The sequence below is a fragment of the Trifolium pratense genome, linkage group LG2 (assembly GCF_020283565.1).
Source record: "Trifolium pratense cultivar HEN17-A07 linkage group LG2, ARS_RC_1.1, whole genome shotgun sequence".
In the NCBI taxonomy this organism is placed as follows: Eukaryota; Viridiplantae; Streptophyta; class Magnoliopsida; order Fabales; family Fabaceae; genus Trifolium; species Trifolium pratense.
Window position 1 is genome coordinate 21,656,346 of NC_060060.1, and position 54,974 is coordinate 21,711,319.

Genomic DNA, 54,974 nt, shown 5'->3' on the forward strand with positions numbered 1-54,974 from the left:
CTTCTGAGGGTACCTATTTTGTTGTTGATGATGATTCTGCTGAGGTATCACTAATGGTTGTTGAGACAGAGGTATAGGGCCTGCTTGTTGCGGGTACTGCCCATCGCCTACAGCCGCCACATACGAGTATTGGAAGTATGGAATCTAAGTCAAAGGCATTTGTGATGATCCTACCACCACAGCATTAGCTTCTCCCTCTTTCTTCTTATTGTCATTGCTGGAGAACTTCTTTGCCCCATCTTGAACATTGGAGGCGCTTTTTATTTTACCATTTTTCAACCCCTCTTCCACTCGTTCTCCGATTATCACCATGTCAGCAAAACCAGATGATACACACCCTATCATCTTCTCATAATACGGGCCTCGCAAAGTGCTCATAAACATGTCAACCAATTCTTTGTCCAACAACGGTGGTTGCACACGAGCAGCCATTTCCCTCCACCTTTGAGCATACTCTTTGAAATATTCGCCGCTCTTCTGAGTGAGATTTTGAAGTTGCATGCGATTGGGAGCCATGTCCAAGTTATATTTGTATTGCTTTAGGAAAGCATCAGCAAGATCCTTCCATGTCTGGATTTGGGTTCTCTCCAATTGCATATACCAATCCAATGATGCCCCACTTAGACTGTCTTGGAACACATGGATCATAAGCTTCTCATCAATGGCGTGTGCAGCCATCTTCCTGCAGAACATCTTCAAGTGATTCCTTGGGCAGTGGACACCTTTGTATTTCTCAAAGTCAGGCGCTTTAAATTTTGGGGGGATTACCACATCAGGAACTAAGCACATGTCCATAACATCGACACCATAAGGACTGAAACATTCCACCGCCTTTAGTCTTTCTTCAAAAGCCCGATACATTTGAGCAAGTTCAATATCAGGGTGAGCATTGATAGTTGTTGATTGTTTTGGCACATAACCCCCCACACCATTGGTTGCGTGACGAGGTTGGCTACTTCCTTCTTGGCCCATTGGAACCCTTTGGGGAGTAGGGTCTCCACATGTGACTGGTATTATGACCGGAGTCTGAGTTGGGTCACTTTCTTCTTCTGAAGGAGTATAGCCCTTAGGAAGGCCGAGTTCAGGCCATTCCGTACTCCTTGCCGGTTGAGCGGTACTTTCTTTGGTGGCCAAATTTTGGAACAACTCGAGAAGCTTACCCATCGTTGTTTTTATAGAGTCAACATCCTCTCTTAATGCCGCATTAATCTGCTCTTGTTGTTCCATGATTCTTTGCAAGTTGGCACGCGTCCTGTGAGAGTGTCGAGTAGGCACGCGAGGCGGTTGTTTTGCAGGTTTTCGGGCTATCTTGAGTTTCCTGAGTGTCGGGAAACCTGCTAGTGGGATTATGATCGAAGGAGGACGACAATAGAAGAAATATGAGTTTCATGTTTTAAGAATGTAGATGCACGTATGCAAATGCATGAGAATGCATGAGTATGCGAAAAGAATTTTTTTTTATGGCGTGCTAAAAGATTTTAATGACATGTCATGATGTGTTTGGACTAAAGAAAGTTAGGATGTGATCCCAATGACAACTTTTTAGGGTAATTGAAAATTGATTACATAACCTAAATTGGGGGCTCCCTATAATAGGTCGGTGCTAAATGCTTATAACCAAATCCCCTCACATGTAGGTTCTAGAGTTTTAACTTGGGTCCTAGAGTCATCAACCTCATTTGATAATATTACCGCCGTTGCAAACACTCGCAGGACAGTAACACTCCCAAAGGGTCTCTTCTAGGTGAGGTTTTCATGTCGGCCCTACAAGACAAACGTCAGGAAGGTCAACACTACGCAACCATCGACTTAGGTTCTAAACAAGGGGTCCCTAGAGTCACGGATCCAACAAGAAAATATTGTCGCCATTGCAAAAACTCGCAAGACAACAACACCTTCAAGTGAATCTACTCTAGGCGGGGTTTTTATGTCGGCCCTACAAGACAAACGTCATGAAGGTCAACACTACGCAACCACCATCTTATCTCAAGTTCTTCTCAAAGCTCGGGTGTAGAGCTTCCCTCAAGTAACGTCCCACCCCACAGTTGATATATATACATACAATAGAAATAAATAAAATAAAGCAATATAAAACATGAATATAAAAGCAACAAAAAAGAGGATAAAACACAAGAAAAAACAAGCAAACAAACGAAAAATACTCAACCCTAAGACTAACAAGGATAGGCTTGACTCTCTTAAAATGTCCCCAGTGAAGTCGCCAGCTGAAGCGGGTGGAAAAATGCGCGAGCGTAAAACGCTCGCTTAGATAGTAAAGTCGCCACCGAACTTTATTTATTCCCAAAGGGAAAGGAAAATATCGATAAAACCTTGAAAGAATGGAAAAATGGTTGTCGCAACCATTTTCGGGTTCGGGAGTCGATTATGTGAGGAGAAGGTATTAGCACCCCTCACATCCGTTGTACTCAACGGGAACCTTCTCGTTAATTTTAGGGTTAGAAATAGTGTTTTAATTTATTTGCTTGCTTTTTATTAATTATTGGAATTATTTACAAGAGGGAAAAAAAAAGAAAAAATAGTTTTTTTATTAGTGTGCTTGACAAGATTTTGAATCTTGCTCCTACGTATCCCCGGGTGCAATGGAGAAATCAAAGCTACACGCAGTTCTTTGTAGAAAATAATTGTTGGTTGGTTGATTTTATTTATGAAAAAAAGTATTGGTCGTGTTCGGGCGAAAAATGTTGGATTGAAAAGACGGACTCGCATTTGGGCGATGATACCCGTTTGAGAAATAATTGAACGCACACGGGCGTGAAAATAAGGCGTGAAAATAATGTTTGTGGGTTGAAATTGATTTTTACTATTTTTAGGAGAATGACGATTATCTGAACTGCAAGCCAAACGGCAGGAATCCAAATAATCAGGAAATGGGAAAGCCAAACGGCAGTCCACTCCTTTTTCATTCGTATATTTATTGAAAATTCATTTGATATAAATTGAAATTAAAAATTGATGTTCACTATTACTATCATTTTTATTGAATTAAATAAGTCACCTAAACAAATGGAAAAGAGAAATAAATAATAAAACAAAACTAAAATAAAAATTAAAAAAATAAAAAAAGTAAAAATTAGGAGGAATTTTGTTGTTATAACAACAAAAACAAACAATATTCTACAGAACAAACATAAACACGCATGCATACATAAACAGGGTCTGACCGAGAGAGAGACGCCGCGGGAAAGATCGCGGCCGAGAGAGAAGATGATGGTCGTCGGCCTTTGAAGTTGGTTCCGGTGGTACTCTGTTCTGCAGCGGCGGCCACGGCGATGTGTGCTGGTGGTATCGTTGAACCCGACGGCGGCGGCGGAATTTCTTTCTCCTCCTTTCTCGTTCTGTTTCTGTTTCTTTCTTGGTTTTGTTTTATGTTTGGTTAGATTGATGGAATGGTGTTGTGTGGTAGCTATGGAGTTTTGATGGTTGGTAGTGATGGTGATGATTATAGTGGTTTGTGAGAGATGATGAAAATGGAGATGGTCATGTGGTGGTTTGGAAGAGGCATAGCATCACTATAACAACATTCTTTGTCTCTCAAATTTTTTTGGTTCTGTCCCTATTTTTTGCGTGTGATTTTTGTATATGTACCCTTTCTCCTCCTCCCCTTTTACGTAAAAACCTTTGTTATATATAAGCAAAAGAATTAGGTTTAGACTTTAATGTTGATTGTATCAATTTTGGAATGAAATCTTATAATTGATGCTGATTGAAACTTGGGGACAAAACTTGTATATAAAAAAAAGAATGATAGAAATTTTCCTTTTTGATTTGAACAGCGCACTTTTTCTTTCCTTTTTGTGATTTTTTGATATTCTTATGAGTTTTTATTCTTTTATGACTTAATTACAAAAAGACAAAATAAAACTAAAAAAAATTACAAAATAAATAAAAACACTCAAGTGGGACTCATACTCATAATTACTTGGAAGACTCTTTTCATTACCCAACATTTGAAAGAAAACTGCATCGAAAATAATTAAAAGGAGCGTCAAAATTTGGGGTATGATTAGTCGGTCCTAAGGCCGGATACCAAGTTTTCAAAAAAAAAATTTGGGGTATGACATGTACATTGCCCTAAAGATGAAGATATTGTCATAATCTGATTGTATGTTGATGATTTGCTCATAACTGGAAGTAGAGTTGCAGAAATTGCAAAAGTGAAAGATAAGCTCAAAAGTGAATTTGAAATGTCTGATCTTAGTGAACTTTCATTCTTTCTAGGAATAGAATTTATGAGAAGAGAAGATGGTATAGTAATGCATCAGCAGAAGTATATTGGTGAGTTACTTGAAAAATTTGAAATGGAAAGCTGCAATCCATTGTCAAATCCATCAGAGACAAACACAAAAATTGATGAGTGCTCAGATGAAGAGAAGGTTGATCCAACTGTGTTCAGACAAATAGTTGGCTCATTGAGGTATGTGTGCAACAGTAGGCCTGATATATGCTATGCTGTAAGTGTTATCAGCAGGTTTATGCATGATCCAAGGAAGTCACACATGATAGCTGCTAAGAGAATCCTCAGATACCTTAAAGGTACTTTGGAAGTTGGCTTGCTATTCCCTATTGGTACAAATAGTGCAGGGAGTACTTTGATAGGGTATTCTGATAGTGATTGGTGTGGAGACATAACTGATAGGAGGAGCACATCAGGTTATGTTTTCAAGTTCAACAATGCTGCAATATCTTGGTGTACAAAGAAACAAGCTGTGACTGCCCTCTCATCTTATGAAGCTGAGTATATAGCAGGCACATTTGCAGCATGTCAAGCAATTTGGTTGAATTCAGTGATGATAGAAATCATGTGTGAACCAGTGAAGCCTCTAATCCTAAGGATTGATAACAAGTCTGCTATAAGTCTTGCTAAAAATCCAATTTCTCATGGCAGGAGCAAGCACATTGCTACCAGATTTCATTTCATTAGAGAACAAGTGACTAATGGTATGATTGAAGTGCAATATTGTCCAACTGAGGTACAGTTTGCAGATGGTTTTACAAAGGCTGTGAAACTTGACAGATTTGAATTTTTGAGGAAGAGCTTAGGACTGGTTGTTTGCAATTCAAGCATGAATTAAGGAGGAGTGTTAAGAAAGTGATTAATTCATCTTGAATATTAGTTTGTTTAGATATTGTTAGAGTTAGTTGATGGATAATTTTCGCAAGTGAACGAATTACCACGTAGTAATAAAAATATCGATCCACAGGGATTGTGTGATTAAACGAGTCTAATAGTGTTCATAAACATGATGCAAAGAATACACATAAATTGGGGGTTTGGTTTGAATGATGTGTTTGTACGAAAATGTTGAGAAATCAATTGATTAAGAATGAGGTTGGATCGTCGACAATTCCCTAAACAATAGTATTCACATGCAATTCAATTGTATCGTAATGAATCACTCGAATGTTACAACTAGATCAACAATATGGTGAATCGCAATCTCTTGTCAAAATCCACCCTATCCTCTACCGATACTTCTCCAATCTCTTGGATGGAAGCTACCGGTAGCGGAGTATTTGAAAACGCGTTGATCGTATGCTACATTCTATGTTTCAATCTCTCGACCGGAAACACTCAAATGCACAATGAATTCAGTTCTGATTTCAACTCATACTCTCGTACATAATTAAAATCTAAGTTCATTGCAAGATTGATCAGAAATTGTAAAGCATTAAGGATAGAATTTCATTGAATAACATTCATAAGAGAGAGATTCAATACAGATACAATTGATTACATGGAATACAGTAGTTTAGTTCCTCATCATGATCCAACCTCAATGGAGGTCTAGCCTCTCATCGTGAAGTAGCTCAATTCTTGCTCCAACTTCAAGGAATCCACTCCCATGATGTTGAATGCTTCCAATCTCGCCACCTTTAGCCTCTGGAACACAGGATCAGTCTTCAAATCGTGCCTGGAATTCCCAAGATCAAGATCAGATTCCCAAATTTTTCCAACCCTTTTTCAGAAAAACAGAATTCCTTATATAACATCGCAACCACGCCGCGCGTCAGATCTATCACGCCGCGCGTGGTTGCAAATCCATCAACTACGCCGCGCGTGGTAACGGTATCACGCGGCGCGTGATCAAGTCAGAGAGCAAACCAATTCCTGAACAAAGCTTCACGCCGCGCGTGATCAGGTGTCACGCCGTGCGTGATCAGAGTGAAAACTTGGCTCCCTGTGATCTCCATCACGCGGCGCGTGATGGGCTACGCCCCCAGCGTAGTGAACATCAGTAATTTCCTGCAATTTTTCCTGTTTCCTTGTAAAACAAGTAGTCAAGTTTCTGATTAGATTTCTCTTATATTTATTGCTAAAAACCTACTAAAAAGCATTTAATGTTGCTAAAATAGGTATGGATTAGAGAGTGTGACGATCCGTCATCATTAGTTACAAACAACTTGTTAGTTAAAAGTTTGTTAGTAACTAACTAGGTAGTTAGAGAATTTGTTTAGGCCTAAGGGATGAGCTTGCTTGTTACACAGGCCACCCTATATAAGTGCAACTAGTGCATTCTTTTGTAATCAATTTTTGTGGCCCATTAAGGAATAATAAAATTCTCTATTTTCCCTAAGTTTTTTAAGTTCAGTTGTTAATCAATTTCATCAAGAAACTAGTTCATCTTGCATATTGCAGTTTTTGCAAAACTGCTAGTGTGCTCAAGCTCAAGTCTGCGTGCCTGCTGAGCTTGCCAGCAATCCTGCGTGCCTGTGCCTGCAATTCATCCTCTGAAGCAATTCAGAGTCAGAGGCAACATAACATCTGAACGTTGCATCATCTGAACCAAACAAATTCTTGCTTCTGCTGCGCTAACATTAAGCATAAATAGATTGATGAATTAAGCATAGGTTGGTTGGTTCCTACGTATTCCCTCGATCCCAAAATACAAGCAAAAATTGGTTAACAAAACTGAATGTATTTAGTTCATATCTTTAACCAAATAGTATATCAAGTTTCTTTGATTGACTTTTACTTATATTTTAAGATAAGGAATACTTATATTTTAAGACAAGTACTTGCCAATTTGATTATTCTCGGTCTGCCGACAGTTTTGTTTATAAAGTATAAAGTTTGTGAATATTGATCCTATATTTTATTTATGGCTTTGTCCTCAACCTTGGAAGTATATATCTTTAGTTCCTGGTTGGTTCGCTGCATATTCCTAATGTTGACTAGGAATAGTTGTACGTTTGGTTTTTTCCTTTATTCGGTAAGTTTACTAGTAATAGTCGTACTTTTGGATTTTTTTTTGGATTATTCGGTAAGTATACCCAAGACGGGGGGATTAGTGCACTCTCTCTATGATAAAATAAGCAAAATGCAAAAATACAACTAGAGGAGTGTACAGAACTATGAAGTTCCGATACATGATACGATACCGATACGATACGACATCTATACGGTGATATAAGAAAATTTTCAAAATTCTCGATACGATACGGCCGCGATACGTTATTTAAAAATTAAATTTAAAATTAAATATATATATATATATAAATGCACAATATACAAACATAAGTAAAATCGATAATGATAAAAAATCAACATTCAAATTACTCAAATTTAGCAAACAAATAACATTTACATATCTTAAGTTAAAATATGTAAATTACTCAAATTACTCTATATCTTAAGTTAAGATATGTAAAAAGATATGTAAATTTAGCAAACAAATTACTCTATTTGTTTACATATTATATAATTTGAGTAAATTACTATAATTTGAGTATATTATATAACTTAACAAGATATGTAACTTAATGTAACTTAACAATATAATATACTTGTTACAGGGAGTGAACTAAAATATACTCAACAATGAACAAGGAGTGTTACTAAATAACATAACAATATAATATACTAATAATGTAAAATAATGTAACTTTTACAGGGAGTGAATGCATTTTTTATTCAGCTTAGTAAAATCAATGCTGCGCCCATCTGATTTTCTTGGTATTTTAAGAAAGGAATCGTATTTCTTTCTTATTTCAGCTAATGGAAATTTATTGTTCTTGAGAAAACCATTTAAGGCATCAGGAGAAAGAAGCTTAGAAAGAAAGGCGGATTCAGAGATTTGTGCAAATAGAAAAGATAGTAACAAGAGGTATGTAAGGGTTTTTTGGGTTCTCATTTTCATTGTTAATTAGTACTAATTGTGATATTGCTGTTTGTGATTTGAGAAATGTGAGTTAAGGTTGGTCCTTTATATACAACTTCGAAATTTGTCATATACCTTGTGTTTGTTGTGTACTTATCCAGATTATGACCAGAATGTGCATTAATAGGGTATTGTTCAATGAACAAACAAATATACTTTCAATTAGTTGAGCTAAGAGTTAAGGAGTTGGAGATCCGGGGTTCAAGTCCTTACAAGGAGAATAACTAACATAACAATATAATATACTAACAATTTGCTTATAAAAAAAATACGTACTACCCAAAGACATAGTTGGTAACATCATACTCTAACATTCAATACTTAAGAGAAAACACGAATTGTATCAGTCTCATTTCCTACATTTTCATCATCAAAGAGCATTAATTATCCGATACTTTTTCGATACGTGTATCGGAGAAGTATCCGACACGTATCGATTATATTTTTTTTAAAAATAATATTAATTTCTGATACTTTTTCGATACGTGTATCGGAGAGTATCAGACGAGTATCAGTATCGAATATGTATCGGACAGAATACTTCGTTATTTTTAGAGTATTAGAACTTCACATATACAAACTCTAAAAAACTACATTCCAAAAAAGTGAGGAAAGAAAAACAAAGCAAGTGATGCAACTAGCTAGCTATAATTAAATATTATAATTAAATATTAAATTATAAGAGTGTGGAAAAACATCTTTGAATGAACAAAAAACAGTGGGATATTAAATAACAAGACATATACCCAATTCCAAAAGTGTGTGGAAAAACCCAACCAAGTGAACAACCAACTAGTTGAATAAAACAAAACTCGTAGCAAACCAAAACATCTTATGAACTAAAAACAATGTACCCAATTCCAAAATGAACAAACTAGCTAGCTATGAAATATTCAATTAAATCAACTACTTGCAAGAAGCACACACGAAAGAACTTGAACAGAGTTTTAAATAAATAATGGTTAAACATTTCTTTAGTACATTGAACAATACAATAAATAATTGTTCCAACCCCCTCCTGATCGTAGTTGCGGGTATCTGTTGGAACAAAATTGATTTAAAAAATGTTTGCCCCTAAATCTATAAAGGTTTTGATGATAACAAAGTATTAATTAACAATTGGAAGGACTAAAAATTTATTTTAAGTGTGCAGATATAAGCATCATATAAGCTCTGAATGAAGTTCAGAGGATGTGAATTCAGAAGTTCACAAGCGCTCAGAAGATGTTGGACTTCAGAAGTTGCAACCTTCAGAGGATGAAGTCTTCAGAACTTCTTAAGTGACTAAAGCGTCATCAACCTCTGAAGATCATTTTGTTATCTGTGAAGATTCCCTTTGCAAGTCAACTCTTCTACCAATGAAGAAAAGGACCCTTCAAGCCTGATCAGTTCAGCTACCCTCTGTTTGTCTGTCCTTGCTTGAGAACGTGGGTTTTCAGTTTTGTTAGCTGAATAAGGAAAGTCTTCTCTGCTGTAGTCAAAGTAACTGAAACTCTTTCTTAGTTTTGGATACAACCAAACTGCATCAAGACAGACTGCTTGAAGACAAAAGATTATCAACTTCAACGGCTCCTTTTGCAACGACTCTTTTCTAGTGGTATATATACTAGAAGATTCAGCTACAAAAATAGATATACAATTGATCAAGAATTGAACGTGCGCTGAACAAACTCTGAACTCTGTGTATACAAGCTCTGAACCTTTCATCAAGTGTTTTTGCACTTTAGTCAAATACTCTGTATTATTTGTATTTGCTCTCTTTAGGTTCATCTAAGAGCACTTGTATATTTTTATACGCTTTACTATTACTTGAGGAAACTTAAGCTTGTGTGCTTAAGTGTGAAGTCTCTTGCTTGTGTGCTTGAGCATTGTTGAGAAGTCTCTTGCTTGTGTGCTTGAGCAGGTGTAATCTTGTGTGATTATAGTGAACTCCCTTGGAAGTGCAAGGGGACTGGACTACTCTCGTTTTGTGAGAGGAACCAGTATAAATTGCTTGTGTGATTTCTCTCTCTCTATCTTGCTTTTATTTGTGTTATTTATCCGCTGCTAACGTAGTTGAGTTAAGAACTTGAAAAAGTTTTAACTTGGCTAAAACACAATTCAACCCCCCCTTCTTGTGTTTTCACACCTTCAATTGGTATCTAGAGCACTGGTCTGTTACTTTCACTTAACAGTGAGACAGTAAAGATCTTGTGAGAACACTATGTCTGGAGGAGACGATAGTAGCACTAGAACTGGTGAGGACAGTGGTGCTGGTGGTGGTCCTAGAAATGCCTTTGGTTATGACTACTTAAGTAATGAATCACATGAACATAGTGGCAATAGAAAAGCCCCTATATTCAATGGTGATGCCTCATTATTTGAGTGGTGGAAAGAAAGATTGTATAGCAATATTACTGCTATTGATCATGAGTTGTGGGATTTGGTTGAGCTGGGAGTAGCTTTTGAAAACTTAAATGAACATGGAAGGTTGTCCATTGAGCATAGAAAGCTACTCACACCAGCTAACTTAAAAACCTACACTAAGCATCATAGAGTAAAGGACATTGTTGTTGGTGCTATTAGACATGAAGATTATGTCAGAATAGAGGACAAGTCTACTGCTAAATCTATTTTTGATTCTATGTGTGCTACCTATGATGGTAATGAAAAGGTTCAAAAGGCTAAAGCTAGTCTTTTGATAAGGCAATACGAACTATTCACTATGCAACAAGATGAAAACATTGAGACTATGTTTACAAGGTTTCAAATCCTTGTATCTGGTCTTAAAGCTCTTAAGAGAAGTTATTCCACCTATGACCATGTTCAGAAGATTCTGAGAAGTCTTCCTATTGCTTGGAGACCTAAGGTCACTGCAATAGAGGAAGCTCAAAATCTCAAGACTCTGAGTCTTGAAGCTCTGATAAGCAATCTCAGAAGCCATGAGATGGTTCTGGATGCTGACTCAGAAACTAAGAAGAAGTCCAAGTCAGTGGCTTTACAGTCAACTAGGATTACTTCTAAGGCTCCTAAGACTCAGCTTTTTGATATTGAAGAAGAATCTTCTGCTGATGGTCAAGAGGATGAGATGAATGAGGATGAGTTTGCTTTATTCACCAAGTTTCAGCAATGGAACAGATTTAACAAAAGAAATTTCAGAGGTAACAGCTCCAGAAATTTTGTCAGCAAAAAGGATGATCAGAAGAACTGCTTCAACTGTAAGAAGCCAGGACACTTTATTGCTGATTGTCCAGAAATGTCTGCCAAAGACAAAAGCAAAAGATACAGCTCAAAGAAGCAACAATTCAAGAGCAAATTGAAAAAGAGTCTGATGGCTACTTTTGAAGAGCTATCATCTGAGGAAGAAGTTGAGGAAGAAGAAGAGGCAAATCTAGCCCTGATGGCTTCAGCTGACTCAGATGTAGACTCAGACGATGAATCAGAATCAGATTCAGAAGTAACTGATGAGGTATTTTCTGACTGCTCTAAATCTCAACTTATAACTGCACTTAACAAGGTCATTGAGAAACATCTCAGAGTGTTAAGTAAACAAAAAGTTTTACAAGAAAAGCTTAACACTCTGACTGAACAAGCAGAACATTTTCAAGGTCTTTATCAAGAAACTCTGAATAGAGTAAATGACTTTGAAAAGGGTTGTGCTGTTTGTCACAAACCTATTGATGAGCAGGAAATAGCTCTTCAACAGTTTGTGCATCTCAACCTTGGGAAGAGCAAAGCTGCCAATAGAATTTATAATGTCTTGAGACATAGAGGAGAAGGACTTGGCTATGAATATGGTAGAACATATTCAAAGCTGAAGACCTTTGCCAAAAAGGTTGGAAAATCTTGGGTTTATTATGTTGTTCCACCAAGTGAAGAGGGAAAGAATCCTGGCATTTGTGAAAATGACAATGATGATCTGAGTGATTTAGAAGCTGACAGCTCAGAGGAACCTAGTTCCTCAGGATCTGGAAATAAAAGTTCAGAAGATAGAAGTTGTTCAGAACCTGAGAACATTAGTTCAGAAGTTCTGAAAGCTTCAACATCTGAGACTTCAAATTCTGGATTCAAAGGAACTTCAGTACCTGAAGCTAGTCAACCTAAAACATCAGAAGTTTTTAAAAAGAAAAATTCTAAATCTCAGATGAAGTACAAGACTCAGATTATTTATGATTCTAGAGTCAGTAGATATAATCAATCAGAACATGGGATTGATAATAGATACAAACCCTGGAATCATAAACAATCCAAATCTTGGAACAATAACAGATTTCAAACAAAGAAAAGATTTCAAAAAGGTTATTATTCCAAACCAAGGTCTTTCTTCAACACTAGACAACATAATAAGCATTTGTGGACTAACAAGCGTGGACCCAGAAGATGGGTACCAAAAGCTGAAATTATGTACCATTCAGATTTACCAACTAGGAAAGGATATGTCTTACCTAAAGTATGGAAACAAGTCCTATGCAAAGGAAGAAGGGCTTATGTCCTAGACCAATGGCTGACAAGTTCTCAAGTTAACAATCAGAACTTGGGAAATGAAGAGGAAGAATACTGGGATGACTTTATCATTAACCTTGATGAAGAGTTCTATCGCAATGATTAAAGTTGTTTCTCATACAGCCTGCCACTCAAAGAAGCATCATGAATCATTCATGGTATTTGGATAGTGGATGTTCAAGGCATATGACTGGTGACAAACAACTATTTTCTAAGCTGACCATGAAAGAAGGAGGATCTGTTGGCTTTGGAGGTAATCAAAAAGGAAAGATAATAGGTACAGGTACAGTAGGTAATTCTTCCTTATCTATTAATGATGTTTGGTTAGTTGATGGACTCAAACATAACCTATTGAGCATAAGTCAATTTTGTGACAATGGTTATGTAGTTGTCTTTAATAAGGAATCATGTACTGTGTCTAAACAATCTGATAACACCATGATATTCAAAGGTCTGAGAAAGAACAATGTTTATAAAATTAATCTTTCTGATTTGAATGAACAAAAAGTGATGTGTCTTTTGACCTTGAGTGAAGAAAAATGGATCTGGCATAAGAGGTTAGGCCATGCTAACTGGAGGTTAATCTCTAAGCTTAGTAAGCTTGACCTTGTCAGAGGTTTACCTAAAATTAAATATCACTCAAACACACTTTGTGGTTCATGTCAAAAAGGGAAGATTACAAAATCATCTTTTAAACCTAAGAACATTGTCTCTACCTCAAGACCATTGGAACTTCTTCACATTGATCTTTTTGGGCCAGTTCACACTGCCTCTATCAATGGAAAGAAGTATGGATTAGTGATTGTTGATGACTACAGTAGATGGACTTGGGTAAAATTCCTAAGAACAAAAGATGAAGCTTATGATGAGTTTAGCATCTTCTGCAAGCAAATTCAAAATGAAAAAGGCTACACTATTTTAAAAGTTAGAAGTGATCATGGTGGAGAATTTGAAAATGAACCTTTTGAAAACTTTTGTGAAAAATATGGCATTCTGCATGAATTCTCTTCTCCTAGAACTCCTCAACAAAATGGGGTTGTAGAAAGGAAGAATATAACTCTGCAAGAAATGGCCAGAACCATGATGCATGAAACAAATGTAGCAAAGTTTTTATGGGCAGAAGCTGTAAACACAGCATGTTATGTTCAAAATAGAATCTATATCAGATCTAAATTGAACAAAACTGCTTATGAATTGTTCAAAGGAAGAAAACCTGACATTTCCTATTTTCATCAGTTTGGATGTACATGTTATATTCTAAACAACAAAGTCCATCTAAAGAAATTTGATGCTAGAGGTTATAAGGGTATTTTTATAGGATACTATGAACGCTCAAAAGCATACAGACTGTATATTTCTGAAACACATACTGTGGAAGAAACTATGCATGTCAAATTTGATGACAAAGAGCCTGACCAAGTGTCAGAGCTTGTGGAAGGTTTGTCTAGATTTCAGGTATCAGAGGATCAATATTCAGATATTCCAAACTACTCTGAACATCCATTCTCTGAAGAACCTCTGAATACAACAGTTCCTACAGACTCTGAACAACAAATAACTGAAGCAACTGCTGAACCTGATGTTGATGAGTCTGAAGATGATGAGCCCCCAAGAAATACTTTCAAATACAAATCATCACATCCAGAGGAACTGATATTAGGCAACAAGGATAGTCCAAGGAAGACAAGATCTCAACTGAGAAATGAGGAATCTTTAGTTGGTCTTATCTCAATGATGGAACCTTCAAAGATTGATGAAGCTCTGAAAGATGATGCTTGGATTGTAGCAATGCAAGAAGAGCTGAATCAATTTCAAAGGAATGATGTGTGGACTCTAGTGCCTAAGCCTTCACACAAGAACATTATTGGAACAAAATGGGTATTCAGAAACAAGCTGAATGAACAAGGTGAAGTGGTAAGAAACAAGGCTAGATTGGTTGCACAAGGTTATAGTCAACAAGAGGGGATTGACTATACTGAAACCTTTGCACCAGTTGCTAGACTTGAAGCAATCAGGTTACTTCTATCTTATGCTGTTAATCATGGAATAACTTTGTATCAGATGGATGTTAAAAGTGCCTTCTTAAATGGTTTTATTTCTGAAGAAGTGTATGTTAAGCAACCTCCTGGTTTTGAAGATGTCTCAAACCCAGAACATGTTTTTAAATTGAAGAAATCACTGTATGGTCTGAAACAAGCTCCAAGAGCTTGGTATGACAGACTCAGTAATTTCCTTCTTGAAAAGGGTTTTGAAAAAGGAAAGGTTGACTGCACACTCTTTAGAAAAACAACCAAAGAAGACATTTTAATCATTCAAATTTATGTTGATGATATTATTTTTGGTTCAACTAATGCTTCCTTGTGCAAGAACTTTTCTAAGATAATGCAGGATGAATTTGAAATGAGCATGATGGGAGAATTGAAATTCTTTCTAGGAATTCAAATCAATCAGAAGAAGGAAGGAACTTATGTTCATCAATCAAAATATACCAAGGAACTTCTGAAGAAGTTCAATCTAGATGACTGCAAGATAATGAACACTCCTATGCATCCAACTACCAACATGGGCAAGTCAGATGATGAAGGAAAGGTAGATCAAAAGGTCTACAGAGGTATGATTGGTTCCTTACTCTATCTGACAGCCTCTAGACCAGATATTTTATTCAGTGTTTGTTTATGTGCAAGATTCCAGTCAGATCCTAGAGAATCTCATCTTACTGCTGTAAAGAGAATCTTTAGGTATCTGAAAGGAACAACTAATCTTGGACTTCTCTATAAGAAATCCAATGATTATGTGCTAAATGGATTCTGTGATGCTGACTATGCTGGAGATAAAATTGAAAGAAAATCCACAAGTGGCAATTGTCAATTTGTTGGTGAAAACCTTATCTCCTGGGCTAGTAAGAGACAAACTACTATAGCTTTGTCTACAGCAGAAGCAGAATACATTTCAGCAGCTAAGTGTTGCACACAACTACTCTGGTTAAAATATCAGTTAGAAGATTACCAGGTAAGCAGTAACAATATTCCTTTATATTGTGATAATACTGCAGCCATTCATTTATCTAAAAATCCTATTCTACACTCTAGAGCCAAACATATTGAAATTAAACACCATTTTATCAGAGATTATGTTCAGAGAGGCATTATAGATATTAAGTTTGTTGATACTGAAAATCAATGGGCTGACATATTTACTAAAGCCTTATCTGTTGAAAGATTTGATTTTATAAAGAAACATCTGAACATGTTTTCAATCTCTGAATGAAAATTTTTTTTTGGCATTTAAAGTGTAAGAGGTTATGTATATCAGAACTTATGATTCAGAACATCTGAAACACAAGCTCTGAAGTACTTAACTCTGATAGAGAATTTTAAATAACTCAGAGGCTCTGAACTATTTAAGTGGGAAACGTTTAGTATTCACTGCTGAACAGTTGTCCATTAAAATAGCAGTTACCGAGTAAATTTCTGCACGTGGTCTACGTGTGTCAGGTAGTGGGTGGTTAATGATGATTTTTGGTATTCAACTTTCTGTCAATTAGCGTAACTTCCCAAATTTGCTATTTTCGTGTTAACTGTGTGCATTTAAATAAAACTTACACAATACACTTGCACACTTCTCACTTTCACAACCTACACTTTCTTTTCTCTCTAAACCTTCAACAAAAATTTCTTTCTCTCTCGTTAGTTTTCCAAACCCTACCCTAATCTCCAACATGGCTGGACCTTCGTCATCTTCTTCAACAAAGATTCCACCGTTTATGTTCAAGAATCTTCAGATTGTTGGGAACGAGATGGAGTTTCCAGAATCTGAACTCACGTTTCTGTCTGAGAAGATTGTGGATTTTGATAGTCTTTCTGCAAACGGTTTTGAGGTTAAGCAGTACTTTACATCACAAGGATGGGATAAGTATTTCGACATGCTTAACGGTCCTATCTACCCAGACTTGCTTAAGAAATTTTGGATGAAAGCAAGAGTGTTTGACAAACATGAAGCAAAGAAGGAAGAAATTGCTGCTATTGAGAGGAATCCTAGTCTGAAGGGTAAAACTAGGAAGGAAATGGGATTGCTGGAATTTACAGGTGTTCAGATTAGGTCTAACATCTGTGGGATGAATATGGCCTTCTCACCAATTCACTTCAATGCTCTTCTCGGTCTACCTAACTCTGGGATAGAGTTAGATGCTTTTGAAAAGGATACCAGATATAGAGATGATCTTCTGCATCTCATCTGCACTGACTTTAAGCTGAAAGGGAAAGTCAAAGGATTGACTGACGAGTGCAGAGTGATGTTCAAGATAATCCTTGCTTCTATCAGTCCAAGAGTTGGAGGGACTGATACAATCTCCTGGACGCATCGTCATTTGTTATATTTCCTTTTGACAAGGAAGAGAGTTAATCTTGGAGATTACTTTTTTGAACGGATTTGTGAAGCAATTTTTGCAAGTAAGTCTCAGAGGAAAACTACTATAGTTTATCCCAGGTTGTTGTCAGATCTGCTATATCAAGGTCACGTGATTCAGAACCTGCAGAAGTTCCACCCAGAACTAGTTCAGAAGAAGTTTTATCCAGAGATTCTGAATGCTAGTTTTCTATCCAAGATGCGTTTGATTGCATCTAAGCCTGTTGCTCCTCCTAAAGAATTGTCTGTTAGGCTTGAAAATCGTCTGTACGTTGAAGGCTACCCTGTTTTTCTGAAGCTGATGCTGAGCATGTAATTCAGGACTATTTGGAAGTGCTCAGACAAGAAGGTTTTGTTGTTGATAGGAGTATGGTTCCAAAGGCTCCTGCAAACCAGTATAACCCTTCTAGGAAGCAAAAGCGAAAGGCTGAAGCTCAAGATGATCTACCTAAGCCAGATCTTTTGGCTCAAAAGAAAGTTAAAGTTGAACAATCTATGGCTGAGCAAAGGACTAAGAGAAAACATGAAGAATCTGCTACCAAGGCTACTGAAGAAGCTTTAAAAGAGCCTGCTGTTGTTGAGGTATCCAGCTCATCTGAAGAATCTGAGTCAGAAGATGAGACTGAATCTGATGAAGAGACTCTGGCTGCACGTTTGAGGAAAAGACCTGCTCCTACTCCTAAAGGTAAAGGTAAGTCTACTCAGTTCATCTTTAATGAAAAAGAGATTGGATTAGGTTACACCAAACCACTCAGAACTGTTTTACCAACCTCTGATATTCCAACCTCTGACAACCCTTTATCTGAACTAGAGAAACATCTTAGTCCAGATCCTCTGAATAACCAAACCTTCACCCAGAAACCTTCATCTCCACCTAAACCTAAATCACCTCAACCTCAACCACAAAAAGAAACACCTATCACATCACCATCTGAAACTCAACCAGATATTCCAAATGCTGAACCAACCTCTCCCATCAAACAACCCTCTCCACAAATATCTCCTGAACCAACCATTGAACCAACAGCTGAACATAAAACTCCTGAACCATCTCCTGAACATATTTACCCTGAATCAACTTCTGACATCTCATCATCTGAACCAACCCCTGAACCCCATCCTAACCCAAGTGCTGAACATGCTTCTCCTGAGCGTATTCACACTTGTGCTCCCAAGCCTTCAGAGGCAGAAGTTGTCATTATTGACAATCCTGCTAATGAATCAACCAATCTCTCTACCATTCCCAATCCTTCACCCTCATCATCCAACCCTTTTTGTAATCTATCCACTCAGTTTCATGATGACTTGGTTAGATTATCTTTGCTAAAGGACAGGTTTCTAGTTTGTCCTTCTGATGTGGATTTGGAAGTTTCAAGCATTAAGGCAAGGATTTGCAATGCTTTGGATGGTGCTGCTGAGGAAATTAAGGCTGTGGTTGGAAGAAGAGACTTGGATGTGATAAGCTTCATGCGGGAAAGTCTGGCTAGGGCTGAATTGAAAAGGTTAACCACTTTTAATCATGCTGAATCTGAACGTGCTAAGCTGGAAGCACTTGCTGCTGCTGAACAACGTCTGAACGCTTTCAAAGTCATCTGGATAGACTCCAAGCTGTTTCAGAGTCTTGAAGCTCAGAGGTCTGAGTCTGAAAGGTTAGAAGAAGCTGCTGCAAGAGTTGCCGAGTTGGCAAATGAGCTACATAATGAGGATGCCACAGAAGAGGATGTACTGAATGTGCTGAACCAGGATGATGTGCTGTTGATTAATTATCCAGAGGAAGGTGAATCCTCTGATAAAGGCAAAGCACCTTTGGCTGAAGAACAAGCACCTGTGATTGAAGATCAAGCTCCTGTGATGGCTAATCAGTTGCAGATATTTCAAGAAGCCCTGAGGGAACAGCAAGAAGGTTTAGAACGTCAAAGAGCTGCTCAAGAGATATTGGAAACCAAGGTGGATGGTTTAGTTTCCAATGTGGGATCTTTGAATGACAAATTCGACCAGCTCTTAGCCTTTCTTAAGAAACCCTAGGATTCTATGCACTTGTTTTGAGCTTTCTTTTTATTTTCTTGTTTATCTTCTGAACACTTTTCTTTGGTTTATCTATTTCAAGTTGTTTTGTTTATGTTTTGCTTGATTACTTATTTCATGTTCACTTGATATTTATATTTTTGATAAATAAGAACATACGAACACAAGATGCTTTTTAAAACGAATTTTTTTTTTAATGCTCCAACCATGTTGAGTACATTGGTAAAAAGAAAAAGAAAAAGACAACCTAATCCTAATCAGATGGATAAAACTCAGAAGAAATCTCTGATTTCTCCTCAGCATCATCTGATGAAATTTCTATGGGATCTGAGTTTTGCTCTTCTTCTTCTTCTTCTTGTTGTTCTTCTTCTGGAACATAGCTAGCCAAAAACTCAACATAGTCAGCATCATCTTCATTCTCTTCAGCTTCAGAGTCTGATGAGATGATTATTATCTCCGCATCTTGTGGTTTCTTGTTGTCTTCTTTATTTTTCTCCTCTTCTTCGCGTTTTTCGTCTTCTTTCCTTCTCTTAAACTCTGCGATGCGTAAACTAAATCTCTTCATTATTCCTAATCTCTCCTGATTTACTCGTTTATTCTTGTTTTTACGTGAAGAAGGCATGTTAACTCGCTCACCTTTTATAAACCTTTGAGCGCGTTGGTTTTCGTTTGTGAAAATTAATTCACCTTTGTAACAACCACTCTTCTTCTTTGACTGTCTTGGTTATATAAATTTTTTTTTACTTTTTGATAATGACAAAAGGGGGAGTAGTTACGCATTAATTGATAAGTGATAAGTTCAAAACTGAAACCACTCTTTTATCTCGCTTTTATCCGTTATGTTAAAAGTTGTTACTTTTAAGTTGTTTCACGTATTTCAATACGGAGACTAAGTTAGTTGAAACTAAAATAAATTTCATAAGTAAGGATAAGTTAAGAGTGCAATTTTAACTTAGCCTTATGAGACTTAGGGGGAGAGCTTGCAAACCTCTCACTCTGAAGAAAGATATGAAAGTTGTTTTATTTCAAACCATCTTAATCTTATACTAAATTAAAATATCATGGATAAAACATAAAGTTCAGACTTTATGGAGTATCAATCTTAGGGGGAGCTTGCAAACCTCATAAACCTAAGAGAAACATGATAAGTTAATTTAACAACAATTGTCAATTAATACTGATGTTTGTCATCATCAAAAAGGGGGAGATTGTTGGAACAAAATTGATTTAAAAATGTTTGCCCCTAAATCTATAAAGGTTTTGATGATAACAAAGTATTAATTAACAATTGGAAGGACTAAAAATTTATTTTAAGTGTGCAGATATAAGCATCATATAAGCTCTGAATGAAGTTCAGAGGATGTGAATTCAGAAGTTCACAAGCGCTCAGAAGATGTTGGACTTCAGAAGTTGCAACCTTCAGAGGATGAAGTCTTCAGAACTTCTTAAGTGACTAAAGCGTCATCAACCTCTGAAGATCATTTTGTTATCTGTGAAGATTCCCTTTGCAAGTCAACTCTTCTACCAATGAAGAAAAGGACCCTTCAAGCCTGATCAGTTCAGCTACCCTCTGTTTGTCTGTCCTTGCTTGAGAACGTGGGTTTTCAGTTTTGTTAGCTGAATAAGGAAAGTCTTCTCTGCTGTAGTCAAAGTAACTGAAACTCTTTCTTAGTTTTGGATACAACCAAACTGCATCAAGACAGACTGCTTGAAGACAAAAGATTATCAACTTCAACGGCTCCTTTTGCAACGACTCTTTTCTAGTGGTATATATACTAGAAGATTCAGCTACAAAAATAGATATACAATTTATCAAGAATTGAACGTGCGCTGAACAAACTCTGAACTCTGTGTATACAAGCTCTGAACCTTTCATCAAGTGTTTTTGCACTTTAGTCAAATACTCTGTATTATTTGTATTTGCTCTCTTTAGGTTCATCTAAGAGCACTTGTATATTTTTATACGCTTTACTATTACTTGAGGAAACTTAAGCTTGTGTGCTTAAGTGTGAAGTCTCTTGCTTGTGTGCTTGAGCATTGTTGAGAAGTCTCTTGCTTGTGTGCTTGAGCAGGTGTAATCTTGTGTGATTATAGTGAACTCCCTTGGAAGTGCAAGGGGACTGGACTACTCTCGTTTTGTGAGAGGAACCAGTATAAATTGCTTGTGTGATTTCTCTCTCTCTATCTTGCTTTTATTTGTGTTATTTATCCGCTGCTAACGTAGTTGAGTTAAGAACTTGAAAAAGTTTTAACTTGGCTAAAACACAATTCAACCCCCCCTTCTTGTGTTTTCACACCTTCAGTATCGAACCGTGATCCTCCTTGCCAAGTACAACGACAATCACCACTACACCAACCAACTATTCGTTGAGATAATCTATTCGTTCTATGTAAATCTGTGTACTCTAATTATGCAAAGAAGCGTCACTGTCGATAAAAGATACATTATTTTAGTTCATTGAACAATACCCTATTAATGCACATTCTGGTCCTGATCTGGATAGTACACAACAAACACAAGGTATATGACAAATTTCGAAGTTGTATATAAAGGACCAACCTTAACTCACATTTCTCAAATACCAAACAGCATTATCACAATTAGTACTAATTAACAATGAAAATGAGAACCCAAAAAACCCTTACATACCTCTTGTTACTATCTTTTCTATTTGCACAAATCTCTGAATCCGCCTTTCTTTCTAAGCTTCTTTCTCCTGATGCCTTAAATGGTTTTCTCAAGAACAATAAATTTCCATTAGCTGAAATAAGAAAGAAATACGATTCCTTTCTTAAAATACCAAGAAAATCAGATGGGCGCAGCATTGATTTTACTAAGCTGAATAAAAATGGCGAGAAAATTAGAGCGCGTTTGGAGAAAACCCAAGAGCGTTTGGAGCAAGCCCAAGACGTCTACGATGCCATACAAAATTTACAAAACTACGGCTTCTTAAACACTTCCTTATTGCAATCAAATCCCCCAGATAAATTGGAAATTACTGATCTACAATCTGCAATGAGCAGAATTCAGGAAAATTTCAATCTCACTAAAGGAAAGTTCGATCAAGATACAATTAATATCATTTCAAAGCCACGTTGTGATTTTCCTGACAAAATCAATGGAACCAACACATTAACAAAATTAATCAACAAACAAATATCGCTTAGACCGTGGTGGAGGAATGAGAAGAAAAACATCTTAACATATGCTTTTGGCAATAATGTTCCACCAAAAGTCCAGAATTTGTTTCGATTAACGTTTATGAAAAGTTGGTCGAACAAGTTGATGATCAACTTCATAGAGACGAAATCGTTTAAGGATTCGGATATTCTTATAGCGTATGTTAAGGTTGATGCAAAAGGTGGAGTGGTGGGGAGTTGGAAATGTATATTTGGATAGAGAGGAGCAGTGGTCGTTGTCGAGCGAGAGAATGATGCGAAAGTCATGAATAACATGGATTTGGAATCTGTTGTGATCCACATGAAATTATAAGTTAATAGTATTATGGAATAAAAGTTACTTCATAAATCTATCGTGCATAAGTGAAACAAGTCTTTTACAATGCACAAATTTATTTTAATAATCAATAATTGTTGTGTGTAATAATAAGTAAGAATGTAAAATGATTTTATTTTTCACTCGGTGTATGTCAATATTTGAATTGATTACTTTTGTGAGAAATTGTTATTTTGATGAATTTGTAATGTAATTTTACTTGTTTTTCTTTCTACATTAATATTTTATAATCTCTCTATTTATTATCTAATTTCTATCGAATGAATTCTTTCTATTTAACAAATTAATATTTGTTACTTTAAGACATTAATCTAAATCAAGACATTTGGTATAAGTGGTTAACGAACTCAACCTAGTATTGAGCTCAAATAATTAATGAACTCTACCTAAGAAGAATTGTTTGGGAGAACCTAAATTCGATAGTAGGAAACGGATAGTAGGGATTATTTTGTGAACCCGAGTTCAATAGTAGGAAACGGTCATCAATAAAAAAAATGCCACATAAGCCATCCGTTAATTGACAAGATGAAAACATATGGTAGGGATCAAATGTAGTAACGGAAAAAAAGTGTAGGACATTTTTACACCATAAAAAAAAGTAGGAACTATTCTTGACTATAGCGTAAAATATAGAGATTAAAAACATATTTAATTCATGCTCCACCGAAGGCTAAACATCTTTTATGGAGTATTAGTAAAAATTGTTTACCAACCCGTATGAGGCTTCAAGGAAGGCACGTACCTTGTCCATTATCATGTCCGATTTGTATCCATGACAACGAAGATGATTGACACGTATTATTTGGTTGTGTTACTAGCATTCATGTACGTCAGGCAGCAGGGCTGGAGCATATTTTACAGCCACTGTTGCAGCAGCATGGCCATGTCAAAGACATCATTCATGTGTTATGCAATTCTGCAAACAAAGAGACAGCAGGTATCTTTGCCATGTTAATTTGGGTGGTGTGGCATAATAGAAATAACAGAGTTTGGAACGTCAAGCACGAACCGGGACGTGATTTACGATTCAAGGCTCGCCATCTTTGGGAGGAATGGCACTCGGTCCAGAGTTTGCAGCAAGGGAACCGAATTGAACATATGCAGCAGCAAGCGTGTTGGCAACAACCAGATTTTGGTTGGTATACGTGTAATGTTGATGCGGGTTTTCACAAAGAGCTTAACAAGACTAGCACAGGGTGGTGTGTTCGTGATCACACATGAGACGATTTGGACTAGCAGGGACTACTTGGATGGAAGCTGCCCCATTATAGAAGTGGAGTCCATAGCCTTACTTGAAGCTTTAAGAACATTGGAACAAAGAGACATATCTCAAGTTATTTTTGAGACGGATTCTAAAAGCATGGTGGATGCAACTCAACATTTACATGGCATTAGTTTCGAGTTTAGCTCTTTCATATGTCTTATTAATAATATATTGTTATGCAATCCAAAAACTTTATGGTTAAGTTTATTAAGCGGCAAGCGAACAATATTGCCATACACTTGCTAGGGCGGCCTTGTCTTGGTCTAAACGCTATATCTTTGAGACATTACCACTTTGTATTACTCCTATTTTGAATAATGAAATGATATAAATTATTAATTGTAAAAAAAGACATATTTAACCATAATTATTACAATGACTTATATTTAGATGTAATTTTTCTCTCTCAAAAAATACTCACCATTAAGGTAGGAACGGAGGAAATAGATTTATTAATCTAATCTAATTACATATTAAAACGGAGTTTCTTTAAGCAAGCGTGGAAATTTCCCAGTCCTTAACCTATAATTTCTCTTAATTAACCTACCCATTAAATAGTCGGAATAAGATAGACTAAGATAAACAATTATATGCTGTTTAATCTCCTAATTAGTAAGGCATGATAAGTAACTATTCTCATTCTATTTTATCATATGTCTCTCTTGCATAAACTTTTTTTTTTTGACAAAAGGGGCTAAGCTCCAAGAAAATTAACTAGTAAAAATAGTATATGCTAATAGAGCATTAAAAGTGAAAGTAGGAGGAAATTAAAAAATTCTAAAATTTGAGGACACTTAACAGAATTTTAACACCCATCTTAAATTAAAGAAATAACATTTATAGAATCAGAATACACTTGGTAGGGAGGATCACGATTCGATCCCCGCAACTGCGGTTGAGAGGGAGATGAAACCACTTTATGTCAGAACTGACCTCCAAATCAGATTAAATTGGCGGTGAAAATAAAAAAAAAAAAATAGAGACCAATCTCTTATTATTTAATTTAAACGGTCTAAATTTTTACCACTTATATCACCTCATTATTAGTATTATATCCGTCTCTGTCGTAATGTCGTATCTGGCCTAAATATCGGTAAAGTCAAAACATCACAAAATTCGTTTATTTTTTAAGTCAATCACGAAATTCCCCTTTGATTGCATCGTGTTTAATAAACACAACTATAGTTGACTTTTTTTTTTATTTTTTATGATAAGGACAACTAGTTGACCATTGCCATTGCAAACCATTACCCTGGACACAGAAATATTTATTTTAAAACAATCCTAGAGTTCATTTTTCACCACATTCTTTTTTAATGGTAATTTAATTTTATATAGATCCCATCAAATTTATATGAAATCTACACGAATTGATAGAACTCACCCAATAAATGAAAGTGTGTTAAAAAGAACTCATACTTCCTAAAATAATTGTTACAATTTGACTATTTTTTATTTAGATAAATGACTATTTTTATTTTTTATTAATCATATAACTTACTTTCGATCATATTTTTTTGTTAATATATAAAGACAAATGTTATTATATAGGGTGCGTTTGCTCGTAAAACAGTAAGAACTGAATAGAACAGTATAAGACAGAACAAGATAATACATGACATGACAAAACTGTATCAGAGAGATATATGACGATAATATTTTTTTATATTCGAAAACAAAATGAGTATTTTTGTATTTTTATAGTTGTACTGTGGACAAAAAGTTGTCTCATGGTTCGGTGCGAGACAAAAAATCTTGTTTTTGTCCTGTCTCTTGCTACCTAATTTGTCCAGTCCCATAACCAGTTTCAAAACAAACATGTACAACAAAAGTTGTCCTGTCCAGTTTTTTATTTTTTAGCAGATCAAACGCACCCTATAAGATGTTTGATTCGTCTCCACTCTCCATGAATATTTTTAAAATATAATCATTTTTAAATTTTTAATAATAAATAACTAAAAATATTAATGGTCAAAATTTTACATTGATTGATTGACATGTGTGAAATGATCAACTACACGATAGTTATTTTGTGATAGAAAATAATACTCCCTCCGGTCCTTTTTATAAGGAACACTTTGAAAAAATCACACAGACCAATGAAGCACATTTAACATAGTTATTTTCATTTAATACTCTTATAAATTAAAATTTATTCCATGTATACCCTTATTTAATTATTCTTTATTCAACTAACTTACTTATTTTTAAATTCTCTCTCATAAAAAATAAGGGCATAAGTGAAATTGAACATTTAAAATATTTGAAAATTGGTCAAAGTTTCTTATAAAAAAGGACCAAATTTTTTGCCCTAAGTGTTTCTTATAAAAAGGACCGGAGGGAGAGAGTATATTATTAGCTCATCTTTCTTGTTTGACAAGGTATGTGAGTATGACTTTCCCAATGCAAAGGCCAAGTTCTATAATAAGGTCCAACCTCAACACACATTTTCTCTAACCCCAAACAAAAATACTCTTACCAAATATAAAACCTTGGTACTAAACTATGAAATTGAGATCACAAAGAACCTATATATTCTTTTTGTTACTATCTTTTCTATTTGCAGATGTGTCTGAATCCATTTCTTTTGCACCAGCAATTGGATTAATAAGCAGAAGCAGAATCCCCTTCTTTCTCAAACGCATAACCTCAAGTAAATTATTTTCCAGCATCTGGAATAAATTCAAGTCAATCATCAACAAAGCTCTAAAGATTGGAGACATAGCTAACGGAATTTCCGATTTGAAAGAATATTTACAATTCTTCGGTTACTTAAACTCTTCCACTTTGCATTCAAATTTCACCGATGAATTCACGGAAAATCTTCAATCCGGAATAATCAAATTTCAAAGATATTTCAATCTCAGTGTTACAGGCCAGCTTGATAAAGATATATATAATATCATCTCAAAACCACGTTGTGGTGTTCCTGACATTGTCAATGGAACCACCACAACGTTGTTTAAACCGTGGTGGAGGAATGCAGAGAAAAACCTATTAACATATGGTTTTTATCCGGAGAATAATGTTACGAATGATGTTAAGTCTTTGTTTCAAGACGCGTTTCACCGTTGGTGAAACGTAACATCGATAGAGTTTATTGAGACTACGTCGTTTAATGGTTCAGATATTCATATAGCATTTTTGACGTTGGATCACTACAAGAAAATAGGTTTTTTGCAGCGACAAAAGTCGTTGGCAAATGTATAAAGTTGTTGCAAAAGAGTTTTACCCCAACGAAAAAAAAGTCGCTGCTGGTTGTTGCGATAAGCTCCGTTGCAAAAAGTTTTGCAGCGACATTTAATATTGTTGTCATTAGTAATGTTTTGCCAACGAAAATATTTGTTGCCAACACACAACATGATGGTTGTTATATCTAACTTATCTCGACCATTAAAGTCGCTGCGATATCAATTTTTCCCCAACAATATATATAGTTGTTGTTGTTATATTTTTATCATCCTCACTCACAAAAGTCATAGGTTTGATATGAAAATACGATTTTTTTTATTAATATAGTGTTAAATTTTTAATTCTTATTTATTTTTATATAATTAAATTTTATTTTAAAACTAACATAAAGTTTTGTCTTATAATTTCTATATAGTCTTCTTGATATATATCTCTGTTGTGCTCTAACTCGTCAATGTCAAAAGTATCCTGCATTATTGAACAATGAAAACCGAAAACTATGTTAAATATTATTAACACAAGAGACAAAAAATAATATTTATGAGATTAAAATTACCAGAGCACAAGATTCTTAGTAAGAACTGAGATTTTAGTAACAGTTTAAAGATAGAAATATAAAGAAAAAATATTCTGTAAATTAACAAAGAGAAAATTGAAGAACAATTTAAATAAAATCAAATTATTGTACCTTCTTAAAGTACACACAATTGAAGAATTTTGATGTATTGAAACATGGAAACGTAATTGCAGTTGGAGTGTTGAGCGGAATTTGAGTTGCAGACTTGCAGTTGCAGTGTTGAGCACTTGAGCGGATTAGGATTTGTTAAATACAGTAGTATGACATATTTAAAAGCCTCCATAATCTATATGTGTGCACCCATGTTCACCAGAAGTTGTGAGTTGGTAGTTAAGAAGTGGACTTTTACCTCACCTCATTTTGGTTAGTAATTTTACTTTTTTTTTATAAGAGTTAGTAATTTTACTATTATAAAATAATTGTTAGTAATTTTATTATTATAAAATAATTATCATTAGTATAATAGTAACATATAACTAAAATAGTAACTAGTAGTATATATTTGCGTAAAAAAAAACTATAGTAGTAAATAATTTTTGTAAAAAGAAAAATAACAGTATATATATCAAGATTAAATTTTGTTATATTTTTTTTGGACTTTTTTTATCAAAACTTTCCGGAAAAAAAAAACTTATTAAACTTTTTTTTTTTAAGGATTATTAAACTTTATATTTATCAAGATTTGTTTTTGTAGTATATGTACTATTTTTTAATTAAAAAAATAGAAATGGCCATTTTTTTTCAAAGAAATGCCCATTTTATTTATTCCAAAATGGAAAATTGTCCACTAATATGGAGATAGAACGTGAAGAGTATTATGCGGCAAGTAAATTGCTTTGCAATTGCCAACAACTTTGCAAAATTATTGGGAAATGGCTGTATCATTAGCAACGACTTTTTTAATTGGTTGGAACAAGTCTATTTATCCCAGCAATAGAAATATTGTTATAAAAAAATTACTTATTTCAACAATATGTAATCATCGCTGCTAATTCTTTTGATTTGCCAACAACAATTGAATTGTTGGAAAAATGTTGCCGCTAAATTTCTTTATTCTTGTAGTGGATGGAAAAGGTGGAACGGTTGGTGGCGGTTATATAAACAATAGTGTTAATGTTGGGAGTATTTATTTGGACGCGGAGGAACAATGGGTGTTGTCGAATGAAGATATTGTTGAAGATGATGACGTGGATTTGGAATCCGTTGTGATGCATCAAATTGGTCATTTATTAGGGTTGGAACATTCTTTTGTGAAAGAGGCTATTATGTATCCGATTGTGTTGCAAGAAAAGAAGATTGATTTGGTGAATGTTGATGATTTGCAGAGGATTCAACAAATATATGGTGTCAATCCTTGAAGTGGTTAAGATAGTTCATGTGTTATTGGTTTGGTTAGTGGATTTGTGTTTACTAGACTTTTTGGCGTGTGTATGATTTTTGTTAATTTCTGATTAAGTACTATAAAATTGAAGTTAATTAGAACATAAGTATGCAAAATAATCAATAAATGTTGGCTATTGATGAAACTATTGTGATTTTGTTGAAGGTACAAAACCAACAACATATATGGGTTCACTCTCTCCAAGTAAAAAGTTTTTGTTTGATGGTCAAATTCACCGTTTTACCTGCATGCTGATAATTATGATGCATTTCGTTTTTAGCATGTTAGACTTTCCTTAAGTGAGTTCTACAAAAATCAAAATTCAATATCCACTAATAAAAAAACCCAATTTAGTGAGGGAAATATATCCCTCGCAATTTGTGACGTAAATAGTGACAAAATCTTATATTTTTTAATAAATTAAAAATGTTTAAATTTTAGCGACGGAATTTGTGAAAGAATAAATCCCTCACTAATAATCCGTCACAAATTTCATCACAAAAACTAACAAATAATCATTAGTGAGGAATTTCGATACGGAACAATCCCTCTCTAAATTTAATTTTTCTAGTAATGATCTTTATTTACGAACAGAGACGATTGAAATGATTGAAACTTATAGGGGCTGCCCATTAAGTATCATCATGAGTGGTTAATTTTGGGCTTAGTTGGAATTTAGGTGCACTTTGTTTTCATTTTTCTTTTTTGCTTCTTCTTCGAAAGATTATACTAAGGAGTATATTTGTTCTCCTTGTTCGAGACTGAGTGTTTGACTAATTGTAGTGTACAATTATTTTTTGTCATCTTTTTAAATAATGAACTAGCAGGACACCCGTGCGTCCGCACGGGGGTTGCGGCGTTGCCGCTCCTCACTTGATAACATAAAATAGTAATTTATTGGGAAGTAGATTAAAAGATTAAAAAAATAGAAAGATATAATATTTGGTAAAAAAAATAGAAAAAGAACAATGGTAAAACTATCACAAAAAAATCTTATGTCTCCGTATTAATATTTGAATATAAATGATAATGTAGAAATTATGGAAAAATAGGCTACCTTATTAATATATTAGTAAAAATATAGGCCTTGTAAAAACCACCAAAAAATTAGGTCCTTGTATTAAATATATGAGTATAAATATATCCTTTAAAATTATTAAAAAATAGGTAACCTTGTTAATATGTTAGTGAAAATATAGGTCTCACAAAAATCATCAAAATAATTAGGTCACCGTATTAAATATGAGTATAACCCGTAAAATTGTAAAACAAAATAGAAAACTTAATTAATATATAAATAAAAGTATAAGCCCCGTAGAAATTACAAAAAAAAAGTTTTCATATTAATATATGAGTATTTTATAGGTTCCGTAGATGTTATAAAAGAACGGACAAACGTATTAATATGAGTAAAAAACATAGTCCCACATAAACCACACAAAAGATCAGGTTATCGTATATTAATATATGAGTATAAATATAAGTTCACAAAAAATAGTTAAAAACTGGAAATTTTATTAATAAGAGTAAAAATATAGGCCCTGCATATGTGTATGATATAAACTGTTGTTGTTTTGTTTGGCACACCTTGTGCGGTGTGCCAATCAGGACTCATTATTAATAATAAAATTCATTTTAGTTTATTCAAAAAAAAAAAAACACAGGCACCGCAGAAATCACACAAAAGATTATATCCTTCTGTTAATGCATGAATATAAATATATGTTAAGAATGAGCAACCTTATTAATATATTAATAAAAATATATACGTCTCGTAAAAATGAAAGATTATACTAAGGAGTATATTTGTTCTCCTTGTTGGAGACTAAGTGTTTGACTAATTGTAGTGTACAATTATTTTTTGTCATCTTTTTAAGTAATGAATTGTGTTTTTTTAAAAAAAATAAATTTACAAACAGAATTTTAAATTATTTATTGGTGGATTTAAACCATCAATAAGTTATTAGCGTAAAGAAAAAACCGCCGGTAGCTTTATAAAAATAAAAAAAAAATGTCGGAAGAAACCGCCAGTAAATCAAAAGGCGGAATTGACAAATACTTTTTGGTAGAAATATTCCGCCAGTAATTCAAAATTGTAACGGCAATCACATCACTTTTTGGCGGAAGTATAAACCGTTAGTAAATGAACAACTGGCGGTCAACAAAATAGCAGAAATTTCCGTCGGTAAATTTGTATGATGCAATGGTCATATTACTTCCATTTCATTTCTACAATACCACTCTCTCTCAAACTTCTCTCTAAATTCATTCCAACCTCTTTCTAAACTCCCTCGAAATTTTTTCTTATTTCATATCATGATTTCATTCCAACAATTTCTCTTAAAACCAAGAATATTTTTTTAAAAAAATACATAAACTTACTGGCGGATTATTATGCCAATAAGTTGCTTTTTCGCGCGTGTCACTTTCTGGTGGATTATTCCACCAATAAGTTGGAGGATTCTTGTATCAACTTTTTGACGAATTTTGTGGTGGCAATTGTTAAATATACTTGGATCTCAACCCCAAAAGGTAGCTCATAGGGTGAGGTTTCCCTCACATATTTATACACTCAACAGTCCGGGAACCTAAGCAATGTGGGGCTACAAATAAACTCCAACAACACAACTACATATTCCGATACCTATCATCACGCCTAGCATGGTCCTGGGTCAAATGTCCACATTGCAGTCCTTAATCCGGCTCTGATACCATGTTAAAGTTCACAGAGAAACACAAGGTGACGACTAGGGTTTCAATAATATCAGAATGTTATTGCTTAACAAAAATAAGGATTACACAACAATTTATAATATGAATAATTCCTAATGGACTACTAAACTACTAACATATAAAACTCAATACTTAAAGTCCTAATACTATATCTAACAGCAATATCCACCAATAAACTTACTGGCGTGCAATTTTTTGACAGACTAATTCCGCCAATAAGTTCGAAGATATTGGCGGATTTGGACACTTTATTAGGGTAATTTCCACCAAAGCTGTAATTTTCTTGTAGTGCAACCTTATATTCAAGTTTAGGTTTCTATAAATAACATTTTCAACTTTTGGTTTTTCTGGAATATTTGAACCTTCCTAAATGAACTAGTCACTCCGTACCACAATATGTCACTTTGAAGAAAAAATTTGTACCAAATTATATGTCGTTTTACAATACCAATATTGAATGCTATTTTTCATATTATACCGTTAATTTATTATTACTCTCTTTTTGATGCAATACGGAAGCGTGAAGGAATAACAAGCGCTAATCCTATTATGAAACACAGGTTTGCAAGTGACAAACCTGTTAGATAAAGTTCTGAAATCCACCAGATTTTCGGAATCCACCAGAAAGAGTAATTTGGAATTCACCAAATTTGAGAAAATTCTCTATACTTTTTATTGAATCGAAAAGTTTACCTTCAAGACTACAATAGTTTAGTTTAAATAGTAGTGAAAAATAAAAATACAAAATCTTGCTAGTAAAAGAAAAATAACAAATCTAATTAAAATAGAGTAAAATCAAATCTTCACTATTTTTCAAGTGAACCTTTCTTGCGTGCCACTTCGTCTTCAATCCGGCACGACCAGCCTTCCTACATCACTTTCTTTCAATTCTTCAATTTATCTTTCTCATACAATTAATGAAGGATAATTTTGTAAACCAACTCATAATTTTTTTCTCCATATATACAACAAGGGTAAATAGGGTTTTACCCCCCTGCAAAATGGGTGAATTTTGCATTACCCCCCTGCAAATTTTTTTTTTGTGATTACCCCCTGTAATATAAAGATTCATTCAATTACCCCCCTAATTCGCCAACTAGACATGGAATCTTTTTTTTTATGATGTGGCATGCATATGTGGATTTTCTTTGAATTTTTATTTTTTTTATTATTATAATTATTCCAAATCATTGTTATTTAAAATAAAAAAAAATAAAAAAATCTTCATCTCAAATCTCACAATTTTTTTTTCCAAAAAAACAACCTTCATATCAAATCTCATAAAGTTTGTGAATATTGATCCTATATTTTATTTAGGCTTAATTAGTAAAATGGCCCTTTAAAGATATTTTTGGTTTCAGATTGATCCCTTAAAGAAAAAAAGGTCCAAATAGGTCCCTTAAAGAAAAAAAGTCCGAATAGGTCCCTTAAAGACATCCCCGTTAATCAGTTTGGTCCTATTTAGGCCTATTTTTAGGGACCAAACTGATTAACGGAGATGTCTTTAAGGGACCTATTCGGACTTTTTTTTCTTTAAGGGACCTATTTAGACCTTTTTTTCTTTAAGGGACCAATTTGAAACCAAAAATATCTTTAAGGGACCATTTTACTAATTAAGCATTTTATTTATGGCTTTGTCCTCAACCTTGGAAGTATATATCTTTAGTTCGTGGTTGGTTCGCTGCATATTCCTAATGTTGACTAAGGAATAGTTGTACTTTTGTTTTTTTTTTCTTTATTCGGTAAGTTGACTAGTAAATGTAATAGTTGTACTTTTGGATTTTTCTTTCGTAAGTATACCCAATACGGGGAGATTAGTGCGCTCTCTCTCTCTCTCTCTATGATATGCAAAATGCAAAAACACAACTAGAGGAGTACATTCCAAAAGAGTGTGGAAAAACAAAGCAAGTGTTGCAACTAGCTAGCTATAATTAAATATTAAATTATAAGAGTGTGGAAAAACATCTTTGAATGAACAAAAAACAGTGGGCTATTAAATAACAAGACATATATACTATACCCAATTCCAAAAGTGTCTGGAAAAACCCAACCAAGTGAACAACCAACTAGTTGAATAAAACAAAACTCGTAGCAAACCAAAACATCTTTTGAACAAAAAACAATGTACCCAATTCCAAAATGAACAAACTAGCTAGCTATGAAATATTCAATTAAATCAACTACTTGCAAGAAGCACACACGAAAGAACTTGAACAGAGTTTTAAATAAATAATGGTTAAACATTTCTTTAGTACATTGAACAATACAATAAATAATGGTTCCAACCCCCTCCTGATCGCAGTTGCGGGTATCGAACCGTGGTCCTCCTTGCGAAGTACAACGACAATCACCACTACACCAACCAACTATTCGTTGAGATAATCTATTCGTTCTATGTAAATCTGTGTACTCTAATTATGCAAAGATGCGTCACTGTCTGTAAAAGTTACATTATTTTAGTTCATTGAACAATACCCTATTAATGCACATTCTGGTCCTAATCTGGATAGTACACAACAAACACAAGGTATTATGACAAATTTCGAAGTTGTATATAAAGGACCAACCTTAACTTACATTTCTCAAATCCCAAACAGCAATATCACAATTAGTACTAATTAACAATGAAAATGAGAACCCAAAAAACCCTTACATTCCTCTTTTTACTATCTTTTCTATTTGCACAAATCTCTGAATCCGCCATTCCTAAGTTTCTTTCTCCTGATGCCTTAAATGGTTTTCTCAAGAACAATAAATTTTCATTAGCTGAAATAAGAAAGAAATACGATTCCTTTCTTAAATTACCAAGAAAATCAGATGGGCGCAGCATTGATTTTAGTAAGCTGAATAAAAATGCCGAGAAAATTAGAGCGCGTTTGGAGAAAACCCAAGAACGTTTGGAGCAAGCCCAAGACGTCTACGATGCCATACAAAATTTACAAAACTACGGCTTCTTAAACACTTCCTTATTGCAATCAAATCCCCCAGATAAATTGGAAATTACTGATCTACAATCTGCAATGAGCAGAATTCAGGAAAATTTCAATCTCACTAAAGGAAAGCTCGATCAAGATACAATTAATATCATTTCAAAGCCACGTTGTGATTTTCCTGACAAAATCAATGGAACCAACACATTCACGAAATTAATCAACAAACAAATATCGCTTAGACCGTGGTGGAGGAATGAGAAGAAAAACATCGTAACATATGCTTTTGGCAATAATGTTCCACCAAAAGTCAAGAATTTCTTTCAAGCCACGTTTATGAAAAGTTGGTCGAAGAAGTTGATGATCAACTTCATAGAGACGAAATCGTTTAAGGATTCGGATATTCTTATAGCGTATGTTAAGGTTGATGCAAAAGGTGGAGTGGTGGGGAGTTGGAAATGTATATTTGGATAGAGAGGAGCAGTGGTCGTTGTCTAGCCAGATAATGATGCGAAAGTCATGAATAACATGGATTTGGAATCTGTTGTGATCCACATGAAATTATAAGTTAATAGTATTATGGAATAAAAGTTACTTCATAAATCTATCGTGCATAAGTGAAACAAGTCATTTACAATGCACAAATTTGTTTTAATAATCAATAATTGTTGTGTGTAATAATAAGTAAGAATGTAAAATGATTTTATTTTTCACTCGGTGTATGTCAATCTTTGAATTGATTACTTTTGTGAGAAATTGTTATTTTGATGAATTTGTAATGTAATTTTTCTTGTTTTTGTTTCTACATTAATATTTTATAATCTCTCTATTTATTATCTAATTTCTATCGAATGAATTCTTTCTATTTAACAAATTAATATTTGTTACTTTAAGACATTAATCTAAATCAAGACATTTGGTATAAGTGGTTAACGAACTCAACCGAGCATTGAGCTCAAGTGGTTAATGAACTCCACCTAAGAAGAATTGTTTGGGAGAACCTAAATTCGATAGTAGGAAACAGATAGTAGGGATTATTTTGTGAACCCGAGTTCAATAGTAGGAAACGGTCATCAATAAAAAAAATGCCACATAAGCCATCTGTTAATTGACAAGATGAAAACATACGGTAGGGATCAAATGTAGTAACGGAAAAAAAGTGTAGGACATTTTTACACCATAAAAAAAAGTAGGAACTATTCTTGACTATAGCGTAAAATATAGAGATTAAAAACATATTTAATTCATGCTCCACCGAAGGCTAAACATCTTTTATGGAGTATTAGTAAAGATTGTTTACCAACCCGTATGAGGCTTCAAGAAAGGCACGTACCATGTCCATTATCATGTCCGATTTGTATCCATGACAACGAAGATGATTGACACGTATTATTTGGTTGTGTTACTAGCATTCATGCACGTCAGGCAGCAGGGCTGGAGCATATTTTACAGCCACTGTTGCAGCAGCATGGCCATGTCAAAGACATCATTCATGCGTTATGCAATTCTGCAAACAAAGAGACAGCAGGTATCTTTGCCATGTTAATTTGGGTGGTGTGGCATAATAGAAATAACAGAGTTTGGAACGTCATGCACGAACCGGGATGTGATTTAGGATTCAAGGCTCGCCATCTTTGGGAGGAATGGCACTCGGTCAAGAATTTGCAGCAAGGGAACCGAATTGAACATATGCAACAGCAAGCGTGTTGGCAAAAACCAGATTTTGGTTGGTATAAGTGTAATATGTTGATGCGGGTTTTCACAAAGAGCTTAACGAGACTAGCACAGGGTGGTGTGTGCATGATCACACATGAGACGATTTGTACTAGCAGGGACTACTTGGATGGAAGCTGCCCCATTATAGAAGGGAGTCCATAGCCTTACTTGAAGCTTTAAGAACATTGGAACAAAGAGACATATCTCAAGTTATTTTTGAGACGGATTCTAAAAGCATGGTGGATGCAACTCGACATTTACATGATAGTAGTTTCGAGTTTAGCTGTTTCATATGTCTTATTAATAATATATTGTTATGCAATCCAAAAACTTTATGATTAAGTTTATTAAGCGGCAAACAAACAATATTGTCATACACTTGCTAGGACGGCCTTGTCTTGGTCTAAACGGTGTATCTTTGAGACATTACCACTTTGTATTACTCCTATTTTGAATAATGAAATGATATAAATTATTAATTGTAAAAAAAACATATTTAACCATAATTATTACAATGACTTATATTTAGATGTAATTTTTCTTTCTCAAAAAATACTTACCATTAGGTTAGGAACGGAGGAAATAGATTTATTAATCTAATTACATATTAAAACGGAGTTTCTTTAAGCACGCGTGGAAAATTCCCTGTCCTTAACCTATAATTCTCTTAATCTACCCATTAAATAGTCGGACCTAATTAGTAAGGTATGATAAGTAACTATTCTCATTCTATTTTATCATATGTCTCTCTTGCATAAACTTTTTTTTTTCCAACAAAAGGGGCTAAGCTCCAAGAAAATTAACTAGTAAAAATAGTATATGCTAATAGAGCATTACAAGTGAAAGCACGAGGAAATTAAAAAGTTCTAAAATTTGAAAACATGGAAACGTTTTGTCATCAATGGACACTGTCACGTCAATAATAAGCTTCACACATCAGTTAAAAATTGACCAAATTGAGTTCAGTGACTAAAATTCAGAAAAATCTAAAATAGGGGATCATAATTCAGGTTTTTCAAAATAGGGATTAAAAAGTTGGCTTTTAAAATAGAGGATCAAAAGTTCAGATTTTTCAAAATAGGAGATAAAAAAGTTGGCTTTTAAAATAGGGGATCAAAAGTTCAAGTTTTTCAAAATAGGAAGATCAAAAGTGCATTAAAGCCTATTAAAAATAAGTAAATTGACTAACTCTTAAATATTCAATTAAAAGAGTTTGGAAAAACATCTTTGAACAAAAAAAAATTAAATTAAATAACCAAACATAAGGATGAGATGGATAACTCAACTGTTTAAACTAGTTGAGCTAAGGATTAAGGAGCAAGAAGTCCAGAGTTCAAATCTTGACAAAGGACTAACAACTAACGTCGTTGCTTATAAAAAAAAGGAGACATATACCCAATTCCAAAAAGATCCACATGCTAGCTATGAAATATTCAATTAAAATTAAATTAACCACTTGCAAGAAGGCCAATAAAAAAAAAACTCTTGCAAGAAGCATGCACGAAGCCTTCATAAAAAACAAATTTTCTCTCAAAATAAAAAGTAATACTCAAAGCCTTGCTTTGTTTACTAAACCTCAAAGCCTTTTCTATACCCGAAAATTTTTTTTTTTTTTTTATTAACTTTACATTTTTTCTAAATCGCTTACACCCCTAATATAAATGGAAATTCCGGTGGAAAACAGGGGCTGCCCTATGTCATGTGCAATGATATAGGGCCGCTTAAAAAAGTCTTAAACATGAGAGTTTCAAAAAATAAATATAGGATAGTAGTATTAGTAGTAAATTAGAAGATATAAATGCAAAAAATATGACATTAAATGAGTTAAAATATCTTTTATATATCCTAAAATATTTAAAAATTTTAGTAATAGAAGAAACAAAAATTATAAAAAATGGGGAGATTTAAAAATTATACAATAACACCAATCGTTAGTTGATTCAGTGGTGATCGATCCCCGGTCCAACAATTACGATTGGGAAGGGAGCTGAAATTACCTAATGTCAAAATTGAACTTTGAACCAGATAAGTGCTCGTCTGGCCTAGCTTTTTTTAAAGCTTATGCAAACGGCTTATGCAATTTTTATATATTATCATAAGTTTGTCAAGGTAGTTTATGATAAAATAGCTTATAAACTTATAATTTTCACTAGTATGAACTTATAAAATAACATAAAACCTAATTTATAAGCTATTTGCAGTGGCGATTATGCCGTCCGGCAAGCCCGACACATGCCTGGGCTGCATTTTTTTTTTTTTTTAATAATAAGAAACAAGAAAAAATAAAAATAAAAGAAAGAAACGCATTTCGTAAAGGTACCGTACGAAACATATTTAGTCTCTAATGTTTATTTTAGGTTTCAATTTGGTCCCTTATTTTTTAAAAGTTTCAAGTTGGTTCCTTATGTTATTGATCTCAACATAAGTTGGTCGTTTTCATTAAATTTTGAGTTAATTTTTTCTAACTTTTTGTTAAATTTTGAGTTAATTTTTCTAAAACATTCACATAGTACTCTCCTAAGTGGTTTACGTACGCAAATTCATTAGAAAAGTCGACGATTTAAACTAAAATTTGAGGAAAATGACCCACTTGAAACTTTTAAAAAATAAGGGACCAAATTGAAACCTAAAATAAACATAACAGATCAAATATGCAATTAATTCTAATTTTTAACAACCTAAAACCTTCTCAATCTATAATCTTTGTTTGATGACTTGATGGTGTTTTGAATTTTAAAATTTTTAAGCTGTTTTGATTGTATAAATAAGTATTTTAATATAATTATACACGTCGATGTGGATTCAGTTTTCATTGTAGTCTCTTATTTAGTTTAGCCTTAATTATATTGGAAACATGACTATACTCTTGCATGTTATTTCTTGTTTAAAAATTTCTTCCAAAATTAAATATTGAAAAACAGAGTTTAAATATTTCTATATTCGAAATTTGGGTTGATAAAATTCCCTCCAAAAATTTGTCCAGGCTCCCTAACAATCCTGAAGTCGCAACTGACCATTTGCATAAACTCTAAAAAAATTGGGGCAAACAGACTCCAAACGGATGATAATAGCGTAATAATTATGTCACTTTTTAATGCAAAAGTTGCGTCACATTATTTTAGTACATATTAATGCACGTTCTGGTCCTAATCTGAAGTATGAAGAGAGTACACCACAAAGAAACACAAGGTATATGACAAATCTCCAACTTGTATATTATGATGAAAAGTTTTTTCCGTGGTTCCAGTCTTTCTTTGAGCTGTGGTAACTGTTAAGCGGTCTCTCTCGTGTCTGCTTCTTGCAAGTGGTTTTGATATAATTTAAGCTTATATATGAAAATGATTTCTAGAAGTATGTAGTTCTTGTAAAAAAAATTATAATATCTGTACTATTTTCATATTTTTTTACCATGATATTAATACAAAGTTTCCACTGTCGTTAATAATGACTAATTTCCGTTGGAGAACCTATAGAGTACACAAGTTTTAATAATCAATAATTGTTGGGTGTAATAATAAGAATGTAAAATGATTTTATTTTTCGCTCAGTGGATGTCAATCTTTGAATTGATAATTACTTTTGTGAGAAATTGTTATTTTGTTGAATTTGTAATGTAATTTTTCTTGTTTTTCTTTCTACATTAATATTTTATAATCTAATTTATATCCAATGAATTCTTCTCTATTTAACAAATTAATATTTGTTACTTTAGTCTAAGTCAAGATATTTAATTCTAGTAGTTAACGAACTCCACATAATATTGAGTTCAAGTGCTTAATGAACTTCACTTAAGACAATCTGTTCGGGAAAACCCGAGTTCGATTCCTAATAGAAATAATTTTTGGCAAATTTTACTTACCTTACGGTCGGATTATAAATTACTAAGGCTCCTTCCCTAAGAACTAAAGGATTAATAAAAATAAAATAAGATGTGCCCTCTTAAATAAATTTTAGAATGACAAATTATAGAAATATATAATAAAAGAGTAACGAAATACAAACAAGGAAAAAAAAAGGAGGCGTAGATACAAGAAGTATCGAAAACCCCGAACAAAAGATATTAAGAGTACAAAAAACTTTCATATAAGAAACATTGAAGGAGCCTTCAGAGAAAATAAGCACCAACAAGGAGAAAATAGAAGATCACAAAGAGAAAGAGAGAAGAAGCGTGCTACAACTCAATATCACTAAGATTGAGGGAACATAGACATAAATCAATAGAATAATTGAAATTCAACGGAAATGGCCAATTTAATTAACAGATGTATAAAATTAATTAATATTTCTTGACCCAAAAAAAATAAATTAATTAATATTTTATCCGATTTTTATCCCAACAGTTAATTATCATCATGCAAGTGGAACAAAGATATTTATGTCAAAAATAAATTAAGATATTATGCTTAAGTGATTAATAATTTCGATCAATCGTTCAGGAGAACCTGAGTTCAATTCTTGATAAGAATAATTTTTGTTCAGACTTTATTTACATCATAGAAATAAAAAAAGGTAGTATTTAAAATCAGTGGTGGCAAAGTGGGTCTGTCCCTCCAGTCCGCCCAAAAGTGGGACTAGACGGGCCAACTTACGTGTCCGAGTTCAAAACTCAAACTCGCCCCGTTTATTGACGGGCTGATTCAAGACACTTTTTTTTTTTATAATTTGATTTGCTACATAATTTACACAATTAATAATTATTATCAAAGAAGTCGACTAAAAATATTTTTTAACAACGCATAATAGAATTTTTGTGATTGCAATTTTTGTGATATCAATTGACAACGATACATTATAAATTAGCATCCATAGAAATGCTTGGCGTATATATAAAAATAAAAGATAAGATGAGTATTATTAAAAATAAAATAAAAAAACAAGACGACATATTGAATGATGCAGACAAAATGATTGCAACATGTGGGGTGCTAGAATCAAGGAAGGTCACTTGTTGTAACATCCTGGATTTTCATCCAAGATATTTGTGAAAAATCTTATTTAGTTAGAAAATGAGCCGCTATTTTTTTTCTTCTTTTTAAAATAAAATGTTTACAAAGATAATTGAAGTGAAATTCAGAGAAATAAACTTAATTAAAAATGAATTATTGTTTGAAAGTTCTAGCGGAAGAAAATACAACGAATAATTTATTACATAAAATTCCCAATTTACAAAACCCAATTTTTCCCCCGTTCGCGCGCCTTCGAGCATCACATTCAATTATAGCTTTCTCCTTGAGTACCTAAAATGTTGGTTGTAAGAGTCAATTTCTTTATCCATATTGAATCATACCCACCACAAGAAAATGTCATAAAACAATAACAAAACACTTCACCTTATGAAAAATATAATTATTAGTTTATTATAAAAACTTTTGGTGATACACATATACAAACATAGGCAACATATAATTGTTAAACGACATTAATAAACAATGCAACATATTACACTTATTACAAATTGCACGGCAAAATCAAATGAAAGAGGAGAAGGCAACGATCACCGCTTTACCATGGACTAACTATACTTTTTCTTTGTTTTTATTATAACTGTAATAAATATTTACTATTGTTTTTTTTTTCTCCCTTTCTTTATGCAATGCAACTAAGACAATCCTATATGAGACAATTATCCGGATAAGAAAATCTGCCACACAGACTTCTGCCACACAGGCTAAATAATAAGTTCTGCCACACAGGCTAAAACTAAGTGCTGCCACACCGGCTTCTGTCACACAGGCTAAATAATAAGTTCTGCCACACAGGCTAAAAGTAAGTTCTGCCACACAGGCCCTAAAACTTGTCACACAAGCTCTAAACAGACTCTTCTCTACACATCTATATGATGCATGAAACTTCACTTTCTTAAAAGACCAATTTGACCTGCGACATAACTTAATCCTTCATGTACTTTTATTTACATCCCTTAATTTATATTTATTAGATCACACCCACAAACTAATGTTCACAGGCCACAAAGAAAAGGTGCAAACCAAAATCTTAAATCATATAAGACAAATAGGAAACTAACAACCATATATACACAGACATATATAAACAAGCACAAGGCATATACAATAATTCCACAACATAAGCAAACGCAAGGCATGTATATAATTATTCTAATTATTAAAAGCACACGTATATAAACTGAGTATGAATTTATTTATTTATTTTTATAAAATTGATACCTTTGGTTTATTTTAGTGATAAATGTTCTACTATCATTCCACAACATAATCCTATGTAGCATGAGTGTATGGGGAAAAAGCCCTTACCTTAGGCGCTTTCCTTCCAAGCATACACTAGCCTAAATTCGCAGCTACCGCATCTCTCATTCTAGAGTCCGTTTTGACAATCCAACCGAGAACCATATGCCACGATTGATTTAGGGGAGAATAAGGCCAAGAACATAGCTTGATTATCACTTGAATACTAGAGGAGACACACCATTAATAGGAAGGGTGTAAGACTTTTGTGTGTGAAGACTAGGTTGGTTTTGTGTTTGTTGCTTCTACTGATTTTGAAGCCTTAATAGAATAATAGATTAGTGAGGTCCTAAGTAATGTAAATTTAAGATAGAGGTGATAGAAAATCAAGCTCTTAAAGCTATTGGCCGAAAATGCATGAACTAAGTAAGAATGATCATGGCTTTTAATAGGCAATTGTATGAAACAAGACATGAAGGCAAATAAATTAGTATTAAGTGTTTTTCTTTGGCAACTATGAAATTAAACGTGTGGGAAATGAATTGTAATGATGGGCATTAAGTGGCACAATTATGGTAAATTTGGTTACATGATTATGCTTATGCATGCATTCATCTCTATCATGTTTCACGTGGATAATATATTGGCAGGGCTTCCAATTTTGGCTTGGTCAAATGGATTTATCATCATCCTAAAACTAGTGCTAATTAATTTCCAAAACTTATAAATTAGTGAAGCAATAATTAAAATAAATAGTATCCAGTCAAATACTAAAGTAAAATAAGAAAATGGAATATAAAATAATTACTTATATAGATTTTATTAATCAAATAACAAATCAATAAAATGTATGTATAAAATATTGGGGCGTTACACTTGTCACTTGTTTATTCGATATGGGAGATTAAGGTTTCATGTGGGATAATTGGCATGAGTTGCAAAGATCATGTCACACTTGTCACTTGACCATTGGATTTGGAACATTATGGTTTCATAAGGTTCTCACATGACTATTGGATTATGTATGATAGGGTTACACATGTCACCTGATCATTGAATATGGGAGATTATGGATTTATTCAACACAATTACAACAAAAAAAATTGGATCAACCAAAATATTAAATCTTTAGATATAAAAAAAAATTAAATAGAATCAAGGAAAAAAATTATGTTCACTTTTATAGTGGAGAAAATTTATAAGGTTGTGAGATTATATTGTGCAATGATGATAGTTTAAGGTAAGATGAACAAAATCTAAGCATAAAATTTGAGTTTAACGTGCATGAACAATTTTGAACAAATGGAAGTAGGAATTGTTTAGCAATAGTTTAGAGAAGTAACTATTCTCATTATATTCTATCATATTTCTCTTGGATAAATCTGTTTTCAACAAAAGGGCTAAGAGCCTAAGACCCATGAAAACAAGAAATTAACTTCTAGGAAAACTAGTACAAATAGTATATGCTAATAGAGCATTAAAAATGAAAGCACGAGAATATTAAAAAAATTCTAAAATTTTAATCCAAACTCACCCATCGACTACTTGATTTAATTCATTGGTTTTTAAATTTGAAAACTTTGAATGGAATCAAACTAGTTCGATTTTTTTTTTACTTTCACCGCCAGTTTAATATGATTCGAAGATCAGTTCTGGCATTAGGTGGTTTCAGCCCCCTCCCGATCACAGTTGCGGGGATAGAACTGTGGTCCTCCCTGCCAAGTTCAGCGTAATCACCACTGAACCAACTAACGATTGGTTCAAACTAGTTCGATTTTAAATATGAACTAAGCAAGATCGATTAACTTTTTTAATTGTTTTGGTTTAATTTGATGGGTTTTTTCTGTATCACATTACATTAGAAATACAAACTAGACTAGTCAATTTTTTTATTGGTCAAGTAGTCTAGTGGCAAAAAATTCACCTTAAAATGAATAAGTGGAGTGACCGGGGTACGAACTCCGACTCCTACATATATAGTGCGATGTCCCTACCAACTGAGTTAAGTTCACGAACACTTACTAGCCAAAATTTTACTCCCAAGAGACATTAAGACCTATAAAAGTTAAACTAAACTCAACTTCCGACTATTCGACCAATAAACCAGAATGCAAAAACACAACTAGAGGACTAGTAAACCGAAATGTAAAAACACAACTAGAGGACTATTTGGACTCTAAAAAACTACTTAATTCGACTATTATTATAAATAAATTTTACCTTTTTGTTATATTAAAAAAGTAATATATCTAATTTATATTATATATCAAATATATTATTTTATTAATGTACCAAAAAAGTTAAATTTACTTATAATAGTATAATATCGATTAATCATACTAATCAATTAATCATACTAATAACTAGGCTTTTATGATTGGTAACGTTAACTTGTTTATGACAAGATAATCTTGTGCATATAAGTGGGAGAAGCTTTGGTTTGGCTGGGAAGATATGGAGTGCGACGTGAGTTAGAGAAAAAGGTGAACAATAGAGAAAAATGATGAGTGAATTATATATACACTAAGTTCCCATGAGCATCCAAAAAGTGGTTCTTGAGACCTTACTAATTCACGTGCAGTGCTAGCAAGAAGTGACTGTTGTATCTTGGAGGGTATTAGCTGTGAGACCAACTGCACCGGATAACTTACCTGTGGTGGCGAAATACTCTTAAGCCCAGTGCATTTGCACGCCTCAGTCAAATTCGATAAGTTCTTCTCATTCTATATTTTATTTTATTATGTATCATATTTATTTGTTGTAATATTTCTTTGATTTATTGTAATGAAATAATTCTATGTCTAATATTTTTCCAACAGGTCCTACTTCCATTGTGGTGAAACCTGTTCTCAATCACTCTAATTATCAAGCTTGGGCGCGATCCATGAAACGTGCTCTTGGAGGTAAGAATAAGCTTGATTTTGTTGATGGAACAATTGAAGTTCCTAGTGAATTTGATCCTAATTTCAAGGCATGGAATAGATGCAATATGTTGATTCATTCATGGATCATGAATTCTGTTGATGAATCAATTGCGCAAAGTATCGTTCTCAATCACTCCAATATCGTTTTCCTTGATAAATAAATATTTTGATAAAACTTTATTCAACTTGCGGCTGAACTCTAGATTACCGAAACAACTTAAAAAAATGGACAAATATATATTGAATCGGTTTTATACGTTATAATATGTATTGGTATCTATTTTAACCGACGTGAAATGTATTACTTTTTAAAAAAAAAACTGATTCTGATCTGTTCTCTATTGTCAGAAACAGATTGCTCTTCGAGAATTATCCCCGCAAAGATTTCGTGAACCCAGACAAGAATAGGGTCGAAATACTTTGTTCGGAAAGTGAACGAACACGATTCTTCGAAGATATCCAGGATTATCATACCGTATTTCTAACAATGAGGTCACATGATTATTAATGAGAATTAAAACTAGTTCATTGGATTAAATTACAAAATCAAGGGTGATGATATGGAGTAACTCTAAATAGTTACTCTTGGAGTCAATATATCCCCCTCTTTTTTTATACCCTTAATTGTTTTAGAGATTCTTTTAACGGAGGGAGTAAATATTACAAATTTGGTTTGGTAAAAAACAACATGTGAATACATGCATAAGCAAATGTACTACCTAATTAGCAATTAATATTACATAAAAAAAAACTAATTTGCAATTGATATTATAATTTATAAACATTCGAAGAACCAAATATATAGATGTATCGCAACAATAAACTTTTTTTACATATGATATATTACACATGAAATTGTTTATTACATATCATACAATAACAACTTATTATACATCAACTGGCACACGACTTAAAGTAGTTTTTTATTGGGGCAAGTAAAGTATTATTATACACAACTATAGGATAATAATTCTACGGTGCACAAATAAAACAGTGTGCACCATGCATAATTTATTTTTAGAACTTTTTTGGATCAATAAGTCTGACCATATTTAATTTGATCTAATGGTAGAACTGATTGATTCAACAGTAAAAAAATAAATTTGTGCATGGTATAACATCTACTTCACTTTTGCACTATAGAACCAACTTATTATTCATTATTTAACAAATGTAAAAGCAAGTCCCCAATCAAAGGATATATTCAAATAGGCTAGTTCAACATAGCAACGAAAGCAAATCCAAGGAACAAAGAGGTAATGAGACCGGAACTAGACCCGACATAACCATAATTAGCATCGGCTTTGGTTGTGTTGGTAATGGTATAGAGTCGGTGGATGGTTTCGTTATCAGAAACTGATATTTGAACCTTCCTTTGTTGTGATGGCAATATGGCTGGGTACATTATTGAGTCATTCTCAAAAGAGTGATCGAGTCCGAGTAAATGACCTATTTGATGCATTGCCACTGTTTCCAAGTCAAATTCTCCATCTTGCCATGACCCAGTGTAGTTATCAGTTGGCAATATCCAGTACTTTGAAGCGTCGAGAAGTATCACACCTGAATTTACACTTGAATTGAGTTCTAAACTAATAATAGTGCCACCCACCACAATTTCATCAACCACACCACCACCATAGAATCCAATCTTAATGTTAGCATCATCGTACGATGTCTCTGTGAAGTTTAGAACCTTTGTGGTCGTCGACCATCGTGTCAAGGCATTTCTAAACACTTTTGTCGCGTTGAGTGGGATTTTACTCTCAGGAGCGAAACCATAGGTAAGATTGTTTGTCCCTTCAGGGAACCACTTGTTCCCTTTTGGCCACGAAATAGTATTTGTACCCGACAAATTGTACTCAAAATTTATATCGGGGACACCACATCGTGGTATCAAGATTTGCTGTAAAGTCTCGACGTTTAGGTTACCTTTAGCTTGGAGATTGAAATTCCGTTGGTAGATTTCAATAGCGGATGTTGTTTCGTTGTTTGTTAAGTTATTAAATGGCCCATGTTGTTGGAGGTAGCCAAAATCACTCAAGTACTCTTTGATTATATATAGGCCGTCGATCTCTTCTTCGGGTAAAGATGGTTCTTCAGGATTTTCGATTTTGTTTATGGTATAATTCAAAACACTTTTAGCAGTTTCCTTAGCAACTTTCTTTGCAGCCTGCTTTGCAAACCACTTAACTGTAGGATTTTTTTTTAAAAAATCTAAGTTGAAAGAAAAGGATGTACTTGTATTCACAGTGATAAGGAGAAGAATTAAGAGCAATTGAAGTTTACATGAATATGACTTCATCGTGTTACTTGTAGATCTAATTGAAGAACAATATATATAGTGATGAATTAAGCATAGGATTGGTTGGTTACTACTACTTGCCAACTTGAATATTCGCCCACTGCCAACTTGAATCAAATATATTATTTTATTAATGTACCAAAAAAGTTAAATTTACTTATAATAGTATAATATCGAAGGGAGTACATTCCAAAAGAGTGTCGAAAAACAAAGCAAGTGCTACAAAGCTCTGAAATTTTCAATTAAAAGATCGTGGAAAAACAAAGCAAGTGCTACAACTAAAAATATAAATGGACAGTCCGGTGAAAATATCCACTTACCCAAATCACACTAAAAATACAAATTAGACTCTAGTAGATTAGCCAAAATTTTAATCCCTCGTATAATAATACACTAGATTTTAAGACCTATAAAAGTTAAACTAAACTCCACCTCAGCCAATAAACCAAAATGCAAAAATACATCTAGACGAGTATCCAGACTCTAAAAAACTACATTCCCAAAAAGTGTGAAAAAACAAAGCAAGTTTTTGCAACTATCTACAGTAACTCTTAAATATTCAATTAAAAAAGTGTGAAAAAATATCTTTGAACAAAAAACAGTGGGCTATTAAAATAACCAGACATATACCCAATTCCAAAAACAACCACTAGCTAGTAGCTAGGCTCTGAAATATTCAATTAAATCTGTTGGGTTTTTGTATGATTGGCTACATTTTGCAAAAACATATTTTAGCCAAGTGTTGAGACAAATGTGCTGATCCCAAGTGTTGTGACAAATGTTGGGACACTTTGGAACAACACCTGACTCTGTATCGTGTGCGCCAGCTGGATGTTTTTATTTTCTACTCAATCTTTTGAAGATCTGATTGAAGAATTATTTCAAGGTTTCTTACAGAGGAAGACGCACGTGTTTAATGTGTTTCATGAGGCAGCCAAACCCTAGTTTTATTTTCCAAAAGAATTATATTTTTGGAAAATATATTTTTGCGTTTCAAAAATATAACTATTATTTTCAGAAATATATCACTGCTGCCGCAATTCTAGAAGCCCTAATTTTGTCTTGAAGCCCAAGTCATTCTACTACTATAAATACGAAGGCAAGCATATGGTTTCAAGCATCTAAAATCGTGTTCTTACAAAGCGTGTGTTTTAGGGATTTCAGAGTGTTAATTGTGAGCCTTTCTTGTATCTCATTGATGCAAGCTTAGGACCTGAGTTTATTGAGTTGTAAGTGTGAACTTCTCCTAAGCTTTGAAGTACGGAGATTGTTCTATTGTGTTGTGTGGTTTACTCGCAAGCTTTTAAGCAAGAGTGAATCCTAGTTTCTTAGGAGTGTGTCTCCACCTGTTGTGTTTGTAGAATTGAATAGCAGCGCTGTCTGTGTTGCTAAGGTGGGAATTGGGACGGGGTCTCATATCTAGGAGTTCCTAGGTAGAAGGGTCATTGGGTAGTGATTAAGTGAGAAGTTGTAAACGGGTGAGTTTAGCTTCGAAGTAATACTGCTGATAGTGGACTTCATTCCTGGATTGGTATCCCCCAGAGTAGGCTTTAGGCTGAACTGGGTTAACAACTCTCGTGTGTTATTTACTTTACTGTTTGTATTGTTTTATGTTATTTGCTCTGTTTATAAGACAAGTGTTGGCGCACCAGTGACAACATCTGTCTACAACAGACAAGTGTTGCTACACCTTGAGCAACACCTGTCCACTGCGTGCCAGGAATTTCAATTGGTATCAGAGCAGGCACCCTGTTCTGAATTTTAGGGTGAGCTCCAGGGAAATCGTTTCTGGCAAGGATGGACAAAGAAGGAGGTTTTGTTACCAGACCACCTCTTTTGGTTGGCGCTTCAAACTATGACTATTGGAAGTCCCGCATGATGGCCTTCCTAAAACAAATTGATAGCAAGACATGGAAGGCAATTCTGAGAGGATGGACTCCACCTGTGAAGATGGACAAAGATGGTAAACCAACTCTTGAGTTGAAATCTGCTGAAGAATGGTCCAAAGAAGAGGATGAGCTTGCTCTTGCAAACTCAAAAGCATTATATGCACTATATAATGGTGTTGACAAGCACATATTCAGACTCATCAAAAAGTGTGTCTGTGCTAAAGAAGCTTGGACAATTCTTGAAACTGTTCATGAAGGTACCTCTAAAGTGAAGCTGTCTAAGCTACAACTCCTAACAACTAAGTTTGAGAATCTTAGAATGAATGATGATGAAACCATTCAGGATTTTCACATGACCATACTTGATTTTGACAATCAATTTGATGCCTTGGGTGAAAAGATACCTGAAGAAAAGCTGGTAAGAAAAATGCTCAGGTCTCTACCTAAGAAGTTTGACATGAAAGTCACAGCTATAGAAGAAGCAAAGGATATCACAGATATGAAGCTAGATGAACTGGTTGGTTCACTACAAACCTATGAGGTAGCTACAAATGAAAAGATGGATAAGAAAAACAAAAGTATTGCTTTTGTTTCAAATGCTGAGGAAGAAGATCAACTGAGTGACACAGAGTCTGAACAAAGCATCTCTGATGCAATGGTTCTTTTGGGAAAACAATTTAATAAGGTGCTAAAGAGAATGGACAAACGCTCTAAGACAGGTGCAGCTGACATTGGTCGCAACACTTACAGGAATTTCAGAAAACCTGTAACAGATGAGAAATCAGCTCCAAATAAAGGTGTTCAATGCCATGAATGTGAGGGGTTTGGTCACATTAGAAGTGAATGTGGAACCTTTCTGAAGAAACAAAAGAAGGGGTTAACTGTAACTTGGTCAGATGAAGATTCTGAAGGAGAAGCCGATACTGCAAAAGCTATACATGTATTGACAAGTGTTTGCACATCTGACACTGAATCATGTGAAGAAGAACTAACCTTTGATGAACTTGCTGAATCATATAAAAAGCTGTGTCTAAAGAGTGCAGAAGTCTGCAGAGTCTCTGAAGAGCAAAAAGAAACAATCACTAAGTTGCAAACTGAGAGAGCTGCTAATCTGTCAAGAATCTCTGAATTTAGTACTAAATGGGAAGATAGCTTAAAGATCATTGAGGAACAGAAGGCAACTATCATCAACTTAGAAGCAGACAAGATCAAACAACTGACTGAGATAGCCCATCTGAATGAAGAGGTAACTGAATTAAACTCTCATCTTGAGAATTTAAAGAAGCATGTTCTTAGGCTATTCAAAGGAAGTGATCTAGATGAAATCCTGGAAACTTTGCCTGCTCCTAGTAGATCCAAAACAGGCATTGGGTATGAATACAAAAATGTTAATAGGATTATGGATTACAACAAAGAAGGGAAATATATGCCTGAGATAAGTAAACAACCTTCTCCAAAAATGCATGACAGGATGTCGCCACACCTGGCTCCTAGACAGCAGAGACAAGTGTCACCACATGTGGCACCACATCAGCAAAGATGGCAGAGACCTAGATTTATACCTAGACCTAGAAGCAGGTACCACTCATGGAGATGTCACCACTGTGGAAGAAAGGGGCACATAAGGCCTTACTGCTACAAATTGTATGGTTATCCAAGTGAAGTTCCTCAAGAGTCTGATCCATCCATTACTAAAACAAGGATGGAATGGAAGCAAAAAGATGATGCAATCAATACCAAGGAGTATACAGCTGAAAGCAGTGGGAAAAGTTTGATTGCCCATACGTCTCTCAGAGCCTCATCAAAAGAAGATTGGTACTTTGATAGTGGTTGTTCTAGACACATGACTGGTGTTGAAAAATATTTAAAGGAAGTAAAATCCTATGCCACAAGTTTTGTGACATTTGGAGATGGAGCAAAGGGGGAAATCAAAGGTATTGGAAGACTGATTGACCATGGTCTACCAAAACTTGAAAATGTTCTCCTTGTAAAAGGACTAACTGTCAATCTAATCAGTATAAGCCAACTATGTGATCAAGGCATGAAAGTCAACTTTACAAAAAATGAATGTCTGGTCAGCAATAATGAAGGAGACATCCTTATGAGGGGTGTTAGATCAAAAGACAACTGCTACTTGTAGATCCCTCTTGAAGAAGCTAATGTATCTACATGTCTCTTAACTAAAAATGAAGAGGTTAAGCTGTGGCATCAAAAATTAGGACACCTTAACCTGAAAAGCATGAAGAGAGTCATATCAGAAGAAGCTGTCAGAGGACTACCAAGCTTACAGATACAGGAAGGCAATATCTGTGGTGAATGTCAGATTGGGAAGCAAACCAAAGTGTCGCACCAAAAGTTGCAACACTTGTCCACCTCTAGAGTTCTTGAGTTACTACATATGGATCTGATGGGGCCTATACAAGTTGAGAGTCTTGGAGGTAAGAAATATGTTCTTGTTATTGTTGATGACTTCTCTAGATATACTTGGGTAAATTTCATTAGGGAAAAATCTGAGACTTTTGAAGAATTCAAAAATCTTTGTTTACAACTTCAAAAGGAGAAAGACTGTGGTATTGTAAGAATCAGAAGTGACCATGGTAAGGAGTTTGAAAACTCTAAATTTGCTGATTTTTGTGCTGCTGAAGGAATAACTCATGAATTTTCTTCACCAATTACACCTCAACAAAATGGTGTGGTTGAAAGAAAGAATAGAACCTTACAGGAATCTGCTAGAGTAATGTTGCATGCCAAAAATGTTCCTTACAAGTTCTGGGCTGAAGCCATGAATACAGCATGCTACATTCACAATAGAGTAACATTAAGAAAAGGCACTACTACAACACTGTATGAACTATGGAAGAATAGGAAGCCTACTGTGAAATATTTCCATGTGTTTGGGTCAAAATGTTACATTTTGGCAGATAGAGAACCTAGAAGAAAATTAGACCCCAAAAGTGATGAGGGGATATTTTTAGGTTACTCAACCAACAGCAGAGCGTACAGAGTTTTTAACTCCAGAACAAGAACCATGATGGAATCAATTAATGTTGTTGTTGATGATAGTGATACAACAAGTGCAGAGCCAGCTGAAGAGACAGATGTCATAACACCTGTCCCAACACCTGATGATGATCAACCTGAACCTGAACCTGACCAACACTCTGAGTCTACTACAGAGGTTCCTAGACCAAACAAGGAACCATCTACCAGAACACAGAAGAATCATCCTCTGGAACTTGTCATTGGAAATCCAAATCAAGGAATTGCAACAAGAAGATCAAAAGAAGCAATCTCCAACTCATGTTTCATATCAAAGATTGAACCAAAGAATGTTAAAGAAGCTTTGACTGATGAATACTGGATCAATGCTATGCAGGATGAACTAACTCAGTTCAAAAGAAGTGAGGTATGGGATCTAGTACCTAGACCAGATGGTATAAATGTTATTGGTACAAAGTGGGTGTACAAGAACAAAACTGATGAAAATGGTGACATTACTAGAAATAAAGCCAGACTTGTAGCACAAGGATACACCCAGATAGAAGGAGTAGACTTTGATGAAACTTTCGCTCCAGTTGCTCGTTTGGAGTCCATAAGATTACTCTTGGCTGTGGCATGCATCTTAAAATTCAAGCTATACCAGATGGATGTAAAAAGTGCATTCCTAAATGGCTATCTAAATGAAGAGGTATATGTTGAGCAACCAAAAGGGTTTGTAGATCCAAGCTTTCCTAACCATGTTTACAAACTAAAGAAAGCACTCTATGGATTGAAACAAGCCCCTAAAGCATGGTATGAAAGATTGACTGAATTCCTTGTCAGCCATGGATACAAGAAGGGTGGTAATGATAAAACCCTGTTTGTAAAAGAAGAGCAAGAAATCGCGAACTGAATCGAGAAGGGCCTATACAATGTCTGAACTGTATAATGATCCACTGCCATCGAGTGATGCTCCTACACCTGTCATTAATCCTGCAGAAGAGAATGTTGACACATCTGGTAAGACTTCTGTTAATTTAGGTCTTAATGTTGAAAATCCTGCTGAAACCCTAGGTTTTAAGGACCCTGCTATGTCTGAAAAATTGGGGAAAACTGTTCCTAACCCCCCTACTGTTGTTGATGCTAATATTGGTGCTTCCACTGAGACCAATGAGGCTGTTGCTGATGAGTCTCTCAAGAAAACTGCTCCTGAGACTCATGTTGCGCCGAATGTTACAACACATGGCGCTGCGCCAAATGTTGTGCCAGATGTTACCACATCTTTGGCACAGGAAAATCTGGTGGACTATTCTGAGTCTGATGAGAGTCCCCAACCTAAGGATGCTGATAAAGAGACTGTTCCTGACAAGATTGTCAATGAGGATCCTGATGTTGTAATTGTAAATGAAACCACTGTTTGTGATAAGGCTGTTCCTACAAATACTGAGGCTAGTGTGGCTAGGAGGACTAGAAGTAGGGCTGGTAAAGCTGTAGAGGCTACTAACACACCTGTCCAAACACCCAAACCATCTAGGGCTGAAAAAGTTACTGGTAAAAAGCCTCTTTATGGACCTCCAAAACCTGTAAGTAAGGTAATACCTAGAACAGAAACAAGGAAAAGGAAGGCTCCACCAAATAGTGATTCTGAATTTGAACCAGAGACAGATGTTGCTGCATCTGGCAGCACATCTAGGAAGAGTATAGGAAGGAAGAAGGTCCCTCAAACTGTTCCCTATGCTCCATTAGACAATATATCGTTCCATCTAGAAAATGGGTCTGCAAGATGGAAATTTGTATATCATAGGAGGCTGGCTCTAGAAAGGAATTTGAAAGATGATATTCTTGAATGTCCAAGTGTTGTTGAAGCTCTTGAGTATGCTGGATTAATGAAAACTGTGGTTGGGTTGGACAAGTGCTATGATAGGCTTGTCAAAGAATTTTTGATTAATGTGGCTGCAAACTGTAATGATCCCGCAAGTCCTGAATACAGGCAGGTATTTGTTCGAGGGAAGTGTGTTCAATTCTCTCCAACTGTGATCAACCAATATTTGCAAAGGGATTCTGATGAAGTGGCTCCTCTAAAAGTCACAGACAATGAGGTCTGCAAGGTCCTCACAGGCGGCAGGATCAAGGTATGGCCAAGCAAGGCAAAATTGGCTGCAACTTCCCTCTCTCCAATTTATGCTGTTCTGAATAGGATTGCTGCACATAATTGGGTGCCTACAACCCACTCAGGTGATGTGGCCAGAGGATTGGGAAAGTTTATCTATGCTGTG

General features: G+C 34.5%; 4 protein-coding genes and 1 pseudogene across 4 annotated transcripts; 4 read left to right on the forward strand and 1 right to left on the reverse strand.

Moving 5' to 3' along the window:
* The first annotated feature begins 4,274 nt into the window (after nt 1–4,274).
* On the forward strand, nt 4,275–5,093 carry LOC123904379 (secreted RxLR effector protein 161-like). The gene is made up of 2 exons (XM_045954053.1): nt 4,275–4,875; nt 4,972–5,093. Exons 1-2 carry the CDS (start codon nt 4,275–4,277, stop codon nt 5,091–5,093), a joined length of 723 nt encoding a protein of 240 aa, XP_045810009.1.
* Nucleotides 5,094–21,601: 16,508 nt separating this feature from the next.
* Nucleotides 21,602–22,730, forward strand: LOC123906817 (metalloendoproteinase 5-MMP-like). The gene is made up of 2 exons (XM_045956832.1): nt 21,602–22,545; nt 22,594–22,730. The coding sequence occupies exon 1, from the start codon at nt 21,709–21,711 to the stop codon at nt 22,489–22,491; it is 783 nt and encodes a 260-aa protein (XP_045812788.1). The 5' UTR covers nt 21,602–21,708; the 3' UTR covers nt 22,492–22,545; nt 22,594–22,730.
* A 3,586-nt stretch (nt 22,731–26,316) lies between these two features.
* Nucleotides 26,317–29,308, forward strand: LOC123906818 (annotated as a pseudogene).
* Nucleotides 29,309–33,960: 4,652 nt separating this feature from the next.
* Nucleotides 33,961–35,490, forward strand: LOC123906819 (metalloendoproteinase 5-MMP-like). Its single transcript, XM_045956834.1, has 2 exons — nt 33,961–35,213; nt 35,262–35,490. Exon 1 carries the CDS (start codon nt 34,380–34,382, stop codon nt 35,157–35,159), a length of 780 nt encoding a protein of 259 aa, XP_045812790.1. The 5' UTR covers nt 33,961–34,379; the 3' UTR covers nt 35,160–35,213; nt 35,262–35,490.
* Nucleotides 35,491–46,314: 10,824 nt separating this feature from the next.
* LOC123906820 (metalloendoproteinase 1-like) lies at nt 46,315–48,086 on the reverse strand. The gene has a single exon (XM_045956835.1). The coding sequence runs from the start codon at nt 47,828–47,830 to the stop codon at nt 46,742–46,744; it is 1,089 nt and encodes a 362-aa protein (XP_045812791.1). The 5' UTR covers nt 47,831–48,086; the 3' UTR covers nt 46,315–46,741.
* Nucleotides 48,087–54,974: the final 6,888 nt, after the last annotated feature.

Excerpts from the sequence above, each read along its gene's own strand:
- LOC123904379 (XM_045954053.1), top strand. The coding sequence starts at position 4,275 with ATGCATCAGCAGAAGTATATTGGTGAGTTACTTGAAAAATTTGAAATG. Across the intron at positions 4,876-4,971 it reads TGATAACAAGTCTGCTATAA|TGCAATATTGTCCAACTGAG; the intron begins GTCTTGCTAAAA and ends GTATGATTGAAG.
- LOC123906819 (XM_045956834.1), top strand. The coding sequence starts at position 34,380 with ATGAAAATGAGAACCCAAAAAACCCTTACATTCCTCTTTTTACTATCT.
- LOC123906817 (XM_045956832.1), top strand. The coding sequence starts at position 21,709 with ATGAAAATGAGAACCCAAAAAACCCTTACATACCTCTTGTTACTATCT.
- LOC123906820 (XM_045956835.1), bottom strand. The coding sequence starts at position 47,830 with ATGAAGTCATATTCATGTAAACTTCAATTGCTCTTAATTCTTCTCCTT.